General features: G+C 37.1%; 6 protein-coding genes across 7 annotated transcripts in view; 4 read left to right on the forward strand and 2 right to left on the reverse strand.

The window, feature by feature from the left end:
* The first annotated feature begins 4,255 nt into the window (after positions 1–4,255).
* LOC104213780 (probable RNA methyltransferase At5g51130) lies at positions 4,256–9,581 on the forward strand. The gene is made up of 8 exons (XM_009763320.2): positions 4,256–4,455; positions 5,892–6,006; positions 6,181–6,228; positions 6,738–7,008; positions 8,469–8,556; positions 8,637–8,702; positions 9,051–9,119; positions 9,253–9,581. The coding sequence occupies exons 1-8, from the start codon at positions 4,333–4,335 to the stop codon at positions 9,340–9,342; spliced, it is 870 nt and encodes a 289-aa protein (XP_009761622.1). The 5' UTR covers positions 4,256–4,332; the 3' UTR covers positions 9,343–9,581.
* Positions 9,582–24,488: 14,907 nt separating this feature from the next.
* On the forward strand, positions 24,489–30,040 carry LOC104213782 (DNA repair protein RAD5B-like). Its single transcript, XM_009763323.2, has 7 exons — positions 24,489–26,251; positions 26,355–26,454; positions 26,821–26,933; positions 27,032–27,602; positions 27,825–27,896; positions 28,653–28,751; positions 29,687–30,040. The coding sequence occupies exons 1-7, from the start codon at positions 26,211–26,213 to the stop codon at positions 29,807–29,809; spliced, it is 1,119 nt and encodes a 372-aa protein (XP_009761625.1). The 5' UTR covers positions 24,489–26,210; the 3' UTR covers positions 29,810–30,040.
* On the forward strand, positions 24,607–25,005 carry LOC104213781 (uncharacterized). Its single transcript, XM_009763321.2, has one exon. It carries the CDS (start codon positions 24,607–24,609, stop codon positions 25,003–25,005), a length of 399 nt encoding a protein of 132 aa, XP_009761623.1.
* Positions 30,041–36,319: 6,279 nt separating the features above from the next.
* On the forward strand, positions 36,320–36,974 carry LOC104213783 (uncharacterized protein At4g14450, chloroplastic-like). Its single transcript, XM_009763324.2, has one exon. It carries the CDS (start codon positions 36,417–36,419, stop codon positions 36,759–36,761), a length of 345 nt encoding a protein of 114 aa, XP_009761626.1. The 5' UTR covers positions 36,320–36,416; the 3' UTR covers positions 36,762–36,974.
* An 8,593-nt stretch (positions 36,975–45,567) lies between these two features.
* Positions 45,568–48,388, reverse strand: LOC104213787 (early nodule-specific protein 2-like). The gene is made up of 2 exons (XM_009763333.2): positions 46,702–48,388; positions 45,568–46,334 (listed from the first exon to the last, which is right to left on the reverse strand). Exons 1-2 carry the CDS (start codon positions 48,386–48,388, stop codon positions 45,568–45,570), a joined length of 2,454 nt encoding a protein of 817 aa, XP_009761635.2.
* Positions 48,389–71,287: 22,899 nt separating this feature from the next.
* LOC104213784 (cell number regulator 2-like) overlaps positions 71,288–72,089 on the reverse strand; it is a 3,360-nt gene continuing 2,558 nt past the window's right edge. For both annotated transcript variants that reach the window (XR_011402411.1, XM_009763325.2), the window contains one exon: positions 71,288–71,494. Coding sequence is in view for 1 of the 2 variants with exons in the window: in XM_009763325.2 (XP_009761627.1) it covers positions 71,415–71,494 (80 nt within the window). In the remaining variant the exon portion in view is untranslated. The remainder of the gene's footprint in view (positions 71,495–72,089) is intronic.

Raw genomic sequence — 72,089 nt, forward strand, 5'->3', positions numbered from 1 at the left:
TGGTTTGGTGTAGATCGAGTTTTGTCTCGAATCTTCAAATCCAGATTCGAGACGATAGGAGATGATTCGAGGTTCGTGGTTAGTGGATTCGTGTTCAGGGGAGTGAGGGGGTCTTAGGGTGTTCAGGGGGTGGTCACCGGCGTTCGTGCCGCCGGCTTTAATGGCGAAGGAGACTAGGGCGGCTGCTAGGGTTTGGGGGTTTCAGGGTTCAGGGAAGGAGACGAGTGAGGGGTGGGGTTCGGATAGGGGGCGTGGGGTGTAAGGGAAGGTTTATATATGGTGAGGTTGATCGGATCTGAGCCGTTAGATCAGATGATCTCAACGGCTTAGATCTGATGTTGAGAAATGGGACGGGGTCGTTTGGTAATTAAACGAGGTCGTTTGGTTTAAGTGAGGGGTTGGGTCGGATTAGTTATTGGGTCGGGTTTGAACACGGGTTGTTGAAAGGGATTCTGAACCGTTGGATTGGCCTGGACGGACGGCTTGGATTTATTTGCCCGAAACGGCGTCGTTTCAGGAGGCACCTGGGCAGGCCTGGACTTGGACTGGGTCTGAGTGCTGGTTTGGGCCTGTTTTATTTCATTTCTTTTGGGCCCAAACCGGTTTTCCCTCATTCTTTTACTTACTTTTTTTTTTTTTTTTTTTTTCTTTTAATAATAATAAATAAAAATAGCAAAATTAAAATCAACAACACTATAACATTTCCACATAATTATCACAAAAAATATTTAAGTGAGTTAAATCACAACCTAGAACGAACGACTCACATATTTATATTTTGAATTTTCTTTTAACGACACACATATATATATATATATATTTTTTGTATTTTTGTTTGATAATGACTAGATGCAAACTGGACAGACTCATAAACGACTAACAACACATGTCACGGAAAGATCGAAAAATTGTACAGCGAAGCCTTACGCCACTATTTTTATTTTCTTTTGGAGCGATTGTCCGTGAAGCAAAAATCACGTGCTTACAACGACGTGAATATAGTCGAATACAATAATCTGTCCAGTTATAATCCCATGTTTCACTCCATGAATACATTCGAATACACTCGAATACAACAACTGATTAGCTGGACTTCCCTGATTCACGCCTATTTTTGCTATTGTATTCATGAATACAATAGCTTAAATACATCAAATACATCTTATAACCACATAAAAGGTATCTATAATCTGTAATATAGCAAATGGTATCTATAGATGGCTAATTACTACTAAAAGATAGTGCTTTATGAAAATTTTCCAAAAGAAATTGGTTGCCCTCCTATTTAATGAAATTGGGCCAAAGAGGCGGCCCAAATGTTAAATCCGTCCGCCCAGCCAATCCCCACTGACCCGCCTGGCCGAACTAGTCACTTCCCCTTTTCCCATCTCATTTTCCATTCCCTTAACCCTAACGATAACAATGAGATCCCCTCCCTTGAGGAAAACCTAGCAACCGGTGCCCTCTTCTTCGCTATTCCTTCCAAGCCGCCAAACCCCTCTTCCTTCTAGCATCTCACTCACTCTTCTCCTATAGATTCTTGCACACACGCAAGAGCCAAAGAAAAAAAGAGCACTCTCTAATTTAGAACACTAAAATCCCACAAAAGAAGAAAAAAACATAAAAAAGGGAATATTTCTGAATTGATTGAGGTTGCAGCAGTTTATCTCCATGTTTTTGGTTTTCTAAATGCCTTAGATTTATTAAGTCACAATAGTTACATGGATTTGGACTTAAATACTATAAAATAAGTTGGCCTTTGTTTCATATTTATTCTATAAAAAATACTTCAATAACTTCATATTCATAAGCCTTGAGCCTCACAATAATCTCAAAATAGTTTAGGAAATAATTTGAATATCGTATTATGCTTTAGGCGCGTAAATAAATTATCGTGACTATGAGTACGGTTCTCGTGACATAGTCATGACACCTAATTCTCAAATTCGGGGGTGTATTTCATATAACCCGATTATAACAACTTTGAATGATAAAACCCTTTGAAATAAATTGAGGCGTGCCATGCTAAACAAAATTTATAATCCATGGCCCTCATAAGATTAGATTCAAGAACCAACACTTATAGAAAAAGGTTTGAGATGTGCCATAAATAAATTAAATCATCCATGGCCCTTACAAATGTTGCTATTAAAAATTGAATCTTTGTAGTTGCTTTGGGCGCGTTATTTAAATGATTCATCATAGCTATGGGTACGGTTCCCGTAACGTAGTTGTGATTTTTAATTACAAAATCCGAGTGTACATTTTATGTGACCCAATTTCAATTCTCAACAATGTTAAATAGAAAGTGTCGCGAACCGCGGTTGCATTTCATGTAGCATAGTTGAAGACGTGTTTTACATAGAATTGAATCTTCCTAAAAGCGTTTTAAATAATTAAAAGCGGTTATAGAACTAAAAATGCACAATATGTTTAAAACAAGTAATAAATTAGATAATAGGCCAATTATTAATAGTTTAAGCGACCGTGCTAGAACCACGGAACCCGGGAATGCCTAATACCTTCTCTCGGGTTAACAGAATTCCTTACTTAGAATTTCTGGTTCGCAGACTTATAAAGTAAAGTCAAAATTTCCTCGATTTGGGATTTAAAATAAACCGGTGACTTGGGACCCTAAATAAACTATACCAAGTGGCGACTCTGATTAAATAAATAATCTCATTTCGAATAATGTCACTTTAATTGGAAAAACTCCCTTATATCTCCTCGGGGTGCAAAAAGGAGGTGTGATAATTAGTAGTCTGGCCATTTGGTTATCTTAGAAAAAATCAGAAAACTAGATTAAGTTTAGAATGGAATGGTCTTTTAGTTCTGGCTAATTTGATAATTGAATAGTTAGTTCAAATAAATCCTCCGCCATAATGATATGTTATTGGCCCTTCTCTTCTTTAATAACAAAGTTGATTACTTCCTTGCTTCCACAACTAATTTCCATAAACTCTTGACCCTACAATAAAATTCATGAACATTCATAGTTTGCTTTAGGCGCGTTTAAATAAATCATTGTGGCTATGGGTACGACTCCCGTAGCATGGTCACAATACATAAATCCCAATTCGAGTGTGCGTTTCATGTGACTAGACATAACTTCAAATAATAATAAAAATAAACATGTTGTGAATTGAGTGTGTGTTTCACGTTGCGCGATTCACAATGTGTACAAAAACAATAAGTGCGAGGCATCGTGACTTATTCAAATAAACTCCATAAATCTTAAAAGCATTTAAACTCTATTAAAAGTGGTTCGAAAGTGAAAGTGCACATAAGTCTTAAAACATGCAATAAATCAGATACTTAGACAATTATTAATAGTTGAGTGATCGTGCTAAAATTACGGAACTCGGGAGTACCCAACACCTTCTCCCAGGTTAATAGAATTCCTTACCCGGTCTTGTGGTTTTGCACACTTTAAAATAGAGTCAAATTTTCTCGATTTGGGATTTAAAAAAATCGGTGACTTGTGACACCATAGCAAATATCCCAAGTGGCGACTCTGAAATAAATAAATAATCCAATTTCGAATAATGTCACTTTAATTGGAAAAACTCCCCTATCCTTTCAGAAAAAGGAGGTGTGACAATAATAATTAATATATATAAAAATACAAATAAATAAAAATAAAAAAATAAACGAGCCAAAGATGTTTATAGAATAAGATTATGAAAAGATGAAAATAAATTTATTTTTTGAAATAATAATAATAATAAATAAAATTTAGAAAGCAAAAAAAAAAAATAAAAAGCATAAAAGAGAAGAGAAAACAATTATAATGTATAATTTATTTTAATAATTGAATAAAAAAAAAAAAGATAAAATGTATATTATACCAGTTATATTAAAAAATGTGAACAAATATTTTTTGTAACAATTATCTTTTCTTGTTATATAAATAAAAAATAAAAAGAGCAAAAAAAGTAAATAATAAAAAAAAGAAAAAAAGAAAAAATGAAATTAAAAAAGAAATAAGAAATAAACAAAAGAAAACAAAAAGAAAAAAAATAATGAAGAAGAGCCAAAATTGAGCGTGAAATTAAATTATGGTAATAATAATAATAATAATAATAATAATAATATGATTTGGACAAAAAAGAAATGAATAAAAAAGAGAGAAGAAAAAAGAAAAGAAAAAAGAAGGAAAAAGGAAAAGAAGCAGAGAAATTAAAAAAAAAAGGAGAAAAAGAGGAAATTAATTAGTTTGATGGGTATAAAAGCAAATGTATAAGCAAGGATAAATAATTTTATTTTTGTAGTTAATTGTTCCAGGCTAAAACCCTAATTTGGAAACCCCATTGAGTGGTTTTCCATATTTCCATGGAGCACCACCAACGAGCAAGAACAGGCGGTGAACAGCAGGACACATCGGCGACGACGCAGAAGAAAAAACGTAAGGAAGTTGCTCTCTATGGTAACTACAGAAACTACTATGGCTATAGAGTAAGCCTTTCTCTTCTCCCTCTTTTTCTATTTTTACATACCCTTCCCATTACTTGTTTGGTTTGTGGGTGCTAATGGATGAGTTTTGCATTAAATTCCATGTAAGGAAATAAATCCCATCTAGGCAAAACCATAAGCCTTGGTGAGTATAGTTACATGCCCCATATCTATAGTTACTGTGTAATGTAGGGGCGAAATCACTAGCGGGAGCGGGAATTTATACAAGGGGATTCAAAAATATTCTAGGATGTCACCGGTGTAATTTGAACGTATGACCTAAAGCAATTTTGAACCCCCCTTAATTACTATTCTTGTATTTTTCTTCATGTCATCTCACATATAACCAAAAAATATTAATTTTACTCTATTTACATTGTGTAATTTTCCGCTGACAGGGTGTCGGTTTAATACCCTTCACTCTACCTAGTTCCGCCCATGGGTGGAATAGGTAAGGCGGGCACAACTTGCTTAGGTACCCACAATTATATGAAAAAACCTTATCTTAGGTAATGTTTGATGCATTAGGTATTATACCCACAACTTCCTTTGACAGTCTTAGGGGTCGTTTGGTAGGATGCATTAGGTAAAATAATGCATGCATTAGCTTTGTGTATTAGTAATACTTTGTTTGGTACACTTTTTGAACCTATGCATTGGTGATGCAAGTATTGGTTATACACCCTATTTGGTATTATCCTATGCATAACTAATGCATAAGAAACCATGGCATTAACAATGCAATGGATTTTAATGCATGCATTAACTTAGTTAAAGACAAAATTGTCCTTCAAAATTTATGCTTGATTAAAATATGTTATTATTTTAAAGCAAGTTTGAAATAATCCAAGAAAGTGATAAATAAAATTATATCCCTAGTAAATAAATAAATACTTAGCATATTTTCTTTTTTTATAAATAAATATTAAGTTCTACACTACAATATATGTAGACAAATTAAATAATTTTTTAAAACCTTTTTTATATAAAAACATTCCTCACCATATGTTTTTTTAAAAAGATAAAGTAATGGACTGGTTATGAGGGTATTTTTGTAAACAAACAATTCTTTCAGAAATTGTGCAATGCTTTAATACATCAAACCAAACAATGGATAGGAAATATCTCAGCATAACTAATGCCGACATAACTAATGCAAGCATTACTAATACACAATGTTCAGCATTATTCTTATACACTCTACCAAATGACCCCTTAAGGTTTCTATTGCATGTGCTATATCCAGAAAATCTTACTGTTCCCAAGTTGAAGCAATTTGGGAGCAACTCAGAATTTCTTTTTTTGTTTTGTTACCTTTTAGTTTTTTTTTTATAATTTTTTTTTATTCAAGTATCATAAGTCCATACATAATTTTGAGCAAGTTCATCACTGCATACCTTTTAGTTGGACTCTCACTATTTGGTATTTTTTGTGTACAGATTGGTCAGGATTTGGAAGAAGATCCAAGGTTAAAAGCTATGAAGAAGGAGTGGTTTGAAGACAAGGATTGTCTTGATATTGGCTGTAATAGTGGAGTGATCACAATCGCCATTGGTAAAAGTTTCTTAATTGCATATCTGTTTCTGAATTGGGATTTCTCCTTAATGCTTTTAGTCGCATTTGGGATTTTTGCTTGATATCTCTGCTAACATTGTCCACCAATAGAGGTTACACATTTCCCTTTTCTTTTATCTGTTGTTAATATCAGTGATTCTTTTTTGACTGCAGCACAAAAGTTTAGCTGCCGAAGCATCCTTGGAATTGACATTGATGGTGGTAAGTATTTGAACTTTTCATTTGATCTGCACATTTGGTTCACTTGTAGTTGATTATGGCCGGAAGAAATCACGAGCTGATTAAGATGCCAACAAATTGTCATGCAATTTGTGAACTGCACAAATGTTACTTTCATGGATCAGTCTTTATTAGAGACCAGCTGAACGGGAATTTGTTAGTATTTGATTTTGAACCCACATAGTGCATTTTGTTGATTTTTCCTGTGCAATTGGATGGACCAAACAATTGCTTTGTGCAGTGATAGTAATGTGCGGTTGGTCGGATTGTTGTGTCACACCGTCACTCTTTAATTTCTTTTCCTTCTTATTATTGTATAAATTTGGCCTCTTGATCTCTTTTGCGTCTTATTGCCATAGTTGCCGATAATATCATATTTTGTTGTCCATATAGGCATCTTAAGTAATGTGTGATCTGATGGATTTAGCATTTGACTTTGGGCTGCTAGGATGTGGTTTATAACTTTTATTCTCTCTTTCCACATCTTCCAGCAAGAGTTAATGATGCCTATTGGACTCTCAGGAGAAAAGTGAAGAGTATTAGAACAGTGCCTGCAGGGGGTGACAAATTAGCCGAATCAAATACTGTAAATTGTTTAAAAGACCCTGTGGCAGAGTCACTTAATAAAAGGGCAAAGAATGATTGTACATCACCTCATCATTTGCAAGAAGGAGATTTTTATGACATAGTCTCCTTCAAGAAAGGAGATTTTATTCAGAATTGGCATCCAAGAGACAATAAATCATATGATACAATTATTTGGTAAGTTTTCTTTTTCTTTAACGTCATCTTCCCTGTATGGTTCAAGAGATGTGAAATCTTTTAGTCAATTGCAATCCTTCTGCGAAAAGGTACCCAAGATGTTATATTGTTGGAACTTGTGTTTCCTTTTCAAAATCACCCAAAATTTTATTCTAAAGGTGCACTTCTTTTGGCGGTAGAGGCTAATTATGTAAGCAGAACAAGATGATAAAAGAACAGTGCAAAAGCTTAATGAGTTTATTAGCCAGAGAACATTTTTTGTTTCGTTACCCTGACATCCAACTTTGACCAGTCCTAGGTGAGTATGATTTGGGTGGATTCTGTCTTGTTTTCCTTTAGCTCCAGTCCTATCTGTGACACCACAAAGACATGGTTAAAAGAGGGGAAGAAAGAGACTTTTTATGTACTCTCATGCTTATGAATATCATTTTTATTTTGAGAAAGGTAATATTTATATTCATCAGCACTCAAAATAGGGCTGCTCTATAATATTTAATAGTACAGAACCTCTGTGAGATTTACAGCGAGTCAAAAAAGTCTAGTACTGATTCTGCATCACCTACCAATTGTTCTTTAAACCAAAAATCACAAAGAGAAATGCGTGAATCTTGATTTTCTGTGTTGAAGTACTCTTGCCTTCAAAACATGTTGCATTTATCTCTTTCCAAACTGTCCACCATATGCAAGCTGGAGCAATCTTCCACCATTCCTTGTGAGAGGTTCTTCCCCTGATACTATTCCAACTGCATATCAAGCCAACGGCCTCCTTGGGCATCATCCAAACAATACTAGCTAGTGTTATAAAGAGCTGCCAAAGTTGTCTAGTAATAACACAATTCAAGAATAGATGGTCATTGGTATCAGTTTCCTGGTGACTTAGAAAGCATGTAAAGCTGGTTTGAATACCTCTTCTTTGGAGAATCCAAAGTGAGGCAGGCTCCTTTATCAGTACAAGTGTCGTGTCGACACAAGTGCGGTGGCTAAATTGAAGAGTCTGCTCAACATAAGTAATAAGTGATTCTAACTGAGTTATCTGCCATTATGTTCCAGTAGTGTTTAGTGTGCGACAATTTTGAGATCAACTGCAATAGTCTGCTAAATTTTGTTGTGGGATCCTTCTTTTTCTCTTTTCTTTCTTAGGGAATGGGAAATTTGGGTCGAGTGTTGGGGTGCAGGTTTCTCAATTCTCTTTTCTTTCTTGGGCTGGGTGCAGGCTTCTCAATTTTTGGCTTTTCTAAAGATTGATCAGCACTTGAACGCTCTCTGAGGGTTTCTTACAGAGAAAATTAGATCCAGTTTTCTGCTTTTCTGTATAACATATGATTATATCATATGATCTAAAGCAAGAGAATGTATAGTATGTTTTTTCAGTATGGGTTACTTTTTATGAAGTTGGGTGCTGAAATTTTATTCTATTTCCATGTATTTGAGCTTGAAGAGCTGAATTTCATTGGATGCAGCTTAAGCGTGTCAAAGTGGGTGCATTTAAACTGGGGAGATGAGGGACTAATAACTTTGTTTTCCAAAGTCTGGAGGCTCCTTTCACCGGTAATGTTCACGTGTAATAGGAAGCAATTCCTTGAAAACAGAAAGAAACTCATGTTTTAACTGTACTTTTTTGATAGCAGGGTGGTGTCTTTATTTTGGAGCCTCAGCCTTGGAAATCATACTACGATAATCGTCTTGTATCTGAGGTATATCCTTTCATATATTATTACTAGCTTCACATGCGTGCTTTCTATACGGAGAAGACCTTATATTGGGATTTCTTTTTTACTTTGCGTACCAACAACAACAACTACCCAGTATAATCCCAATTAGTGGGGTCTGGGGAGGGTAGTGTGTACGCAGACCTTACCCCTACCCTAGGGTAGAGAGACTGTTTCCAAATAGACCCCCGGCATCCTTCCCTCTAAGAACTTCCCACCTTGCTCTTGGGGAGACTCGAACTCACAACCTCTCAGTTGGAAGTGGGGTTGCTTACCATCAGAACAACTTTGCGTACCAAAATTGTAAATGTTAATGTTGTTCTTGCTATGCAGACAACAAGAATCAATTATCAAAATATTAAGATCCGTCCAGAAGATTTTCAAGACATACTTTTGGACAAGGTATGTTGCAGGGAATTCTATAACCCCCTCCCTCCCTTTCCTCCTTTTTTTTTTAAAAAAAAAAAACTTGAAAGTTAAATATTTCATGACTCTGGGAATACTTCACTGATACATCCCTTTAATATGAATGCAGATTGGATTTAGAATGGTAGAGGACATAACATCTAGTGTATCTGGTTGCAAAACTGGCTTTAAAAGACCTATTTTGGCATTCTGGAAGTGATGTATTAAGTTATGAAATTGCTTTTTGTTTGACTGAAAATTAGTGTTGTATATATGTGGATTTCAGTAGGGAGCTTTTAACATGCATGCTTAAAACAAGTTTGGAATTGGCTCTACATCTTATTCTCATCCAGAAGCATCAGAGTTTGGACAAACTGTCAAGAAGCTTCTTTATTCTATGTCTAATTTCTAACATATATACATATATTCGATATCAAAAATACTGAAATCATTGAACCATGCTACACCATTCATTGCTATTATTTAGTCTTTTATTTGTATACAAAATATAATTCAGTAATTAATTCACATATAAAAATATTTTTAGTGCCACATAAAGGTAAATATCTATATTATTCTTTGCTCCATGAAAAGATCAGTTACCAACGTTGCTTGTAACAGAATTATGTGTTACACAATTGAAAATCATTGAAAATAGGGGATACAGATTATAGTAAAAAAAAAAAATAGAATTTGACAAATAGAATGTATATGAGAAATAGAAACCTACACTTTTTCATTCCCTTAGAGAAAGTGAGGGTGAGAATTTATGATTTTTGTGCATAAATAAGACTTTGATGAACCAAGGGAGAAGTTTAAAACATTTTAGTTAGGGAAGAGGTAGGAGAGAGAACATGAAGAGGTGTATTTAAGATATTCTTTTATTCTGGTAATTAAGATAATTAAAGAGGTGACTCTTTTTAACAGTTGCAATACTTAGAGAAGGTGTGAGAAGGAAAATGAAGAAGTGTAATTAAGAGGTGAATTTTTTAATTTTTAATTTAGAGGTATTTTTTTATTATGGTAATTAAGATAATTAAGGAGGTGACTTTTTTTAACCATTGCACTACTTAGAGAATGTGTGAGAAGGAAGATGAAGAGGTGTAATTAAGAGGTAACTTTTTAATTTTTTAATTTAGTGCATAAATGAGAAAATAGAGAAAAGGGACAAAAATGAGAAAAAAGAAACTAAATATTTTCTAATTATAGATAGTGCCACGTCATCTCTTTTAGACACTGAATTATATTAATATATTGATTCTGCAATGACAAAAGGAGATCAAAGGGTTTCAATGTGTTAGATTTGGTGATTTTGAATGAATAAATCAAATAAAAAAAAGAAAAGAAAAAAAACTCAATTAGAACATAAGAGGGACACTAGATATGCCTACAAACTGTGATTTGAACCTTTAACTTCACTTATAAAGGTGCACCCAGTAATCATTGAAACCATCGAACTCTTTGAGTTTTGGTGCACACATGTATATTTAAAGAATTTGTAAGAAATATAACATTATTCATGCTCCAACACATAGATGCGCCCCTGTCTCTCATTCCGATGAGCAGTCCACCACCAATAGTACCACCAATAAACACCCCCGAAAACCACCGAATGGAGAAAATAGCCAAAAAAAGAGAACTTATCACCACAACATTCGTACCGAGAAATGCTATTGGAAAAAAACTCCATGACAACAAGTACGTATTATTCCCAAGAAAATAATGGAAAGGAATCTATGCTCCATGAACATATGCAAGATTAAATCTCATTCTCGGACAGGGAACAAAATCTTTTATGTCTCCCATGGAGTTACTCCCTCACCATCAAAGAATTTGTGAACGCATTACTCACTAATTCCTTCGAAACAAACTTTCCGAGTTGTGGTGGTCATCCGAACAATTAATTTTGATCGATCTAGGATGTGATTTTTACGTTGTAAAACTTGCCCTAAAAAAGAAGATGATTAAAACACTGATAGGAAATTTCTTTGGGAACAATTAATTGCTATCTTTGAATCCTATGTTGGTAGTTGATCTATTGATGGGGACTTTAATGAAGTTTTTAATTAAAGCTAGGGATAAGTTTGGAGGGAACTCTATCAACTCTAATAGGTCTATTTTAGAATTGTATTAACAAGTGTAACATAGTAGATTTGGGCTTTAAAGGTAACAAATATACTTGTACTAATAAAAAATATAGGGATAGACAACATTTAAACCTAGAAAGACTAGATAGGTGCTTTGCCAATTATTCTTGGATTCACACCTATTAAGAAGCTATTGTAACCCATTTACCAGGACACACTCTGACCGCTATCCTTTTTTCATTAGATTACATTCTCCTACTTCAGAAAATAGCAGTGCTCGTCCATTTAGGTTTGAATCTATGTGGTGTGGATACCTATCTTTTCATTGCCTTGTCTCCACCTCCCCCTAATGAAAATCCTTTTACCTCCACAAATTATTTTCAGCTTAAGGCCATAGAGTGGAATAAAAATACTTTTGGTAATATATTCAAGAAGAAGAGGAAGTTAATTGCCAGATTAGCTGGGATTCAAAAATCTCCTCACTATCAGTTTACTGACTTCATCCTAGATCTTGAATCATAACTTCTGAAAGAGTATGACTTTGTCCTTAATCAAGAGGTTGAATTCAATAAAATCAAGTCTAGAATCAATTAGCTCACCCAGGGAGATGCCAATACCAATTTTTTCACACATCCACCCTCAATAAGAGGAGAAGGAATAGAATCCCGTGCATCCAAGATGATATTGGCAATTGGCTGTATGACCAAACTGACATCAAAACCTCTATCATAAATTACTTCTCCTCCATCTATACCACTTCCTACACATCCTTTTCTCCCCATAAAAGTGAGTTGTTCAACCCTACACACACTCTAACTGAGGCACAAGCCTCTTCTCTTAGCACCCCTTTAAGAGACTCTAAGATCAAGCAGACTATCTTCTCGTTCTAGGCCCTTAAAGCCCCAGGGCTTGATGACCTCCATCCTCTGTTCTATCAAAGATACTGATCAATTCTAGAGAACCAATGTCTACCTTTTACAAAGAAGTCTTCCATAATGATGTCACGGATTCGAATATGAATTCCACACTCATATGTCTCATTCCCATGGATCCACGCTTAAGAACTACAGACCTATTGATATATGCAACACAATCTATAAACTAATCACCAAGAGCATTGTCAATAAAATCAAGCCCCATCTCCTTGTTATTATTGAACCTAGCCAGGCCATTCTCTCCAACAGGAGAGCTGTTGACTATGCAATTATTGTCCAAGAATATATGAATTGTTTTGGTAAGATAAAAGGGAGTAATGCCAACATGATCCTCAAAATTGATCTAGAAAAGACTTTTGATCGGTTAAATTGGTCGTATATTAGAGAAACCCTTTTAGCTTTCAAGTTTTCTCCCCAACTCACTAAGTTTGTTATGTTTTGTGTCTGCACTTCCTCAATATCTGTTCTTATTAATGGTAGTAAAGCTCCATTCTTTATTCCGATAAGAGGAATAACACAATGGGACTATATTTCCCCATACTTATTCATCCTCCATATGTAAAGGCTCTCTACAATGGTTGACTAATAAGTAGAGGCAAAACAATGATTTACATTCATCATCAGCAGGTCTGGCCCAAACATTTCTCACCTCTTCTTTGCTGTTGATTTAACACTTTTTTCCAGAGCCAATGTTAGGAATTAAAATATCATTCTCCACACTCTTACGACTTCCAATGATGCCTCTAGTCAAAGTATTAATTTTGCAAAATCCAAAGTCGTCTTTTCAGCAAACTGCAACCTATAGACAAAGAGACCTATTTTTGAAAATCTAACAATCAAAGCTTAGCAGTACCCTTGGGAAATACCTGGGTTTTTCATCTTTCATAAGAAAAGCCACGAACAGTGACTTTCAGTTAATCGTTGACAACATGCATGCTAAGGTAGTTGGCTGGAAAATAAACTTTCTCAACATGCTGGTAGGGCATCCCTAGCAAAAGCCTCATTAAGTAGTACTCCCAGCTATATCATGAAATACACCAAAAATTCCTTATTCACGTTTTGAACCAAATTAATAAAATCCAAAAGTATTTCATTTGGGGCACAACTATCCAGAAAAGAAAAATGCACTTGGTGAGATATGACATTGTTTCTGGGCCTAAGGATAAGGGAGGGCTAGAAATCCAAAAGGCCGAGGTTAGGAATAAGGCTATCAGTTCTAGACTAACACGGAGAATGTTTCATAAATCTAACCCTCTTTTGGGCTAGGACTCTTATAGTAAACACTATAATTGAAGGAACCCTTCCAGGAAGCCAAAAATTAACATCTGGAAATGTATTCCCAATGGCTAGGTTACATGTACCAAATTCTCCAGATGGGTGATTAGTAAGGGGGATAAATTCAAATATTATTTGGACAACTAGCTCTATATACAAGGGAATCGTAGATACCTCATCCAAGGCCCACTTAGCGTAGAAGGTGAGAAATTAGAGTCAACTCCATATGCCCTAATGGAATATTGATTCCCCCTCCTTTGCTTTGCCTCATACTATTACCCAATGATCCTTACTACCTACATTTATCCCCTTCTTTAATCAGGATAGGCTCAGATGGGGTTTAACCACAAATGGTGCTTTCACTACAAGCTCTTGCTACCACTCTCTTACATTACTCACTCCTCTCAACCAAAACACTATTTATCTAAAGGACTTCAATTGGAATTAGGAACTGAAAGTGCCCAATAAGATCAAACACTTCCTATGACACTTTAAGCATGCCAGACTTCCTGCTGCCCACTACCTCCATGGTATTGGTTTAAACATTGATCTAATATGCTTCTTCTATATAAATGGTTATGAGAATATTACCCATATTTTCTTTGGGTGCACTAATGCTAGAATGTTCTAGTAAGGTATCACTTAACTTGGTAGTAATGATGGGCACCATAACCTAGTCTTTACTAATGACTTTGGTTTTCCATCTGAATAGAGTCAATTTCAGGTCTTCCAATTATGTCCTCGATTAGGAGATCCTTTTGCCATACTAATTTTGGTACATCTGGATTACTAGAAATAACAATGTTATCACGATCTAAATCCCATCAAAGGTTATGTTGGCACCTAACCCGCTCGCTAGGCAAACCAACATTCATCCAACAATAATGAAAGCAAATTATTATGCCTTTAGCAAATTTATGATATAAATTTACAAGCGGAATAAGTCGCAACACCAATATATCATGAATACAAATATCTTAGACATGGTCTAAATATGACAAAAACTGTGTAACAATGCCTAAAACCCTGTGTAACAACTATCACAAGCATATAACAAGAATAAAGAGTGTCAATTGAATGACAATGTCTATTTGAACGGGAAATAAATAGACATAATAGATAAATATGGAGGGGGAACTCCATATGCTGCAGATCGTATCAAGTAAAGAAGCTCACCACGAAGTCTCCACTGGATCACCTACTCAGTAAGTATCATGTCTATACTCGAAGAAGTAGTGGAGAAAAATCAACTTCAACACTTATTAACAATTCAATAATTAGGTGAAAAGCATAAATATGATATGAAATAAAGCATGACATTATCAAGTGAGTACGAAAGCTCAAAACACAATTTATACGGAATTTAGACATGCTTTATAGATAAAGGAGAACAAATAAAATATAATCACCTCAATTCTCATTTAAAGACATGTTACATCATGTCAACAACATTTATATAAAGCTGCTGCATAAGTCAAAGTATATATATGCATGCTCAGGATCCTTTCACAATATCTTACATCACCAAAAACCCGGGTGCCTACGCTCACAGTACCTAACTCCGGAAGGACGGATCCATATTCAAGTATTGATCATTTTAAAATTAATGATCAATAACCAATAATCAATATCCGCTCATGGTGTCTGTAGTGCCAAAATTCTCAACTTTTAATAATAACCAACTCTCCGCTCATGCATATGTTTATGAAATAATATAATAAAGAAGCACCAGACATAACAATAAGGATGCAGATAAAAGCTCATATGACTAAAATAGGGCTACGGCTAATCATGTAAATTAAGTTATCACAACAGCTCAATAAGCTATTTAAACATGCACATGTCTAATCATATTACCTAAGATAAGTCAATAAAGCCAATAACCATCAAATCATGGAGCAAATAACACAAGTATGACTACATATTATTAATAGATTTTAACATGGCAAAACAATATGCCAAATTCAACAAGTCATAACCTTAAACATGCTCCTAAATCATAATTACGAATTATCACGTATTCATAGAATCAATTGAAATATGGATAATAATTCCACGTAATCCAAACAAGGCATAATGCAAGTCAAACACTATCGAATATGGTCATATCCTAGTTATACATATATGTTCATCACCTTGCATATACAAGGCTCCTAAATCAAGTAGCAAATAGATCACCTATGTGGAGAATTACCTCTTACAAGGATAGACAAGAGACATACCTCCACCTGGTAAGCTTCAACCTTCCAAAATAACTTTTTCTCTTAAATCAACCTCCAAACGACTTGAATCTAGTCAGGTACAACTCAATAACGTCGAATAAAGCTATAGGAATCAATTTCAAATAATAAAGCTTTAATCTTTAATGAAAATCCCAAGAGTCAACAAAAGTCAACCTGAGCCCACATGATCAAAATCCAAGTCAAGGGATAGATCCTAACTGCCCATAAACCCCATGAGTTTAAATATGTGATTAGATTCCAAAATCGAGTTCAAATTGACCCTTAAATTCCCAAATTACACTTTTAAATTGTAGACAAAAATTCTAAATTTTTCTTTCAAATTCCATACTCTAAGTGTATAAATCTATACAGAAATAAGTTATATAATCAAAATCAAGTAGAAATCATTTACCCTCAAAGTAGTAGTGAAAGTCTCTACCAAAATTACCTCTTCCCAAGCTCCAATACTCAAAATAGTGAAAAATGAGCTAAATTTCGAAATATAGCTGGGGTGACAATACTTTCACTACTATTAATATTAAATGGATCCCTCTTGATAGAGGTAAATTTAAATTTAATACCTATGAATCATGTATAGGTAACATTGGAGTTGGGAGAATAGGAGGCCTAATCAGAAATAACAATGGAGACAGGGTCATTGGCTTCATGGGAGGAATTTCTCATTCCACTAATAAAAAGTCTGAACTAACAGATTTATGCAAGGACTTAAATTAGTAGTTGAGCACAATCTGACACTATAAGAAATTTTCACAAACTCAACTAGGGTAATCAATATGATTCAAACAGGAAGTACCACTACGAGCCTACTATTCAAGATTGCAGGTTGATGATGCAACAATTGGAAATCAGGAGATCAAGTATGACTTCAGGGAGCAGAATAAAATAGCAAATGTTCTAGCGAAGGAGGATGCTAATAAAAAGTTTTTTGGAAATCTTATAGTTCTGATACTCCAATGTTTGCAAATGAGCATATCCGGGAAGACATTTTAGGAACTTCTTTTGAAAAAAATAATAATGCTTTGTAATAGTAACATAACTATAACCTCATAACAATTGCACAAATAAAACAATCCTCTGTTATTTTGGCTTAGCTACTTATTTATACTCCATCTGTTTAAAAAAGATTGTCCTAATTTGACTTGGCATAAATTTTAATAAAGAAAGGAGGACTTTTGAGATATGTGATATTAAATAAGCCATATCATTTGTGTGTCAGTAAAACATTTAAAACTTGTGATCTGAAACCTGTAATAACATTTGTGTGGCTATAAATGCTTCCTATTAAGGAAATATTAAAAGGTGACAATCATTTTTAAACGAACTAATAATGAAATAATGTCAAACTTTTGAAATAGAGGCAGTGTAAATTATCATAATTACTCAAAGAAAACGCACCCAAAGTAATTGGATACATGTAAAAATATGTAAAACCCTCCTCGGGTAGGGTTATACGCTCTGTTATATCAGGGGAAACAATGTCCGAACCTTGGCAGCGGCAATCTTCCTTCACAATAGAAATATTGGAAGGGCGGATGGAAGAAGGGTATTTGCCAACGGCCTACGTATGAGGGTTAGCCGAAGGGAATTTCTCTTCAAAGTCTTTTGTTGTAACAAGAGTTCTAGGGATGATGGTGGCCACTGTTGGAGGAGGAGCGTCCTTGGCTTTGCTCTTACTCTTTGAAGAGCAGGTGTTCTTCGAAGAAGAAGCCAATATATGTTACTGATAAAGGAAAAGTTTTTTTGTTTGAAAGAAGTTAAATAAAGGTTGAAGAATAACAAAGAAGGTTTTAGGAAGTTTGGAGAGTTATGGAGTATGAGTGAAGAAGGTTGATGCGTATAAGTAAAGCTTTAGGTGGCTAAATTTGTGGGCGTGATTACCTCGATAACCGGAAAAGGCTATGCTGAATCATGGGATGACGCGTGTTCGGAGCATTAAATGCTGGGCGACTTGCGTCTAATCAACCGTCAGAAGCTTTTCAGAAGGAATCATAGTAGTTCCCGCCAAAAAGAGTGTTTCTACAAACTTCCCCGTGACACAAAGTTAAATCACCGGAAAGGGAGACTATCTGTATACGATAAAATATGCTATGCTAAATGGCCGCTTAACAGGCGTGGAACTTAAGTCGGGGGACAGTTATAACCAAAGACAATTATCCCATTTGTCATCAGAAAGAATGACACCAAAAAAATGCAACAAATATCCTTCGATCGGTAGCATTTAATAAAGAATATTCCACAGCATATAGTGCACTGTCCGTTATAGAGAATTTGTTATTTATGATCACCGTTACACCTTCATCAATGGCCCTCATAATTAACATTAACGAAGAGCACGATCCTAGGACCTTGTTCCTTAGGCATAGCTATAAATAGTGAGCTCTGTTATCATTGTAAAGGAGGACTTTTCTGGCAAACTTAATCTATAATCGATTAAAAGCTCTATATAATTTTACTTCCTTATTCCTTGGTTTCATCACTATTGTGCTCGGAGCCTCTGCCCCCGGAATTACTATTTTTCATGATTTCATCTTTATTTCAAGGCTAAGTATCGCGCATTTCTTTAATTATTTCATTATTTCAGGATCAAATTAATTTACTTGTCTAGAAACCATGTATAAATTCAACTATACCATTTTATGGGTAAACAGTTTGGCGCCCACCGTGTAATTAAGTTGATCCTTGCCTCTTTTACTAACGTGTTTTGATTATTGTCTTGGCAAAAATCATAAAAAATGGCAAATAGCGGTGTTAACAACACACATAATCTTATGGTTCGATGAGACCAGCCGCATTTCGAGGAATCAATCAGTGACATCCACTATGATGGGAACGATTCCACGCCGGTCCACGACAGGCAGTACCCGCAACATGTCCGGGAGACAAATTCTGATGATGCTGAATCAGAGCATGTTGTTGATGCGGTAAGGGTCCTACAAGAGCAACAAGAGATCATTATAGGCCATCTCACACGGCAGGATAAGGTTATGACGAAGTTGAAGTAGGCATTATCGGGGCTTCCAATAACGTGAATAGATGAGATCCAGTTCCTCCCGGCACTCCTGCAAATCAAATAACTCATAGGGTTGACAAAAACACCTTGAGGGCGAGCTTGGTTCCGATGGGGTTGAGGGGAACGAATCCGGCCCCAATAACGAAAATGATACCTTTAAGAATGAACTTTTACAGTTTATGAGAGAAGTGGACGCCCGCATGGACTAAATCCTGGGCGCACTACTAGTGCTGAAAGGTTCGGACTCAAAGAAGTATACTCAGTTGCCGTACAAACCAAGCGCGATACCAGAATTAATCCCGAAGCATTTTAAAGTGCTCGATGTGCCAAAGTATGATGGAACTTTAGACCCTCAGGAGCATATTACCACCTATACAACGACGATGAAGGGGAATGATTTAGCTGCTCACGAGATTGAATCTATTTTGCTGAAAAAAATTTGGAGAGACTCTCACGAGGGGAGCCTTGATGTGGTATTCGCTATTACCTGAGCATTCCATAGATTCTTTTGAGATGCTCGCAGATTCTTTTATTAAGGATCATGCCGGGGCCAGAAAGGTGCATGCCCGGAAGGCTGACATATTCAAAATTTCACAAGGAGAATCCGAGTTGCTGCGATAGTTCGTTTCCATTTCCAAAAAGAGAGGATGTTGCTTCCAGCTGTTCCAGACGAATGGGTGGCTGAAGCATTCACCAAGGGTCTGAATCCGAGTAGTTCAGACACTTCTCGGAAACTGAAGGAAAGCTTGCTTGAGTTCCAATCAACGACTTGGGCGGATATCTACAACCGCTACGAGTCGAAGATAAGGATCAAAGATGATCAGGTTGGCTTCCCGTCGTCGGAAAAAGGGCTAGAGAAGAATAAAGTAAAATCAAAAGACAATTTTGACACGGATAGTCAGTCTTCGAGGGGCCGGTTTTTGCCCTACGAAAGAACCGAAGGCCACGGCAAAAACTTCCGATCAACAGACAAGTTTGCTACCGATAGAAGGACTTATCGCGGTAGAACAATAGATCGTTGCAGGTCAAAGAAGAGCCAGGTGCCCGAGATTCTTCTTACCCAAGCTTTTAGAATATAATTTCAATGTTAGTGTAGCAGAGTTGATATAAGCTATGAGAAACATCAAAGAAGCACGGTTCCCGAAGCCGATGAGATCTGATCCCAACTAGAGGGATCCCAACTTATAGTGTGAATACCACAGGATCAATGGCCGTCAGACTGGGGACTGCCGATATCTCTGAGAAGAAGTGGCGACACTATTGAAGAATGGTCATCTCAGAGAATTCTTAAGTGTCTGGGCCAGGAACAACTATGATCGCAACCGGGATCACATAGAACCCTCGAAAGCAGGAGAAGATCCCTCATGCCAGACGATCAACATGATATTCGGGGGGAACGAGATCACTTTCTCGGCACAAAAAAAAATGAAAGTATCAATAACCCATAGCAAGAGACTTTGGAAAGTTGCTGAAGACAACATCACTTTCATGGAGGAGGACACAGATGGATTGTTTTTATCGCACAACGACGCATTATGGATTTCGTTAAATGTGTTAGACTTTAAAATCAAATGTGTTCTAGTGGATCTAGGAAGTTCGGCCAATATCATACAATGAAGGGTATTGGAGAAATCTAAACTCATCGGAAGCATTATTCCGACCACAAAACTCCTCGCCGGATTCAACCTCACGAGCGTGATAACCCGAAGAGAGATTTTGTTGCCCATGAATGCTGAAGGATTGATGAAAACGACTTTTTTTGATGTGGTGGATGGTGATATAGGATATAATATTACTTTGGGAATGCATGGTTGTACGAGTTGAGAGCCGTACCATCAACATATCATCAGTTGCTGAAATTTCCAATACCTGAAGGAATTAGACAGATAAGGGGAGACCAACTGGCATCAAGGGAGATGAATGCGATTTTGTCTCTAGTAGCAAAGGGAAGGAGCACGCGGCATAAAAGCTACACGGCCGCTCGATCCTAAATCAAATGGGGTTAGCCCGGGGGTGGAAGTGTCAGAATCTTATCTGGTGCCAAGGTATTTCCAGGTACCAGAAAAGACGGATGCAACAAAATCCATGGTGGACGAGCTCGAGCAAGTTGCATTATTTGAAAAGTTCTTAGAAAGGAAACTCCACTTGGCAACATGACTGCACCCCGAGCTTAGGTCTGGCTTTATTGAATTTCTTAAATCTAATGTCGATTATTTTTCATGTCGCCTGCAAACATGACAGGTATCCCAATGGAGGTATCCGTACACAAGCTAAGTTTTGATCCCAACATCCCTCCGGTAAGATAAAATAAATACACTATTATGGAGGCTAGGAATAAATTCGTTAAAGAAGAGGTAACTCGCTTATTTGACATCGGTTCGATACAAGAGGTAAAGTACCTAGACTGGCTAGCTAATGTAGTAGTAGTTTCTAAGAAGAACAATAAATTTCGTATGTGTTTAGATTATAAGGACTTGAATAAGGTATGCTCGAAAGACTCGTTCCCACTGCCAAACATCGATCAAATGATCGATGCGGTGACCGGGCACGAATTAATGAGTTTCCTCGATGCTTATTCCAGGTCCAACAAAATTAAGCTGAACCCGGAAGATCAGGAAAAGACTTTGTTCATAACGAATTTCGGCACATATTGCTATAATGTGATGCCCTTCGGGTTGAAGAACGCTGGAGCCACTTATCAGCGGCTCGTAAACAAGATGTTTGAAAAACAAATAGGGAAAACTATGGATGTTTATATAGACGATATGCTCGTTAAATCTTTGAATGCAGGTGACCACCTTAAGCATCTGGAAGAAACCTTTGGCATCCTAAGGAAGCATAACATGAAGCTTAACTCCGAGAAATGTGCGTTTAGGGTTAGCTCTGGCAAGTTCCTAGGATTTCTGGTATCACGAAAGGGGGTTAAGGTAAACCTCGATAAGATCAAGGCCATCGAAGACATCCCAGACCAGCTGTCAAGTGTGAAAGAAGTCCAAAGGCTCACTGGGAGATTGGCCGCTTTGAGCAGGTTCATTTCCTGGTCGTCATAGAAATGCCACCGTTTCTTCGCACTGCTCAAAAAGAAAAACAACTTCGAATGGACCCCGGAGTGCCAACAAGATTTGAGAGATTTGAAAAGGTACTTATCAAGCCCTCCGTTACTTTCAAAACCAAAGGTAGGTGAAACACTATTGGTCTACCTTGCAGTCTGGGAAGTGGAGGTAAGTGCAGTTTTAGTCCGCGAGGACGAAGGTGCGCAATCTTCCATTTATTATATTAGTAAAATTTTAACGAAACTAGAAGCTCACTACCCGTATTTGGAGAAGCTGGACTTAGCTCTCATAGTCGCCGCTCGAAAGTTGAGGCCCTACTTCCAATGTCACCCGATAGCCGTGGTGACCACATTTTCTCTGCGGAACATCCTTCACAAACCCGAACTCTTGGGTAGGTTGGCCAAATGGGCCGTTGAAATGAGAGAATTCGACATAGAATATAAACCAAGGACTGCGATTAAGTCACAAATCTTTACGGACGGGGCCTCCAACGTAAAAGGGTCTAGGCATGGCATGATACTAACCACGCCTTCGGGAGAAACCCTAAGGCAAGCCATCAGAATGGTCCCTCTAACTAACAATGAAGCAGAGTATGAGGCTTTGATTGCAGGACTCGAACTGGCCTGGGGACTAGATTCCGAGGTCATAAAAATCAAGTGCGAGTCACAGCCGGTGGTAAATCAGGTCCACGGGATCTTCGAAACCAAAGAGGAGCGCATGCAATAATATGTGGTAAAGGTCCAGGCTCTGCTGGCTCGATTTCGGGAGTGGTCGATTACTCATATCCCGAGGGAAGAAAACACTGAAACAGATGCACTAGCTAACCTCGGTTTATCAACGAAAATGAAAGGGTCAGAGTCCGGGATGGTAGTACAATTGATGCACTCGGTCTTGGATGCAGACAACTGCTACGAGGTAAATACAACTAATTTGGTCTAGGACTGGAGGAATGATACCATCAATTATCTCGAGCATGGAAAATTGCTCGAAGTTTCCAGGGCATCCCGTGCACTGCGTGTCAAAGCAGCACGGTATAGCTTCAAAGCTGGGTAGAACCCATTGAGTTGCTGAATCGGGCGAAATCAGATATGAAAGGATTTCTAGTAGAAGAAATATTAAATAAGGAACTTATGAGTGCGGTTCCATGATTCCCGAAAGGATGAAGCCGTTGCCAAAATGATATCATTTGTAAAACAGAGATGGTCTACCAATCAAATAAACAAAGACTTACAGGAAGCTGAAACCTAAGTACAATGTGAAAAGAATATTAAAGTTTCTTCAATATTTCAGGATTAAATTATTCGCTTGTCTAGAAAGTTGTTTCTTCAATATTTCAGGAAGCTGTTTTTCGTGATTTCATCTTCATTTCAAGGCTAAGTATTGCGTATTTCTTTAATTATTTCAGGATTAAATTATTCGCTTGTCTAGAAACCACGTATAAATTTAACTGTACGAGCATGAATTCGAATGTTTACTTGATTACGTGTTTTAAAATTTTTTAGCCGCATTTATTTCTAAATAAATAGATAGGAATCTAGCTTTCAATTATAAGTAGTTAGCCAAAAGGAGCTTTAAAGGTCAATTTAATTGAAGCAGAAGCCATTATATGTTATGGATGAAGAAAAAACTTTTTTGTTTGAAAGAAGTTAAAGAAAGGTTGAAGAACAATAAAGAAGATTTTAGGAAGTTTGGAGAGTTATGGAGTATGAGTAAAGAAGGTTGATGCGTATAAGTAAAGGTTTATGCGGCTAACTTCGTGGCCATGATTACCTCGATAACCGGCAAAAGCTATGCTGAATCGTGGGATAACACATTTTCGGGGCATTAAATGCGGGGAGACATGCGTCTAATCAACCGTCAGAAGCTTTTCAGAGGGAATCATAGTAGTTCCCGCCAAAAAGAGTGTTTCTACCAACTTCCCGGTGACACAAAGTTATGTGTCCGGAAAGCAGGTGGACTATCTGTATACGGTAAAATACGCTATGCTAAGTGACCGCTTAACAAGATGACATGTGGAACTCAAGGCGGGGGGCAGTTAGAACCAAAGGCAATTATCCCGTTTATCACCGGAAAGAATGACACCCAAAAAGATACAACAAATATTCTTCTATCGGTAGCATTTAATAAAGAATATTCCACATCATTTAGTGCACTGGCCGTTACAGAGAAGTTGTCATTTATGCTCGCCATTAAACCTTCATCAATGACCCTCATAATTGACACTAAAGAATAGCACGATCTTAGGACTTTGTTTCCTAGGCATAATTGTAAATAATGAGCTCTGTTATCATTGTAAAGGAGGACTTTTCTGGCAAACATACGCTATAATCGATTAAAAGCTCTATACAATTTTACTTCCTTGTTCTTTGGTTTCATCACTGTTGTGCTCGGAAGCTCTGCCCCTAGAATTACTGTTTTTCGTGATTTCATCTTTATTTCAAGGCTAAGTATTGCACATTTCTTTAATTATTTGAGGATCAAATTAATTTAATTATCTGTAAATTACGTATATAAATTCAATTGTACCGTAACAAGCATGAATTCGAACGTTAACTTGATTACGTGTTTTAAAAAATTTTAGCCGCATTTATTTTTAATTAAATAGATAGGAATCGAGCTTTCAATTATAATTAGTTAGCCAAAAGGAGCTTTAAAGGTCAATTGAAGTGATGGAAAAAGTGCTTTTGGTACTGTAAACGAATTTATTTGAAACTATTTATTTATGGATTATGAATACATTTTAAAATACCAAAATTCATCCACGAAAGCTACAAGCCTATAATAACGTACTTAAATTGTGTTTATGATAATTTTTCTTTAAATATGGACACACTTTAACTAAAATTGATATTTTCAGAAGCAAATCGAAAGTCACTAAAAGATGGTAGGAGAAGTGGAGAAGATGGTGGCAGTAGGGCTTGTTTGGGGAGCGACGAATGCCCTGATGCGAAAAGGAGCAATCAAATGGGACGAAACCGTCAAATCTTTACCTCAACCAAACACACCCCAGAACCCAGTAATGGCCAGTCTCAAGAATTGGCTCAAACTTGTGTTGATATGGCAGTATTCTTTGCCATTTCTCCTAAACCTGTCAGCTTCAGCTACTTTCTTTGCAATACTCAGTGATACACCCATTTCTTTAGCTGTTCCTGTAACCAATGCCACCACTTTCGCTGCCACTGCTGTATTTGGATTGATTCTTGGTGAAGAGACCCGCGTTGGTCTTGCTCTTTTTGGTACCTCTCTTATTGTTCTTGGTGTTTATATTTGTATTATGTAATTTGACTCTTCCTTTTGGATCTTGTGTGATCTCATAGATTCATTTATAATGCTGAATAGGGAATTTTGTTTTTATATATAATAATCCCTAGAAAGTTTTTTTTTTCCTGAAAATTTGGGAATGATCGGGTTTGAATTGTTGATGATCTTGTCAATTTGGTTTGTTAATTTCCGCATTTAATAGGAGAAATTTATCCCCCATTTTTTTGATAGCCAAACTCCGCCAATAATAGGCCCGCCCCTCTATCCTTCTCCGCTTAAATACTGGACTTGGTTCAACAGCAAGATTGGGACTCACCAGATGCGCCTATCCTGCTAACTTATCCCGGTATTTGCACTAACACAATAGATGCATGACTTAGGTTAATTAACACATAGCTATGATTGATTGACTAGCGCTCCTTTTAGAGTTAATATCTGTTGGTTTATAGGGTGTTGCTAGGTTTTTGCCCAGTTAATGCTCATTAGCCAAAATTCCAGCTAGGAATAGTGACACAGGCTATCATGAATTGAATAATGTAGAGAACATATTTCAGATAGCAAGGCTGTATGCTATATGGTGTTATCAAATTAACATTTTTTTCATTTGGGTATTGGCGTAGGCTTCCGTAACTCTGTAGTCTGTTCCTAGCTTTTTATGTTTCTTTAGTTATCTTCTTCGCTCACCTTCAAAACTTGAAAACATATTTTCACCTTTTCCTTACATTTCCATGTTACTCTCCTAAGTTTGAGATTGTTGCAAATCTTATATGCAAACTTTGTGCAAAAGAAGAATGAGGACAACAAAGTTACACCATTCAATCCCTCACATCTACAAGATCTCATTTCAAGGACAACTATATCATCACAAATTTCCGTGGGGTGACCTTAAGTGGGAAATTTTAAGTTTACTCTTACACTTAGTTCTGAAGTCCATTCTGAAGCCATAATTAGAAAGCAATCAACAAGTTATTGCCAAAAACACTTAAATCTTGATTGAAAAATATAGTAAGAAAGCTTCTAGACTCTTACCTCCAACAAGTTATTGCCAAAAACACTTAAACCTTGATTCAATGAAAAGGGAAAAAAAATGAGGTCCTTTAGCTAGGTCCAACTAGAGACAATCCACTTTGCCCCTAATATAGGTGGAACAAGTTAATACAGTGACCTTATGAAAATGGTGATCAAAGCGCTCTAAAATTGATCAAAGCCATTTTGAGGCCACTTATGTTGAGGAGAACAAAGGATACCAAGGACAAAGAAGGAAGGTACTTATTCTACTTTTTTCAAATATTCTTTATCCTACCCTTCTTTCAATTGATGCATACATAGCTTTTTACTCAGCACTTACATATTTTCTTCTGAAATCAGGCTGATACTTGTTCTCCCTCCGACTGATATTCAAGTCATTCAGTGTATACAATCAGAAGCCGAACATGACTTCTATGATGCCCTCTTCAAGAGATCTAAAGTAAGAATAAGATTCTTCCAATGTAAAATTTGAGGGGTCGTTTGGTTCAAAATCAGGATAACGATAACCAGGATCAAAACTTGGATAACTTATCCCACTTTCTATATGTGATAATTATATCAAGATTTTGGTACAAAATAATACCGGTAACTAATACATCTAACCAAACACGGGATACATTTAATAACAAAATGTATACCGGGATAACCTACCTAATCCCTTGAACCAAACGGCCCCTGAATGTTGTTTGGTTCTTGAAATTTTACCATTTAATTGCTTTGAGTTTCTTGTATTCTTGAACGCGAAATGATCGTTGTTGCTAATGGAATGTATGTTTTATACTTTTGTTTTTGGTGAATAAACCAGGTTCAATTTGATCAGTTTGTGGCACAAGGAAAAGTTCTTCACAACTATGCTAATATTCTCGAATTACTACTTCGATTGAGGCAGTGTTGCAATCATCCTTTCCTTGTTATGAGGTTAAAATGAGTCATCAATCTATTAAAACTTGAGCAACATATCTTGTTAGTTTCTTCATGGATCTAACACTATATATTTACTGCTTGTAAATATGCAGTCGAAGCGATACACAAGAATTTGCAGACTTAGACAAGCTAGCAAGAAGGTTCTTGGAAACAAATCCTGATTCTACAACACAGAAAGCACCTACACCAGCATATGTAGAAGAAGTAGTTGAAGGAATTCGTAATGGCGAAAATACAGAATGTCCTATATGCCTTGAGTCAGCAGATGATCCTGTGTTAACACCATGTGCTCATAGAATGTGCAGAGAATGTCTACTTTCAAGCTGGAGAACTCCAGCAAGTGGACTTTGTCCAATTTGTAGACAAATGATAAGGAAAAATGAGCTATTTACGTGTCCATCCGAAAATCGGTTTAGGATTGCTGTTGAGAAGAATTGGCAAGAATCATATAAGGTTTCAAAACTGTTGGAATGTTTAGAATCTATAAGAAAATCAGGTTCTGGTGAAAAGAGCATTGTGTTTAGTCAATGGACTACATTTCTTGATCTTTTGGAAATTCCACTAAAGAAAAAGAAAATTGGATATTTGAGGTTTGATGGAAAGTTGGTGAAGAAACAAAGAGAAAGGGTCTTGAAAGAGTTCAGTGAGACTAATGAGAAAACAGTAAGTAGTATCAATCTATGTTGTTCCGACTCTCCAAAATATCGTCGAGTGCATGTCGGATAATCCAAAGATAGTATTTTTTTGAAGGATCTAACGTGGGTGCGACAATATTTTTGGAGAGTCGAGCAACATAGTACCAATATACTAATCTGTTTTCTTCAATATTTTTTGCTCAGCTCTTCTGAAGTTCTAACCTTTTTTATTTTATTTCAATGTGTTCAGATTTTGTTAATGTCACTAAAAGCTGGAGGTGTGGGCTTGAATTTAACAGCAGCTTCTAATGTCTTCCTCATGGTAATCTCTTTCTCATACATATATATGTATATATTATATGTTGGTTGGATCCTTCAAAAATGATGCCGCACTCGTGTTAGATCCTCCTAAATGAATAATTTTTGGAGGATCCATTCAGGGGTGAAGGTACATAGTTGACCACCCTTAGTCGAAAAATTACGCGGTATATATAGATAAATTATTAGAATTTAATGGTATATAACATATATTGAACACCCTTTATTAGGGATTTTTTTTTACTTATTTCAAGTTTGAATACCCTAAATAAAATTCTTAGTTTCGCCACTAGATCCAGTACACATGCACTTTTGAAGGACACGAGAAATATAATACTCCCTCCGTTTCAATTTATATGAACCTATTTTTTAAGTCCGTGCCAAAAGAATTACTACTTTCCTTATGTGGAAACAATTTACTTTTATGAAATGATTTATAACCATACAAAATATATGTGCCTCATTTTTACACCACAAGTTCAAAAGTTTTCACTATTTTCTTAAACTCCCTGCCCAGTTAAATGAGTTCACAAAAATTGAAACGGAGGGAGTATATATTTTCTATGTTTCTCTTTTCTATTTCTTGCCTTGTAAATAGTCTCTTGCAGAAATGCAGGTTAAGACTGCATACGATGGACCCTTATGGTCCAGCACTTTTCTGAATTCCACGCTTAACGGGAGTTTAGTGTACCGGGCTGTCCTTTTCTCTTTCAGTTTCTTGCCATATGATTGTTGATGTTATTACTTTTAATCATTGTAGGATCCATGGTGGAATCCTGCAGTAGAAGAGCAAGCAATAATGAGAATTCATCGTATTGGTCAAAAGAATACAGTTCGTGTTAGAAGGTTCATTGTTAAGGTAAAGATTCCTCATTACAAAAGCTGTCTTACACATTATATTACTGTCACTTCCAAATAATTTTCTTGATAGAATTAAGAAAGAATCCTAAGTTTATTATATGCTTGCCTTTGTGGTTAATTCCTCCTCATATAATATAAAGTCAAGTTAATCTTCTTAGTTTTTTCTTCATATATAACTAAGTATCAAACATGACAATTGAGGCTTGCTCAGTTGGTAAAGCACCTCCACCCACGACCGTTAGGTCCTGGGTTCAAGTCACCCCAAAGAGGAAATGTAGAGATACTATAGATCCTCTTAAATTGGGAGGGAATTTTAGAAAAAAATATATCAAACATGTCACATAGACATCTAAGGGCGTAATCTAGAGATAATTTATACAAGTAATAATCACGAAAAATTAGGGTTCAAATATCAACCGAGTCAACTTTTACATAGATTGTTTTTACTTGTAGCATGTAATATATAATATTATCAAGATTATAAATCTCATGTTTTAAAGAGTTCTACTTGTAAATATTTTTTGAGCGACCGTTCAGTATAAATTCTTTGCATTGACTCTCTCTCTCTATATATATCTTATTTTAGAAAAAATTATGTTAAACATGTGACCTAGCATTAAAACTCGATTTATTCATAGTGCACCACTTGGTCCAAAACCTATGTTGCACGGACTCTCAAAAATGCTGCCGTATCCATGTCGGATTTTCAAAAAATACACTACTTTTGGAGGATCTGACACGATCCCGGTGACATTTTCAGAGAGTTCGAGCAATATAGTCCAAAACTACATGAGTGATTTCTTCATCTATTTCCATAAATACAAGAATAAAGGTTAATTTTATTTTTTTTACAACTTTGTATTAAAATTTTTGTTAATTTTGTATTTTAGTTTATAAATATTAATGATTGTCTTTATGGAAAATGGGGTGTAGGACACAGTAGAAGAAAGAATGCAACAAGTACAAGCAAGAAAGCAAAGGATGATAGCTGGAGCTTTGACTGATGAAGAAGTACGTTCAGCTAGACTTGAAGAACTCAAGATGCTTTTTCGATAGTTGATTTTAACCAATTAAAAATCCCAATTATATTTATATAATTGGATTTAAAATTAGAGAAAAAAGAGGGAAAAAAGGAAATTAATGCTCAAGAGGTGGATAATTTTTTTTTGTATAGTCCCAACTATTCCACCTGAATTTTGTAAAGTCTTGTAAAAGTAACAAACTATGGGTTGGTTGATCCTCTTTTTTTTAAGATATGTTATTTTTGTCTATGCTTTGGCTTTTTAAGTCCATAGGTTTTGTATATTCTTCGTCTGTAAACGATGAGAGGTGGATTTAAAATTTAAATTTAATTTGCTTAACTTTTAAAATTATTAGTATTAGACTCATTATACTGTTAAAATTATAAGTTTAAATCTAATATTTGTTAAAATTTAGTAGGATTTTATATATAAATTTATACGCATTCTGGATTCAGTTGAGCCCGTAGTTGAAAAGCTATATTCGCCTTTGTCAATGATGGTTCAATTGTTTTTGGCCAGTAGGCAACTTTAGAACTACAGATATTCTAATGATCAAATGACAATTCTTATCTTGGAAGAATAATGTGTTACTCTTCCAGTTTCATTTTATGTGATTTTATTTAATTGAGCATGAAATTTAATTATTATTTTTTTTAAAAAAACGTATGATTTGTTAAATATGTCATAATATATATGTGTTTATAAAAAATTATTTTTAAAAATAAAAGAAATTACATAAATTAGAGATGTCCACTTGTAAACCTATAAAGTAATGCGATTAACATGTCAAAATTAAACAAGTGTCTATTAGATTATTCTACCTTTAATAATTCGATAAGTATCCTAACATGAAAAGCCTTAGGAGTTGTTTGGTTACGAAGATGAGATAGACGAATTAGCTTTCTCGCCTTCTATATATAGAATAACTAGTTTTATCATTTTAGTACAAAATGAAAGACTATTTCCTCTCTTATTGGGTTTCTATGCATCCTTACTTCAATCTCTATCTATGCATGTCACCTTTCTTTAAGAGATGGACTCATTCAAATGGTAACTGAATCATTCTAATAGTTTCAAACAAGTTTTGTATGGACTCTTTCTCGAATGGACATCTGTGTTAGGTAGGTCCGGGGATTATTGATTAGTTGAACGAGCCCATCTCTTTGACCTATCATTTGTTGGTCGATTCGATTGGCGACTCTTGTATTTTCTAGCCTTTCTATAGAGCCTGCTAATATTTCGTTTCATCTTTTCTTGAGCTGACGGTCTATCAAAAACAAACCTCTCTATCTTTTCAAGATAGGGATAAAGTCTGCATATACACTACCTTCCAAGAGTCCACTTGTGATATTTTACTAAGTTTGCTATTATTATTGTAGTTTAAAATAATTCTTGAAACTAATTAATACTCATAATTAGGGGTGACAAACGTGTGGGTCGGGTCGGATATGAGACGGGTCAAAGCGAGTAATGAAAAAATGGATAAATTATCTGAGCCGGCCCATATTTAATACGGATAAAAGATGGGTTAATCGGCGAATAATATGGATATCCAGATTATCCATGACTTCTTGAATATGATCACTTTTGGGATAATTCATATTCGCCCAAACTTGAGGAATCCCAATTTGAGGTTTTATAAATATAAAAGTTAAATCTATTAATTATTCACTGATTATCTATTTTTTAAATAAATAATATAGCTCTTATTCATATTTGATTTATTTTTAAAAAATTTATTATTTAATCCATTTTTAGTAGATAATATAAGGGGTCGTTTGGTTGGAATATGATTTATACCGGTATAAGTTATACCGGTATAAGTTATATTGGGATAAGTTATGCTGAGAATAGTTATGCTGAGATTGTTGTTTATTTATTGTTTGGTATGTTGTATTAAGAATGACAATTGTATAATTTCTAAGAAGAATGTATAAGTTATACCGGTGCTAATTATCCCACCTTCTATAAGGTGTAAGTTATCCCAGTGTTAAAATTAATACCGGGATAACTTATACCTGATTTGCTAACCAAACAGAGTATTAAGATGATATTAAATTTTTATACTACCCTTATACCTTCCTATACCTTATACCAAACGAACCGTAAGTGATCAATTATTTTGCCACCCGTACTCATAATCAAAGGCGAAACAATATAATCTTGTATTTTATCTTAAATTCTTGAAACAAAGGGAGTATATGGGTCAGATACAGGCGGTGACAGCAAGATCAAGACAATGAAGATAACAAGAAATATTTGATCCCAGGTGAGTTTGTCTACTGTCGACAAGTTTTATTTTGTGTCTCGTACAACTGATATTAATTGTACGAGGTTCATTTTTGTCTCATAAATTTGTGGACCCCAATCTTATACTTCTGGGTCCACAAAAATCTGGATTCACAAAACTATAAAATAAAAAAATTACCTTATATAACTAGTGTTAATTGTATGAGACACAAAATAAAATTTTTTGTCTACTGTGCGACTTGCGATGTTCTAAGGATAAAAACTGACCACGTAAGTTGAACTTTAACGGCAAAAAATTGTAATAATACCAGATACAATAACGATGTCGATTCTATCCTCGATAGCGCGGAGACGAATCTAAAATTTAAATCTTATAGGTTCAACATTTAAGGTTCTTAATACCGAATTCATTATAATTTTTAAGTTATAGATTTATACCTGTAATTATTATGATTTTAGTGATTTTTATACATAAATTTATATTTCGCATCGAAATTATGGGTTCAATTGGATCTAATATTATAGGGCTACATCCGCCCCTGCACTTGGGGTATTTGTAGCCGTACTTTATATTTGTGCCACCTTTTAACTTATACCCTATTTTTAAAATTTATTGATTTGGTAGCCAATTGACAAAAATTCCGTAATAATATGACAATTACACCCCTAATAAATCGCGTGATCTCCAATCTCATTCATGAAATGCATGCTGAAGTTATTTACCATGTAGTCTACAGTTTTTTCATGAGTTTTATTCGAAACTTCAGTCTAAATACGCTGAAGTTATTTAGTTCATTTGCTAAAATTTCAGTTTAAATATGCTGAAGTTATTTAGTTCATTTGCGAAAACTTCAGACTAAACATGCTTAAGTTTTTGTCTTGCAGTATGTAATTTTCTAATGAGTTTTTGCTAATGCATGCTGAAGTTATTTAGTTCATTTGCTAAAACTTCAGATTAAACATGCTTAAGTTATTTAGTTCATTTGCTAAAACTTCAGATTAAACATACTTAAGTTTTTTAGTTCACTTGCTAAAACTTCATGCCAAAACATGCTAAAGTTTTTTCCTGCAGTCTACGATTTTGTCAATAGTCCTGAAGGGCAAAATCGTCTTTTAAAACACTTTTAACAAAAAAAATGGATACAAATGCAAACGGAAAAATAAAACGAGTATAAATTAAAAGGGATCGACTAAATAGGACACCCCGTACAATTTTTACCTTGCATTTGACGGTAGAAAATCACACATATTAATGGAAAGAATATTACCCTTTCGAAACTCCATGTATAATTTATCTTTTTAATATGATTTACGAGTTACTATACTAGACGAGATTTATCTAGAGTACTCTGAAAGGAGTTTCCTAGTTGACCAAAAAAAAAAATATATTATTACCTTTTTTGATATTTTGGTAAATCCAAAGACATATGAAAAATCCCAAGTATGGTTCATAGAAAAAAGACACGTTCAAAGATGCTAAGATACCACTAATTAACCTTTGACGAAGCGATAGAGCCCATTCTTTCAGTCGGTTGAAAAGTAATCACATTAGTATAATTAAGACAAGACTCTGACATTAAATAATGACAGCTAAATTTTAAATATATATATATATATATATATATATATATATATATATATATATATATATATATATATATATATATAATTAATTAATATTTTAATACAAATACATAATTTGAATAAAAGCCAGTGAATTCAATCATCTCCGAGTATTTACCTCCATTGCATCAAGGCCTTTTTGATGTTAATAGCCTATTTGGCCAAGCGCCTTTTTAGCTAAAAATATATTTTTCTCAAAGTTAAAATATTTAATCTAGCTTTTAACAGAAAAAAATACTTTTGAGTAGAAGCAAAAATAATTTTTGAAAAGCAAAAAAAACAAAGCTTCTTTGCAAAAACACTTTTATAAAAACATTTGGGAAAAACATTTAAAAATAATTTTAGAAACTTAATCAAACACTAATTGCTCATCAAAAACGCCTTCCTGATGTTTTTTGGAAGGGCAACGTAAGGCTAAGCAATTGATGTTAGTACGGTTGCTGTCCGCCAACTGAGGTCCCCTCCGTACGGTAGATTAGATTGTCAGTGTCGTAAGGAAAAACCAATCTCGTGAGCTATTGAGAGAACTGAAATGAGCAATTGTGAATGAAAGCTGATAATTGTATTAAAGCTATTACAAAAGGAAGCGGTGTCGAAGGGAAGAGACACCAGTACAGAGAAATGATTGCTTGATCCCCCTGATAATGCTTAAAAAAAACCCAAAATTACATGACTTGACCTGGCTACGCTACAGAAACACTCTGAATGAAAATGAAATGAAACAACTCTATAATTACAATGAAAAAGGACTTAGTTTACTACAAGGTAGAAACAAGTCCGATAGCAGCAACATTGTCTTTTGGGTCAGGGTCTGAGAGCGCGATGCTGTTGGCGCGCGCGACACTTGTTGTATTTGCCTGTGGCTGGGCGCTGGTGCTTGGCATCAGGGTCTGTGCGCGAGGCGCTATTGGAATGGGCCTGCAACTGGGCGCTGGCGAGGCATCAGGATCTGCGCGCGACATTGTCTGTGCTCGCGGCTCTGTTGGCATCATCATGATTTGTGCGAGCGTCATTGTCTGTCCGCGCGGTATTGTTGGAATCTGCCAGCCTCTAGGCCTGGCAAGAGTTATTGGTGGGGCGACAGAGGCACATGCCCGCTTGCCACTTGGCGTTGCCGAGACCACGGGGCCGACCATGGCACGAGGCATTGAGAGGCTTGCTAGGACGCCACTGGACGCGTCCAAGGGGTCATGGGGCGTGGATGAAAAACAGCCCATGACATTCTCCCCCACCTGAGTTGGTTGGCGACGTCCTTGGAGTCTTACCTGCATGGTGATGATCGATCAAGTTGTTGTTGGCTCGGAGGTCTGTTCCCCTCTATGTTTTGAGCTTGCTTTGGAAACGATGTAATGATCTCAGGCGGCTGACATGGAAGACTTAATGGATCTTCCACCATGATGAAGTCTTCACCTAGTATGTGTATTTCCCAATGCGTCTTTTGATGGACAAGGGTCTGATGTGCTTTTGTAGCAGGCGAGGGTCATGGGTCCTCTCTGCAAACAAGTATTGCTTTGGGATGTTTAACATCACTTTATCTCCTGCTTGATGTTGGACAAAGCAAAGATTTTGATCGATGAACCTTTTTACCTACTCTTGGGCTTTGATGAGGTAGCTCTGCACTATCCCTAAATTGGGCTCTAATTCCCTCGAGAAGTTAGCAGCTCGAGGAGATTTTGGCATGATTGATGCATTCATCATTTGCGGGAGAAGCGGTTGTTGTCCGGTAACAATTTCAAAAGCGCTTTTATTTGTATGATGGTTCTTTTGAGAATTGAAACACAATTGAGAAGCATCCAAAAGCTTCACCCAATGCTTCTGTGATCCGGTTGCAAAGTGGCAGAAATATTCCTCCAGCATGTCATTGAATCGATCTGGCTGGCCATTCGATGATGAATGGATGCTTGAGTTGTGACTCAATGTTGACCCAAGGCACTTAAAGAGATGGGTCCAAAAGTTGCTAGTGAAGCGTGAGTCGCATTTGCTAACGATGTCTTTGGGCATACCCCAATATTTGACAATGTGCGAGAAGAAGAGTCGAGCTGTATCTTCTGCTGATATATTTTGCGGGGCTGCTATGAGACATCGTTAGTGAACGCGAATTAGTGAAATTTTACTGAATTGTTGTTGTTGGCTGAATATAAATTATTTCTCACTAAAAATATTTTTAAAAAAATTCAAAATAAGCTAATTTTAGAAGCTTATAAATTCTTCTTCTTTGCTTTCTGTTGAAAAAGACATTAAGTGGGCGTTTGGACATAAGAATTGAAAAATTCCAAAAAAAGTGAATTTTTTTTTCCAAGTAAAATGATATTCGATATTAGAGTTGTGTTTGGACATGAATAAAATTTTGGATTGTTTTAAAATTTCGTGAGTGATCTGAGTGATTTTTTTTTTTTTTGAGTTTTTAAATATTCGAAATTTTTTAAAATTCATCTTCAAATAAAAATTAAAGATCAAATACTAATTTCGAAAAAAGTAAAATATTTTCGAGGAAAAAAAAATTCTTATGTCCAATCGGGCTCTAAATTTGCATATAACAAAAATTTCCAGTAATAGCCAGCTCAAAATATTCAGCGAAGCCGAGCCACGTGAAAACAACAGAAAACAATCACATCGCCGTTTCTTTGACCATTGACCGAAAATCTTCAATCATATAATTTCCCACTATAAATACCCTTCCCGTAAATTCTCTCCCCTATATCATTCATTTCATTTCTCTGCTCAACGAAACTAAATACGGAGTATTCATTACTTCAAAGTTCAAACTCATGGCGGATATCAAGCAATCGAGTAACTTTTCAGGTGATCGGCGGCAACCGAGCCGGTTACAACAGCGAGCGCCGGCGTCGATTCAAATAAACCGTTCAACCAATTGGAATGTGGCGATACCGCTTTTATCACCGTTGATTTCATCGCCGACTTCTCCTGATTGTAACAACTTAACGGTAGCGATTAATTCCGTTTGCAATAAGATGGTGGAGGTAAAGGAGAAGCCGCCGGCGGCGGCGGCAGCGGTGGTTTTGGTGTTTAAGAAGTGGCAACATCCTGCGACGCCGTTTTGTTACGAAGCGACTCCGTTAGTGCCGTTTGTATTATGTACGGAAACAATCTAACGACGTTTATTTTGAGCTATTTATTTTTCTTAAATTATATATAATACTAGAAGATTTGGTCTATGGATTTCTATGTACGCTGTTGATAATTTCTAGCTTTATTTTGTCCTTTTTTTTGCTATGTAATTAGTATGCTGACGTTGTCAAATTAGGTGATTAACAAGTTGTAAACACTGGTTAATGAAGAGGTATAATATAGATAACTTTTCCTAATGCTAAGTATTATTGGTACTTTCACGGTTTGAACTCGTGATCTATAGATTACACATGATTACTAATTACTAGCACTAGGGGCAGAGCTAGAAGTTTCGTAATAGGTTCGGTCGAACCCGTTAGATTTTTGCTCAAATAGTGTATTTATGTTAATAAATTCATTAAACATATTAAAATTTTAAATTTAGAACTCAATTTTTACCACTTAAAATCAACAACAATAATAATAACAACCCAGTATAATCTCACCAGTGGGGTCTGGGGTAGGATAATGTGTATGCAGACCTTACCCCTACTATGGGGTAACGAGGCTGTTTCCGATAGACCCCCAACATCCCTCCCTCTAAGAACTTCCCACCTTGTTTTGAAATTTAGAACGACGATTTTAAGTGGTAATGGATAATAGTGGGTTGCTCTAGTGATGAGCACTCTCCACTTCCAACCAAGAGGTTGTGAGTTCGAATCACTCCAAGAGCAAGGTAGGGAGTTCTTAGAGGGAGAGATGTTGGGGGTCTATCGGAAACAGCCTCTCTACCCCAGGGTAGGGGTAAAGTCTGCGTACACACTATCCTTATCCCTACCCTGGGGTAGAGAAGCTGTTTCTGATAGACCCCCAACATCCCTCCCTCTAAGAACTCCCAACCTTGCTCTTGGAGTGATTCGAACTCACAACCTCTTGGTTGGAAATGGAGGGTGCTCATCACTAGATCAACTCACTATTATCCATTACCGCTTAAAATCATCGTTCTAAATTCCAAAACCTATAAAGTTAAAATCTTAGCACCACATTTAATTACCACTAATTTTTTTTCCTAACATTTTCCGTATGGTAGGCTGATTGAAAGGGTGAGTAGCTAAGTGTCATGAAAATGGTTTGATTAACCAAACCAAATTAACACATAAAGTAAGTTAGTATAGGAAATGTAAGGTAATTAACTTTACCACTTGTAGGATTTCCAGAGTAAACAACTTATGTTGGAGCATCAATGGATAGAAGTAATTAAAACACAATCTTCATATAATATTGTTTTAAATACCCAATAATTTAAACTACAGATGGATTTTAATTAAAATACTATACCGTACTATTTTCTTATGTGAAATATTTGAATGCTAGGTTTGAATTTAATTGTCTTCTTTTATTTATTTTGTTGGTAAAATCATTCGATATTTGGTATTAACTTTTCGACCATTACAAGATAAGACTACACGAAAATGTCAATATTCCGACCACGATTTCCGTAGGAAATCGATCGGAAATCAACTATTTTCGATGGATCTTCAACAGAAATGAAGTAGTCGGAATATAGATGGTCACAAAAAATTTTCGACCAAAACAATTGCAAATAAGGAAAAACTGGGTGATCGGATAAATTTAAATTTTGCGATCGAAACGGTTGGTAATTTTGCGACCAAATCGGTCACACATTTTAAAGTAAATATTAATCATTTTTTGACAATTCCGACCAATTTGGTCTGAGATTTTAATATTTAATTTAAATTAAATTCATAATTCCCGACCAAATTGGCCGGAAAAATTAAAATTAAATTAATAAATAATTAATTTTTTCGACCACTTCAATCGAACATCTGAGAATTCCTAATTAATTTTTCCGACCAAAGTAATCAGGAACCAATTGGAATATCAAATATTCTATTACAATCTTTTTGGTTCTTGAAACCGAGAGAACTGGAAATAACATCTCTGTATGATAAGTTTGAAGGAGCGTACCGGTAATGGGTATCTCTGGAACTTAAACATGAACTGAAGCGGTTGCGATTGTCATGAGATATGGAGCATGTGAGAAACATTGACGGAAGCTCTTCTATTTGAGATTACGGAGTCACAAATAACTGATTGTTAGAATGTAACTGTCAACCAAAGTCGAACTCAAAAGTTTTGATTAAACATGAAGAAATTTCGTTCTAGCCAAAGAAGAAAAATAATCCTATGCAAACCACCTTTTATTTATTAACTAGTTAAAGTTGGCCCATGCTGAGCACGGGCCCAATAGCTGTATTCGCGAGATATTGATATATGTAAGTAGTTATGTGATATATGGTCTTCTTTTTTTAACTTAGTGTTTTGTGTTTTATACCGTCAACCTTTCTATGACAATATCATTTGTTTTGACGTATTTTTGCCTTCTAGAAACGATATGCTTATTTTAATCGGATACGTGTAAAGTTTTTGATGATTCTAAAATTAGCACATTATTCAACTTGATTATGAGCCGTGGAAACAACCTCTGGCGGAAATGCAGGATAAGGCTACGCACAATAGACCCTTGTGCCCAGGCCATTTCCCGAACCACACACATAGCGAAAGCTTGGTGCATCAGGGTGCTCTTTTCTCAACTTAGCTATTGGTTATGACAATCTATAACCTTTTGTAGGGATTGAAGTTAAGCTACATAAGGATAGTCGTAAAGAAATCAGGAGCGTTTTAGACAGTAATCCTTAACAACCACATTTTTAATCATATTCAACTAAAAATTTCAAGTACGAAAATCTTCTAATAATTTTAAGATCTTTCCTAAAAGATGTAAAAAAAATTAAAACGAACATATAAATTCACAGTTCCTTTGCATGGTCAAGTTTCTAATTAAAAGCCTTGGAGTAAAAATAATTAATAAAATTTTCAGAAATAAATACAACAATTAAATTAAAAATCATTTGAAAGGATATTCATATAGAAACGTCCAAATTGTAATAACAAAATTAAGGGGGGGGGGGGGGGGGGGGTTCAATCTAAATCCTCTCTCTTAATTTCTTATGTAAATTTTCTCTAAATTTTGCCTTACAATTTATGGACTTGTTTTTATAATTTAAATGTCCTAAATGTTTTATAATCGTCTCTCATCGTCTAGTATTAGAGAATTCATCTACCACAAATTAAATTTTTATTCTAATACAAATGATGTAATCTGTTATTGTGAAGAAGAAAAAAACCAATATTGTTAAGAATATTGCATTAATGTAAAAGTAATTAATCTCTCATTTATTTTAAAAATTAATCAAATTAAACGTAAAATAAATTTTGATAATCAAACATCTGAAATTAATAAATTATTAAGCAAATCCTTATTAGCACTGTCTTAGTCTTATTTTGCATAATTGAGATATTGGACAACCATAAATTAATATGCTTAGGTCCAATAGAATTTTCTTCTAGTTTATTTATAAAATATTTATGCAACTTCTAGGTATTTTGCAAAAGCCCGTTTTGGATTTTTTTTTTTAATGTGCATGGTTTCCAAAAGCATTAGTCATATAATTCACATATAGTGGTAATTCAGTATATATTAATTACATAACAGAAGTTAAAAGAATAAAATAAGGGGTTGTTTGCTACGGTGTATAAGAATAGTGCGAAATAATGCAGAGATTAGTAATGTATGGCTTAGTAATGCAAGTATTAGTTGTACAAATACTATTTCTTATCTACTGTTTGGTGTGTTGTATTAAAAATTATAATGCATTACATAATTTTTAAGAAAAATAGTTGTTTACATAAATGTCCTCCATATTCTCTAATTTTATGGGACTTTAAGAACAATTTTATCTTTAGCCATACTAACGCATGCATTAATAGCTTTGGTATTACTAATGTTATTGTTTTTTATGCACTATTTATACATAAAATAATACCAAATATAATATATAACTAATACAAATATTAGTTATACACTGTTTTATCCATTTCATAATTTTCTTAGCATAACATTGCAAGTTTCTTTGACTCAAGTTTGGTGAGCACTACAAGACTAATTTCTTGTGAACTAAAGATTAAGAGTAATTTATTCTGTATATACACTTTAAGCTTAGTTAATTTAAGTTTAAATAGATAATTAGTCACCATCAAGATAGATGGTAGGTAAACTGCTTTAGTAATAACGTCATAAGTTAAAACAATAATGGATGCTAGATAGTCGCAATCTAAGCATATAAGCTGGTCAAATTAGTTTATAAGCACTTTTCGGCTTATTTACACGTTTGGTAAAGTTAAAAGTGTTTATGAGCCAAGTGCTTATAAGTCAAAAATAAGACAAAAGCCGGTCACCCTCAGCTTATAAATTTTTAGCTTATAAGCACTTTAAGTTTGATCAAAATATTTACTATTTTATCCTTAAAATATTTCTTTTTAGAACAAAACTACTACATCGATACTCACTGCCACAAGTATTCAACCTAACTCCCCTCCCCCCACTTCTTCAAGTCTGCAATTCTCATTGACTATTTAAGATAAGCAAATTCTCTATTCCTTTGCGTACTTATATCTATGTGATTGTGTATTTATCTTTGAACTGTATGTAATAAATTAGGACATATCAAATTTTTGGTGTATTGCTTTCTACGTGTTATGGTGATGAAGAAAATGTTTGTTTCTCTTCAAATAATTTGTCCTATTTAGGTTTATTTTTTACTGAGAAACTTTTGTCAATTTATTAATTATTATAACTTATGATTATATGCTTATCATAAAATAAATTATATTTATTATAAGAATTATCTTATCTAAGCACATTTGTATTTAAAATAAAATGACGAATAGAATATTTTGTATTTGAATCGATCTGGAATCAAAAAATTTGAAGAAATTATGCCCTTATAGAAACTTATTATCAATTTCAGCACTTGTACCTAACACGTAACTGCTTATTTATTAAATCAATTTCAGCACTTAAAAGTGTTTTTCAACATCTAATGTTTATTAGCTACTTCAAATCAACTAAGCCAAACAGGCTCTTATTTATGTCTGCATTTATTGATCATAGACAGAACACAGCAAGATAAACATTTCGTTTTTCTTCCTATTTTAGAAAGAGCAAACTTTCCTCGTCTGCAATCTTTCGCCATTTTCGTCGTCGAACGAAGCTCCACTCTCTCTTTTCATCTGAATTTTTGCAACGATTCCATACATATTAACCTCAAACTCCTTCTCGGTCTTATTTCTGTTGATTTCTCAATACTATTTAGGCGATTCGGGTCTTGGCGCCCGAGTTTATGCAAAAGACATAGGCTATTGCATTAGAAAATTTGGAAATCGGGCGAAATTCCAATTTTATGGCCCTAAACCGTCAAACAATGAGAAACGGTCTTGGCGAGGTAGTGACTATTGTTCTTTAAGTCATTTTTGATGATCCGACAATATTTGAGGCGAACCGGATCTCGTACCTAGGTCCATGCAGAAGGCGTGGGCTATAGCACACGAAAATTTGAGAATCAGACTGAATTCCAATTTCATGGCCTAAAATGCCAAAAAATGAAGAACGATCATGGCGAGGTGGTGACTATAAACCCTTAGGTCATTTTTGATGGTCTGACAAAACTTTAGGTGATTCGTGTCTAAATGCTCGGGTCCATGAAAAAGGCGTGGGCTATTATAGCACACGAAAATCTGAGAATCTGACGGAATTTCAGTTTTATGGCCCTAAAACACTAAAAAACGAAGAACGGCCATGGCGCGACAGTGGCTATTGTTCCTTAGGTTATTATTGATGGTTCAAAAACATTTTAGGCCATTCGGGTCACGGCGCCCAGGCCCATGCAGAAGACACGAAAATCTTGAAATCGGGTGGAATTTTAGTTCTATGGCCCTAAAACCAAAAATGAGTAACAATCATGACTTAGGTCATAATTGATGGTTCAACAAAATTTTAGGCGATCTTGGTTCGGGCGCCCAGGCCCATATAGAAGGCATGGGATACAACGCACAAAAATACGGGAATCGTGTGGAATTCCAGTTTTATAACTCTAAAATACCAAAAAATGAGTAACGGTCATGGCATGGCAGTGACTGTTGTTTCTTATGTCATTTTTATGGTCCGACAAAATTTTAGGAGATCCGAGTCCCGGTGCCCAGACCCATGCAGAAGGCGTGGGCTACAACACACAACAATCTTAGAATCAGGCAGAATTCTAGTTTATGGCCCTAAAATGCTAAAAATGAGTAACGATCATGATGAGGCACTGTCTATTGTTCCTTAGGTCGTATTTGATAGGCTGCCATACTTCTAGGTGATCCAGGTGCAGGTGGCCGAGCCATGTAGAAAGCATGGGCTATAAAATACGAAAATCTAGAAATCGGGTGGAGTTTTAGTTTTATGACCCTAAAACGACAAAAAATAAGAAACGGTCATAGCGAGACAGTGACTATTGTTCCTTAGGTCATTTTATTGGTCTGACAAAATTTTAGGTTATCGGGGTCCGGAGGCCGGGCCCATGCAGAAGGCGTGAGCTATAGAATATAAAACCTGGGAATCGAGTGAAATTCTAGTTTTATAACCCTTAAATGCCAACAATCGAGTAAAGATCATGATGTAGTTATGACTATTGTTCCTTAGGTCATTTTTGATGGTCCGACAAATTTTTTGGATAATTCGGGTCTGGGAACCTAGGCTTATGTATAAGGAATGGGCTATAGCACACGAAAAATTGGGAATTGAGCGGATTCCAAATATTTGGCCCTAAAACGCCAAAAAAGAGGAATGAACATGGCGAGTCGGTGACTATTGTTCCTTAGTCGTTTTTGATGGTTCGACAAAATTTTAGATGATCAAGGCAGAGGGCGCCCGGGCCCATGTAGAAGGCCTGGGTTATAACACATGAAAATATGAGAATCAGGTGGAATTCCAATTTCATGGGCTAAAACGCCAAAAAAGAGGAACGATCATGACGAGATGGTGACTGTTGTTTCTTTGGTCATTTTTAATTGTCCAACAAAATTTTAGGCGATCTGGGTGCGAGCGCTAGTCCAATGCAGAAGGCATGAGCTATAGCACATGAAAATGTATGAATCAGGCGTAATTCATATTTTTTGGCCCTAAAATGCAAAAAACGAGAAAAATCATGGCGATGCGGTGACTATTGTTCCTTAGGTCATTTCTGATGGTCCGGAAAAATTTTAGACGACCCAGGTCTGGTGCCTGGGCCCATGCATAAGGCATGAGATATTACACACGAAAAATTTGGAAATCAGGCGGAATTCCAATTTTATAGCCCTAAAATGCCAAACAAAGGAGGAACGGTCATGACGAGGCGATGACTATTGTTCCTTAGGTCGTGTTTTATGGTTCGACAAAATTTTAGGCGATACGGTTCCGGACTCCTGGTCCCATGCACAAGACGTTGGCTATAGCATACGAAAATGTAGTAATCAGGCGAAATTTCAGTTTTATGGCCCTAAAATACCAAAAAATGAGGAACGGTCATGATGAGCCTGTGATTATTATTCCCCAGGTCGTTTTTGAAGGTCCGAAAAATTTAGGCTATCCAGGTTCGGGCACATGGGCTCATGTAGAGGCGTAGCACACGAAAATCTAAAAACCGAGCGGGATTCTAGTTTTATGGCCCTAAAACGCCAAAAACGAGTAACGGTCATGACGAGACGTTGAATATTATTTCTTAGGTCGTTTTTGGTGGTCCGGCAAAATTTAGGTGATCCGGGTTCGGACCCCCTGGCTCATATAGAAGGCGTATGCTTTAGCACACGAAAATCTGAAAATTAGGTAGAATTCCAGTTTTATGGTCCTAAACTCTAATAATGAGGAAAGGTCCTGGCGAGGCATTGACTATTATTCCTTTGGGCTTTTTATGGTCCGACAAAATTGTAGGCCATTCGGGTTTAGGCGTTTAAGCCTATGCAGAAGGCTTGGGCTATAGCAAACAAAAATATAGGAATCAGACGGAATTCTAGTTTTATGACCCTAAACGCTAAAAAAGAGGAACGGTCATGGTGTGACAGTGACTATTGTTCTTTAGGTCATTTTTATGGTCTCGCAAATTTTAGGTGATTCGGGTTCGGGCGCCTAGGCCTCTGTAGAAGGGGTGGGCTATAATACACGAAAATTTGGGGATTGAGCAGAATTCCAGTTTTGTGGCCCTAATACGCCAAAAAAGAGCAACGGTTATCGTCTTTGATGGTTTGAAATTTTTTTTGGCAATCTGGATCCGGACGCTCGGCCCACGCAGAAGGCGTGGACTATAGCACACGAAAATTTGGGAAACGGGCGAAATTCCAGTTTTATAGCCCTAAAACGCCAAAAAATGAGGTACGGTCATGGTGAGGCGATGACTATTGTTCCTTAGGTAATTTTTGATAGTCTAGAAAAACTTTAGGCGATCCATGTCCAGAGGCCTGGGCCCATGAAGAAGGCGTGGGCTATAGCACGAAAATATGGGAATCAGGCGCAATTCTAGCTATATGGCTCTAAAACGCCAAAAAATGACTCATAGTTATAGTGAGGCGATGACTATTATTGTCTAGGTCGTTCTTGATGGACTGACAAAATTTTAGGCGATCCGGATCTTGGCGCCCTGTATAATTCTTAAAGTGGGAGAATGCATTCTTAATCACAAACGATGGTTATATATTTCTATCAATTTGGAAAAGAACATTATTAACTTTTGAAAGCAACAAAATCTTATTGGAAGAATATGACATATATAATAACATTTCTTTTTTTGGTCCAAACTCATTTTACTGTTTAGCACCATGTATTAATGAATCTCCATTCTATTGGATTACAACCTTATTTTGATATAAAAATCACCATTTATTACTGAATCTCCATTCTATTGGAAAATAATTCTAACGCTTGCATACAACTCCACGTCCATAAATCCCACTACTGCAGCTCAAACTTGGCAAATCCAAATTCAACAAACCCTTATCAAATTCTTGAAACCTAGCCACAGGACAATCAGCATCAAAAAGACTTGATGTTGCAAAATTTTTGTCACCTCCCATTATAGGCATAAGAGCACCCATTTTAACTTTACTCACATAATCTTTCCTATAAGTTTGCCCTAAAACACCACTCACTTGATCACTTAAAGAAACAAACTTGAACCCTAGTTCAAGATGAGCAAAGCAGTCATCATTAGTTATACCATAGTTATGAACTCGAGATTCATGTTGTGTTATAGGCACAACCTTAGCTGTGATCTTGAGAACATTTTCAACTTCGACGACAACGTCATTAGTGTTACTGATTCTAGTAATAGAGATCATAGGTATAGTTTCAGATCGCCATCTTTCACCTTCATTTTCAGGAAGGAATATAGCTTCATTGTTGAAGTGGAGAGCGAGACGATCGATAGAATCATCCCATGTTGATGTTTTTAGTGCACCAATTGAGATTTTGTGAGTATCGTAAAGGATACCAATAGATTGTACCCAAGTGAAATCTCTTTTCATGTTTTCATTTCTTCTTCCTATGAAGTGAGCATTGATGTGGAATTTAGGGTCTGAGACTAAGCAAAAATCTTTGTCCTTCTTGCCATGGAAGTAGAAAGTAATTCCATCTCCACCAATAAAACGTGGATCTTGACAAACTGCTCCAGGCTTGTCACACTCTGCGTCCCAAATAAAAGTTGGTAAATATAATGCATAGTTTAGTTTTAACATAAACTAGGGAGAAAAAAATATAAAGGGATTATTGAAAAAACAATTAGGAAATTACTCCTTCTATTTATTTTATTTGCTTCAGATTAGGCACGAAGTTTAAGAATGTAAATAAAAATTTCAAATCTTGTGGTATTAAATTAAAAGTGTGTATAATTATTAAAAATATCTTTAGAATTTTGTGGTTTTAAATATACAATATCATTTTTATAAGGAAGTGTCTTTAAGAATATATTGTAGTTTTAAGAGGCATTCTTTTCTTGACACTTCCTAAAAAAGTAAAACATATCAATTGAAACTGATGGAGTAATAACTTACTACAAACGGGCTTGCAGGTGACACAATCAACTTGACAACTTGTAGGGCAAGAGCTTGGGCATACATGTTGGACAGCATAACAACTGGGGTAGTATTTGTTCTTGCACTTGACCTTCTTTGGTGTGGGTGGCTTAGGAGTGAGTGATGGATATGTAGGAGGAGGTGGAGAACCAGATGATGGCGGTGGAGGAGAAGATAGTGGCAACGGTGGTGAAGAAGAAGGTGGAGTTGTCTCCTGTGGAGGAGGAGGAGGAGGAGGAGGAGGAGAAGAACCAGATGAGGGTGGTGGAGGAGAAGATGGTGGTGACAGTGGTGAAGATGAAGGTGGAGTTGTGTCCTGTGGAGGAGGAGGAGGAGAATAAGGAGTTGGGGGAGGATATTTATGGTCACCTGAAGAATCAGATTGATCGGGAGGTGGAGCAGAATTAGAATCTGATGAGGGTGGAGGAGTTGCTTCCTTAGGAGGAGATAAGGGTGGCAAAGAAGGCGGTGGAGTTGTTTCCTTAGGAGGAGTTGAGGATGGTGGAGTTTCTTCATTGGGAGGAGAGGGGGGTGGTGGAGTTACTTCTTTGGGAGGTGGTGGAGTTGATTCCTTGGGAGGAGATGGTGGTGGTGGAGTTGCTTCCTTGGGAGGAGATGGTGGTGGAGTTACTTCTTTGGGAGGAGATGGTGGCGGAGTTGATCCCTTAGGAGGAGATACTGAGCCATGATCACCATCGTGATCGTGATCATCACCATCATGATCATGGTCATCACCATCATGATCGTGGTCATCATCATCACCATCATGATCATGGTCATCACCATCATGTGGTGGAGTCTTTTCCTTAGGTGGAGACGGGGGTGATAATGAGGGTGGTGGAGTTTTTTCCTTGGGAGGATATGAAGGTGGTGGAGGTGGGCCAGTGTTAGATCCTGAACCGTGATCATCACCATCGTGATCATGATCACCATCATGATCGTGATCATCACCATCATGTGGTGGAGTCTTTTCTTTGGGAGGAGGTGAATGTGGTGGAGTTGTTTCCTTAGGAGGAGATGGGGATGGTGGAGTTTTTTCCTTGGGAGGATATGAAGGTGGTGGAGGTGGGCCAGTGTTAGATCCTGAACCGTGATCATCACCATCACCATCATGATTGTGATCATCACCACCATGTGGTGGAGTCTTTTCTTTGGGAGGAGGTGAATGTGGTGGAGTTGTTTCCTTAGGAGGAGACGGTGGAGTTTTTTCCTTGGGAGGATATGAAGGTGGTGGAGGTGGGCCAGTGTTAGATCCTGAACCGTGATCATCACCATCGTGATCATGATCATCACCATCACCATCATGATCGTGATCATCACCATCATGTGGTGGAGTCTTTTCTTTGGGAGGAGGTGAATGTGGTGGAGTTGTTTCCTTAGGAGGAGATGGGGATGGTGGAGTTTTTTCCTTGGGAGGAGATGGGGATGACGGAGTTTTTTCCTTTGGAGGAGATGATGGTGGAGGTTTTGACGAACCATGATCATCAGGAGGCGGCACTGAGCCATCAATACATATAGGCTTGCAAGATCGACACTCAGTTATGCAGCCATTGGGACAAAATTTAGGACAAACATGTGGAAGATTTTTACATTGCTTTATCTCATCATCTGAGCAATGAGAATGGCTTGGATGATCAGCTATTCCAGGGGGAGTTGCCTCTACCATTGCTACTAACATTAGCAACAAAATTCCCAAACCCACAACTAAGTGGGCTGTTGATCTAGCCATTATATTAGTCACTCTCTAATTGTTCTAAGTACTTGAGTTGAATAAGTGATGAAATTTCCATTGCTACATCTCCTATTTTATACTTCTTGATGAAGGAGAAATTTAAGCCTATTATTTGGGGGCTCATAATTGCATTTTTCCTTTGTAAGTTTCCTTTAACATGTTTCTCTACTAAGTCTAAGTTAGTTAAAAGAACTCAATATTCTCTTCTTTGTCTATATATTTTATCTTGCTGCTTCTAAAATGAAGATGTTGTATCACTTAGCCATAAATCTAGGACACAACACTTTTCAAAGTGCTTAATCTTTATTTCTATGGTGTACCTTTCCTTGAACATTGGAGTAGCTTCGAACTAAGGGGAAGACCCATAATGAAGAAAGGTGCTATTTTCTAAGGTTCAGGGGTAGAGCTAGAAGCCCGGTATTCGGCTGAACCCAATATTATTTGCTCAAACAGTGTATTTATGTTAAGAAATTCATTAAATGTATACAAATATTAAGTTTAAAACCCATTGTTAGCATTTAAATTGTCGTTCTAGAATCCAGAACCCATAAAGTTAAAATTCTATCCGTCAGGACCCATATGTATAATCAGAGGTGCGGACTTATGTTATCAAATAAGGGGTCACCGGCACCCAAAAAATTCGCCAAACTTTTCGTGAATACAAGAGTATGTGTTTTTTAGAAAATGCTAATATATTAGTAGTGACACCCTATATACAAAATACATTTTGGTTGAATGCAAAAGTATACCCCCGACCTTCAAATCCTGGGTCTGCCTCTGCGTATAATTAATATTGAATCCTGAAAGAAACATAGCCAAGAAAATAAAATGAATCGAAAAAGATGTCGTCTGACTCCAGACTGAACATGGCAAAACGGTGAGTCACAACATGCATGGCTAGTAACTTGTACGTAAAGGAATTAATAATTTAGGGCTCTTTCCTTCCTAGATTGGTAATGTGGGTTAGCTTCAGATCATTATTACTCAAAGCAAACACCTTTACAACTAATTCGATTGCTCACATTACTTCATGCATGGCTTCTATAGTTTCTGCCAAATAGAATCAATATTCGATTGTATACTTATTAATTCTGTATCAATATACCATTTTGATTTTGTTGGAAAAATAAACTAGATTTATCCCAACTAGGAAAAATTAATATATATATATATATATATATATATATATATATATATATATATATGTTAAATATTTTACTATAACAATTTGATAAATATATAAATATCTTAAGTTCTTGAAACAAAGGGAGTACAAGAGATGGTTTATGGGTCAGACAATGAAGATAGCAAGAAATATTGATCCCATGTGAGTTTGTCTACTATGCGACTTATGATGTCCTAAGAATCCCACATATTTAATGGGAAGAACAATTACTACCCTTTTTGATGTTTTAGTAAAATCCGAAGGCATATGAAAAAATCCAAGTATAGTTCATAGAAAAAAGAGACATTCAAAGATATGTTAAGATACCACTGATTAACCTTTGACAAAGCGACAAAGTTACTACGAAAAAATGAAATTAGTTACTAAGTTTGTCGTTAATCTATCGCTAAATAGTTATTAATTCGTTTCTAAATAGGATTAGTGATAGATTTTTCTGTTTAGCTACAGAATTTATCCGTCACCAATTTTTGTTTTTTAGTAGTAAGTTAATTCTTGAGTCGAGTGTTAGCCCCAAGGTTTCATAGACGAATTTTGATGATACCAAACCAACCTAAGGTTTAATCAAAGAACATTTACTTGTGATAAATTTATTTTATTAGTACAAGCTTATTATGGAAAGCAGATGAAAGAATGATGGTGATTTACAACAAAGTTGAGGAAGGAAATATCTGAAATGCATACTAATTTTATGGAGGATATTACTGAGTTTTATTGGGATGGTTTATCTTGCTGGAAGATAGTTTCAAAATGTATCAAAGAAGATATGGAAAATATTTATAAAAGAACTTTAGAAGATTAGTACAAGAAAAACAAAAGGAAAGAAATCAGAAGATTAAAGGAGATAGCATGGAATATTTCAATAAGGAAATGTTCTACAAAAGTATGGAGAATATTTACCAGTGATACAAGACATCACCATTGTGATGACCCAAAAGATCATTACTTGTTTTGGAAACAATTCTGTATTCCGAGGCCTTAAAACCTCCTTTTTATCTCATATCGATTTACGTGTGCAGTCCGGGCTTGTATCCGGAAAGCCATTATGTGAAAATATGTGAAAAATAATAAATATTTCTTTGAAAATAAATTTAAGTTGACTTCGGTCAACATTTTGGGTAAACAGACCCGGACCCATGATTCGACGGTCCCCGAGGATCCGTTGGAAAATATGGGACTTGAGCGTATGCCCGGAATTGAATTATGAGGTTCTAAGCCTGAGAAATGAATTTTTGAAAGAAATTGTTTAACTGAAATTATAAGAGTTTTAGAAATTGGAATGTGTTTGAATTTGATGGTATCAGGCCCGTATTTTAGTTCCGGAGCCTGATACAGGTCTTATATAGCATTTGAGTTGAGCTAGTAAAATTTGGTAACAAACGGACTTGATATGATATGAATCAGACCATCGGTTGTTAAAAAATGGAACTTAAGAGTTCATGAGATTTTTCTTTGATTTTGATGCTAAATTCATAGTTATTGATGCTATTTTGATGATTTGATCGTACGAACAAGTCCGTATGATATTTTTGGACTTGCATGCATGTTTGGTTTGGAGCCCCGAGGGCTCGGGTGAGTTTTGGATAGGCCACGGAGTGAATTTAGACTTAGAAAAATTGCTGGTGTGTTGCAGGTCTGCAGGCTTAGCAATTGCAAAGCCTGGCTCGCAAATGCGAGCTCGCCTTTGTGAAGTAGTATCGCATTTGCGAAGATGGTCTGGGCAGGACTTGATCGCAAATGCGACCATTTTATCACAAATGCGAAAGGGCCAGAGTCGCAAATGCAACAGATGTCTCGCAAATGCGAAGCCTTCAAGATTTTTGAATGGTCGCAAATGCGATATCAGAGACCAGTTAATTGGGACTTAGACACATTTTCAGCATTTTCCAAACCTTTTCAAAACCTAAACACTTTTGGGCGATTTTTTAAAGAAGAGTTCATCTCCAAACCAAATGTAAGTCATTTCTAACTCATTTTCTTTAATCTATAACATCTTTTTACACGATTTCAACTCAAAATCAAGGGTTTTCATGGGAGAAATTAGGTGTTTTGGGTAGAACTTAGGTTTTTCAAATTTTGGGGATTTGGACCTTGATTTGAGGTCCAACTTCAAAACAAATTATATATTTGGGTGAATGGGTAATCAGGTTTTGGTTCGAACCTCGGGTTTTGACCATGTGGGCCCGGGGTCGTTTTTTGACTATTTGGGAAAATCTTTATAAAACCTATTTTCACGCATTAAAATTGATTCATTTAGCATTTATTGATATCGTTAAGTAAATTGTGGCTAGATACAAGCGAATTGGTGGTAGAAACAAGAGGTAAAGCGGTAGTTGAGGCTTGAATTGTGTTTGTGGCATCAATGTAAGTGTTTGGTCTAACCTTAGCTTGAGGGATTAAGAGTCGTATCTTATTTGCTATGTGTTAATTTTTGAGTACGACATATAGGCATGGTGACGAGTATCTATACGTTGGTGTCAAGCATGCCCGTGAGTCTCATACTATGATTTTTTTGACTCTGTTTCGTCTTGTTCATGCGTTATATGATGATTCTAATGTTGAACAAGGCTCGTGAAAGTATTATTGGTAATTGAACATTGAAGAGCGTTGGCTCAAGTTGTAAAATAATTTGTGGAAGTATTATTGGCAATTGAACATTATAGAGCATTGGCTCAAGTTGTGAATTGAGTTGTGAGGTAAATATGGAAAAGAGGAGAGGTTTATGATATTGTCTCCCTTGCCGGGATGTTATTGTTTTTGGTATTGTTTCCCTTGTCGGGACGTTGTTATTCATGACATTGTTTTCCCTTGCGGGGATATTGTCGTTATGCTACTATTCCCTTGCCAGGATTGGATTGAAATATTATTGAATCCCTTGCCCAAATTGCTTTGTGATTGTTGCTTGGGGGAGGAAGAATGTAAAGCACGAAGGGTGATGCCATGTATGATTTTGAGAGTGTTAATGTACGAAGGGTGATGGCGTGCCGATATTGTGAGGAAAAAGTATGAAGGATGATACCGTGCCGCACGATGTACAATTCCGTGCCATGATACGAGTGATAATGCACGAAGGATCCTTCCGTGCCATGATTATGTGAGGTAAAAGCACAAAGGGTGATGCAGTGCCGATTTTATTGATTTTATGTTGAGGACGAGAGTAAAAACATGAAGGGTGATGCCGTGCACTTGTCTTTTATTTCTGATTCTTGTTGATAATTGAACTTTGGTGTTCCTTATATTTATTTGTTGTTCTTCTGTTATTACTTGATGTTCCCCGCAGCATGTTTCCCCCTCCTATCTTTAACTGGACATTTCTGCCTTTATTTTCTGATGTATATGATTTAACTGCACATGTTTATTTGGTAGTCTGGTCCTAGCCTCGTCACTACTTCGCCGAGGTTAGGCTAGGCATTTACCAGTACATGGGGTCGGTTGTGCTGATACTACACTCTGCACTGTGTGCAGATCTCGGTGTTGCATCTTTTGGACCACATTGAGGTCGCTGTCTTTAGTCCATCAGGCGACTCGAGGTAGTCCTGCAGGCGTCCTCATGCCTTGGCGTATCCTTCTATCATTTCCTTCTGTTTTTACTTATTTAGAGACAAATTTTGTGTATTTCTGCTCAGATTTTATTTGTAGTATTCATAGATAGTTCGTAATATTGTGACACCAAATATTGGGTAGAGTTGTACTTAGACTTCCGCAATTTGTATTAATCTAAAATATCAAATTTTGTCTTCCGCACTGTTTTATTATTATTATTTTCGCTGCTTTTGTTATGTTGTTTTGGAATTGCTAAGGGATTAAAAATAAAAAAAGGTTAAATAATTGGACTAATTGGCTTGCCTAACTTTCACTAGTTGGCTCCATCATGACCCCCGAAGGTGGAAAATCCGGGTCCTGACAAGTTGGTATCAAAGCTCTAGGTTACTTAGGTCTCACAATTCACGGACAAGCTTAGTAGAGTCTGAGAGATCAGTAAGGAGATGTATGTATTTATCCCCTAGAGGCTACAGAGTTAGGAAAAAAAACTTCACATCTATTCTTTCCTGTCGTACGGTTTGGTTTCTCAATGCTAATTGAATTTCTACTTTGTTCTTTTGCAGATGGCGAGAACACATGCTTTCTCATCCACTGATCAGCAGCCCGAGCCCCCAACAGCTCCGATGAGGGGCAGAGGGCGAGGCCGAGACCGTGATAGAGGCGGAGGCGGGGGCAGAGCTTAGCCTAGAGCAGCAGCACTAGCGGTGAAGCTTCAGGTTGAGTTTGATGATAAGGTTCCGGCCCAGGCAGTTCCGGTGGGCCCATCTCCGGTCCTAGAGGGGTTCATTGCTACCCCAGTACTCCAGGATGCTCTGGTCTGTCTAGAGGGCCTTGTGGAGAGTGTCATCCGGGCAGGCTTACTTCTGGTAGCACCAGCCGTCTCTCAAGCCAGAGGGGAGCACTGACTCCCGCTACCCGCACTCCGGAGTAGATGGCTCCCCAGTTTCAGACTCCAGCAACTTAGCCAGTTGGAGCAGCTCAGCCAAGTGTGGTAGCTCAGACCGGTAATGGAGCAGCTATGTCTGTTGATGCCCTATGGAGATTGGACAGGTTTACCAAGCTCTTCACTACTACTTTCAGCGGTGCATCTTCTGAGGATCCCCAGGATTATTTAGACAGTTGCCATGAGGTTCTTCGGAACATGGGGATAGTGGAGACCATTGGGGTCGACTTTGCTGCTTTTCATTTGTTTGGATCCGCCAAGATTTAGTGGAGAAATTATTGTTTGGCTAGACCAGCTGGGTCACCAGCTTTGACTTGGGATTAGTTCTCTCAGCTATTTCTGGAGAAGTTTCTTCCTATCACTCAGAGGGAGAACTATCGGAGGTAGTTTGAGCGTCTCCAGCAGGGTTCTATGACTGTCACTCAGTACGAGACCAGATTCATTGACTTGGCCCGTCATGCTCTTCTTATACTTCCCACTAAGAGAGAGAGGGTGGGGAGGTTCATTGAGGGACTCGTTCAACCTATTTGATTGCAGATGGCTAAGGAAACGGGAAGCGAAATTTCTTTTCAAGTTGCGGCCAATGTGGCCAGGAGAGTTGAGATGGTTCTATCACAGGGGGGTGGTCAGGAGTCTGACAAGAGGCCTCGTCATTCGGGCAGGTTCAGTGGTGCCTCATCTGGAGGCGGGGATTATTTTGGTAGGGGCCTTCCTCCCAGGCCATTTCATTCAGCCCTTCAGGCTTCTTACGATGCTCCAGGTGACTGTGGTTCTCATATGCAGTATTCAGATTAGTTGCCATGCGGTGCACCACCAGCTCCTATCAGTGCACCTCCCCTCTAGAGTTTTCAGAGTGGTTATTCAGGCCGTTAGTGTCAGTAGTCTTAGCAGCCGAGGGCTTATTATACTTGTGGTGATACGAGAAATATTGCTAGATTTTGCCCTTGAGCACCGATCAGCTCTCAACATTAGGGTTCCCGTGCCATGGTTCAGGCACCGAGTGTTACCCCACCCGTTTAGCCAGCTAGAGGTAGAGGTAAAGGTGCTAGAGGTGGAGGTAGAGGTATTAGAGGTGGAGGTCAGGCCGCTAGAGGTGGAGGCCAGCTAGCAGGAGGTCATCCCAAATATGTAATTCAGAGTGGTGGGTCCCAACCCCGATGTTATGCACTTCCAGCCAGGCCTGAGGCTGAGGCTTCCGATGCAGTTATCACAGGTACTGTTTTGGTTTGTATTAGAGATGCTTCAGCTATTTGATCCGGGGTCTACATACTCCTATGTGTCATCTTATTTTGCACCGTGTCTGGTCAGGCCTAGTGATTCTTTGAGTGCTCATGTATATGTGTCTACACCGATGGGTGATTCTATTGTGGTAGATCGTGTCCATCGTTCATGTATAGTTGTGATTGGGGGTCTTGAGACCCGAGTAGATATGTTATTTCTCGATATGTTTGATTTTGATATCATATTGGGGATGGAATAGTTATCACCTTACCACACTATCTTGGACTGTCATGCCAAGACTGTGACCTTAGCCTTGTCGGGTTTACCTCGTTAAGAGTAGAGAGGGACTCTTGGTCATTCTACCCGTAGGGTTATCTCATATATGAAGGCTCGACATATGGTCGAGAAGGGGTGTTTGGCCTATTTGGCATATGTTCGTGATTCTAGTGCTGATGTTCCTTCTATGGATTCTGTGCCTGTTGTTCGTGAGTTTCCTGAGGTTTTTCCTTCAGATCTGCCAGGTATGCCACCCGATAGGGATATTGACTTCTGCATTGATTTAGCTCCGGGCACTCAGCCTATTTCTATTCTGCCATATCGTATGGCCCCGCCAGAATTGAAAGAATTGAATGAACAGTTGCAAGACTTGCTTGATAAAGGCTTTATTAGACCTAGTGTCTCGCCTTGGGGTGCGCTGGTATTGTTTGTTAAGAAGAAGGACAGACCGACGAGGATGTGTATAGATTATCGGCAGTTGAACAAGGTTAAAATCAAGAATAAGTATCCATTGCCGAGGATTGATGATTTGTTTGATTAGTTTCAGGGTGACAAGATATTTTCGAAGATTAACTTGAGATTTGGCTACCATCAGTTGAGGATTAGGGCATCCGATGTCCGTAAGACAGTTTTACGCACTCGATACGGGCATTATGAATTCTTGGTGATGTTATTTTGGTTGACAAATGTCCCAACAACTTTTATGGATTTGATAAACTGAGTGTCCAAGCCTTACTTAGATTCATTCGTGATAGTCTTCATTGATGATATTTTGATCTATTCCCGCATCCGGGAGGAGCATGAGCAGCATTTGAGAGTTGTTCTTCAGACTTTTAGAGATAGTCACTTGTATGCTCAGTTTTCGAAGTATGAGTTCTGGTTGAGTTCAGTTGCATTCTTGGGTCACGTTGTTTCATCAGAGGGTATTCAGGTGATCCGAAGAAGATAGAGGCAGTCAAGACCGCGTCAGCTATAGAGATCCGGAGTTTCTTGGGTTTGGCAACCTATTACCGTCAGTTGTGGAGGGGTTTTCATCTATTGTAGCCCCAATGATCAGGTTGACCCAGAAGGGTGCCTAGTTCAGGTGGTCGGACGAGTGTGAGGCGAGCTTTCAAAAGCTCAAGACAGCTTTGACTACGGTGCCGGTGTTGGTTTTGCCCATAGGTTCAGGGCCATATACAGTTTATTGTGACGCATATCGTATTGGACTTGGTGAGGTGTTGATAAAGGATGGCAAGGTCATTGCTTATGCTTCGCGACAGTTGAAGATTCATGAGAAGAATTATCCAGTTTATGATTTGGAGTTAGCAGCCATTGTTCACGTGTTGAAGATTTGGAGGCATTATCTGTATGGAGTGCCATGTGAGGTGTTCACGAATCACAAGAGTCTGCAGTATTTGTTCAAGCAAAAGGAGCTAAATTTGAGGCAGAGAAGGTGGTTGGAGCTATTGAAAGACTATGATATCACCATTCTATATCATCCGGGAAAAGCCAATGTGGTAGCTGATGCTTTGAGTAGAAAGTCAGCCAGTATGGGCAGTCTTACGTATATTCCGGTTAGTGAAAGACTGCTTACTTTGGATGTTCATGCCTTGGCCAATCAGTTCGTAAGGTTGGATGTTTCTGAGCCCAACCATGTGTTAGCTTACACAGTCGCTTGTTCTTCATTATTTGAGTGTATCCGTGATCGGCACTTTGATGATCCTCTTTTGTATGTTCTTAGGGACACAGTGCGGCACGGAGGTGCCAAGCAGGTTACAGTTGGAGATGATGGAGGTTTGAGCTACAGGATCGAGTTTGTGTGCCTAATGTTAATGGGCTTTGAGAGTTGATTTTAGAGGACGCCCATAGCTCCCCGTACTCTATTCATCCGGGCGCCGCTAATATGTATCAGGATTAGCGGCATCATTATTGGTAGAGGAGAATGAAGGAGTATATTGTTGCATATGTGGCTCGATGTTTGAATTGTCAGCAGGTACAGTACGAGCATTAGAGACCTGGTGGTTTGTTTCAAAAGATCGAGATTCCTGAGTGGAAGTGGGAGCGGATCACTATGGATTTCGTTGTTGGACTCCCACAGACTCGGAGGAAGTTCGACGCAGTATGGGTTGCTGACCAAGTCAGCGCATTTCATTCTGGTAGCAGTCTCCTATTATTCTAAGCGGTTGGAAGAGATCTATATCTGGGAGATTGTTCATCTTTATGGTGTGCCCGTGTCTATCATTTCTGACCAAGGCACGCAGTTTACCTCACGTTTCTGAAGGGCAGTTCAGCGAGAGTTGGGCACACGGGTTGAGTTGAGCACAACATTTCATCCTCAGACAGACGGATAGTCCGAGTGTACTATTCAGATTTTGCAGGATATGCTCCGAGCTTGTGTTATGGACTTTGGAGGTTCGTGGGATCAGTTCTTTCCTTTAGCGGAGTTTGCCTACAACAACAACTACAAGTCAAGCATCCAGATGGCTCCTTATGAGGCTTTATATGGTAGGCAGTGTCGGTCACCGGTTGGATGGTTTGAGCCGGGAGAGGCTCGATTGTTGGGTATGGATCTAGTATAGGATGCCTTGGACAAGGTCAGGATCATTCAGGATAGGCTTCGTACAGCTCAGTCCAGGCAAAAGAGTTATGCTGACCGTAAGGTTCGTGATGCGACACTCATGGTTGGTGAGCGGGTGTTGCTTCAGGTGTCGCCTATGAAGGGCGTGATGAGATTTGGGAAGAGGGGCAAGCTTAGCCATAAATTTATTGGCCCGTTTGAGATTCTTGATCGAGTGGGAGAGGTGGCTTATGGACTTGCGTTGCTGCCGAGCTTATCAGCCGTGCATCCAGTGTTTCATGTGTGCATGCTTAAGAAGTATCACGGCGATCCATCCCGCGTGTTAGATTTCAGCACTGTCCAGTTGGACAAGGACTTGTCCTATGAGGAGGAGCCGGTAGCTATTCTAGACCGGCAAATTCGTCAGTTGAGATCGAAGAGTTTTCCTTCTGTTCGTGTTCAGTGGAGGCCAGCCTGTTGAGGCAGCGACCTGGGAGTCCGAGTCCGATATGTGAAGCCGATATCCTATTCTTTTCTCCGACTCAGGTACTTCTTTCTTATGTCCATTCGAGGACGAACAATTGTTTTAGAGGTGGAGAATGTAATGACCCAAAAGGTCATCACTTATTTTGGAAATAAATTCTGTGTTCCAAGGCCTTAAAACCTCCTTTTTGTCTCACCTCAATTTACGTGCCCAGTCCGGGCATGTATCCAGAAAGTCATTATGTGAAAATCTGTGAAAAATGATAAATTTTGCTTTTAAAATAAATTTAAGTTGATTTTGGTCAACGTTTTGGGTAAACGGGTCCGGACCCGTGATTCGACGGTCCTAGAGGTCCGTAGGAAAATATGGGAATTGGGCGTATACCCGAAATTGAATTCCGAGGTCCCAAGCCCAAGAAATGAATTTTTGAAAGAAATTATTTAACTGAAATTATAAGAGTTTTAGAAATTGGAATGTGTATGAATTTAATGGTATCGGGCCCATATTTTGGTTTCGAAACCCGGTACAAGTCTTATATGGCATTTGAGTTGAGCCTATAAAATTTGGTAAGAAACGAACTTGTTATGACGTGAATCGGACCCTCGGTTGTTAAAAAATGGAACTTAAGAGTTCATGAGATTTTTTTTGATTATGATGCTAAATTCATAGTTATTGATGTTATTTTGATGATTTGATCGAACGAGCAAGTCCGTATGATATTTTTGGACTTGCGTGCATATTTGGTTTGGAGCCCCGAGGGCCGGGTGAGGTTTGGATAGGCCACGGAGTGAATTTAGACTTAGAAAAATTGTTGGTGTGTTGCAGGTCTGCAGGGCCTGGCTCGCAAATGTGAGCTCGCATTTGCGAAGTAGTATCGCATTTGCGAAGATGGCCTGGGTAGGCCTTGATCGCAAATGCGGCCATTTTATCGCAAATGCGGAAGGGCCAGAGTCGCAAATGCGATAGATGTCTCGCAAATGCGAAGCCTTCAAGATTTTTGAGTGGTCGCAAATGCGACAATTTCGTCGCATTTGCGAAGATAGCAGACTTCGTAAGGGTTCGCAATTGCGAACCCTGGTCGCAAATGTGACATCAGAGACCTGTTAATTGGAACTTATACGCATTTTTCTGCATTTTTCAAACCTTTTCAAAACCTAAACACTTTTGGGCAATTTTCTAAAGAAAGGTTCATCTCCAAACCAATTGTAGTCATTTCTAACTCATTTTTTTTAATCTATAACATCTTTTTACACTATTTCAACTCAAAATCAAGGGTTTTCATGGGAGAAATTGGGTGTTTTGGGTAGAACTTAGGTTTTTCAAATTTTGGGAATTTGGACCTCGATTTGAGGTCCGATTTCAAAATAAATTATATAATTGAGTTCGCGGGTGAATGGGTAATCGGGTTTTGGTTCGAACCTCAGGTTTTGACCATGTGGGTCCGGGGTCGATTTTTGACTTTTTAGCGAAATCTTTATAAAATCTATTTTCACACATTAGAATTGATTCATTTAGCACTTATTGATATCGTTAAGTAAATTGTGGCTATATACAAGCGAATTGGTGGTGGAAATAAGAGGTAAAGCGGTAGTTGAGGTTTGAATTGTGTTCGTGGCATCGAGGTAAGTGTTTGGTCTAACCTTAGCTTAAGGGATTAGGAGCCGTGTCTTATTTGCTATGTGTTAATCGTTGAGTACGACGTATAGACATGGTGATGAGTATTTATACGTTGGTGTCAAGCATGTCCGTGAATCTCATACTATGATTAATATGACTCTGTTTTGTATTGTTCATGCTTTATATGATGATTTCTAATGTTGAACAAGGCTCGTGGAAGTATTATTGGTAATTGAACATTGAAGAGCATTGGCTCAAGTTATAAAATGACTTGAGGAAGTATTATTGGCAATTGAACATTGTAGAGCATTGGCTCAAGTTGTGAATTGAGTTGTGAGGTAAATGTGAAAAAGAGGAGAGGTTTATGATATTGTCTCCCTTGCCGGGATGTTATTATTTTTGGTATTGTTTCCCTTGTCAGGACGTTGTTATTCATGATATTGTTTTCCCTTGCCGGGATATTGTCGTTATGCTATTGTTCCCTTGCCGGGATTGTATTGAAATATTATTGAATCTCTTTCCCAAATTGCTTTGTGATTGTTGCTTGGGTGATGAAGAGTGTAAAGCACGAAGGGTAATGCCGTGTATGATTTTCGAGAGTGTTAATGCACGAAGGGTGATGCTGTGCCGATATTGTGAGGTAAAAGCACGATAGGTGATGTCGTGCCGCACGATGTACAATTCCGTGCCGATTTTATTGATTTTATGGAGAGGATGAGAGTAAAAGCACGAAGGGTGATGCCGTGCACTTATCTTTTATTTCTGATTCTTGTTGAAAATTGAACTTTGGTGTTCCTTATATTTATCTGTTGTTCTTCTGTTATTACTTGATGTTCCCCGAAGCATGTTTCCCCCTCCTATTTTTAACTGTACATTTCTACCTTTATTTTCCGCTGTATATGATTTAACTGTAAAGGTTTATTTGGTAGTCTGGTCCTAGCCTCGTCACTACTTTACCGAGGTTAGGCTAGGCACTTACCAGCACATGGGATCGGTTGTGCTGATACTACACTTTGTACTGTGTGCAGATATCGGTGTTGTAGCTTTTGGACCATAATAAGGTCGATGCCTTCAGTCCATCAGGCGACCCGAGGTAGTCCTGCAGGCGTCCGCAGACCTTGGCGTCTCCTTCTATCATTTCCTTTTGTTTTTACTTATTCAAAGACATATTCGTGTATTTCTATTCAGATTTTATTTGCAGTATTCATAGATGGTCTGTGACATTGTGACACCAAATCCAGGATAGAGTTGTACTTAGACTTCCGAAGTTTGTGTTAATCTAAATTATCAAATTTTATCTTCCGCACTGTTTTTGTTATTATTATTTCTACTACTTTTGTTATGTTGTTTTCGAATTACTAAGGGATTAAAAATAAAAAATGGCTAAATAATTGGACTACTTGGCTTGCCTAGCTTTCACTAGTAGGCGTTATCACGACTCCCGAAAGTTGAATATCCGAGTCGTGACAACCATATATACACTACGGAGGGAATTAATAACAAGGCCAGAGAAGACTTGAAAAATCTTCCAGTACCTATTCTCGAAAGGAAAGAAAATTACCCTTAAATTAAGGGAATGCCAAATTCATGTAATGCACATGAAAAAGGTCCAAGTTCATCAATGAATAAAGAAGGATTATCCAAGATTATTCTGTAATGAGGAGCAACCGCTAGAAGACTAGTCTTATGGGTTATCTACAAGGAAAGGCGGCAAGAGTTATGAAAATATGAGATGTTGAATAATATATTTTGGGTGCTCAAATAGAATGAAAATATACAAGGATCGATACTACAGATACAAGGAAAATTATTTATTATCTGAGGGAAATAAATTTGATCAAGAAGATTCTTACACAAGGCTACTAAAGGAAGTACCAAGAATATAAAGGCAATTGTAATATGCCTTACAGAAGTCACGTGCATATATATTCTCATATGAAGACTTGATGGCTTACATGGAAAGAATCTTTTATACAAGAGACATTAAATAATATGGCCTTGATTCTTGGAATGGTAAAGAAAAAGACCTCAAATCTATGTGAGATCAAATCTGTTCAAAATGACTTGCAGTATATAAAGATCTCTTTAATTGGATATTTTTTTTATACTCAAAGGAAAGAGTAGTCACTCTTTCAACAACAGACTTAATCGAGACAAGGATCAAGATCATATTCAAAGAGCAAGAATCAGTAAAGGAAAGTTGGAGCAGCAACAAAGAAAATCCTTTTCCAAATTAGAAAACCGCTGCAACGGCTAGAATATTCAACAACCAAGTATAAAAGAGAAAGCACTTGCAACAGAAAACTTACGCAGCCTTCTATACAATTGTCTATCCAACTACAAGTTTTTTATTTTACTCTTAACAAGCATTGTAATTCACTTTAGTAGACTTACTGTGTATACAAAAGAGAGAAGAGAGACAGAAAAATATTGGAGAGACAGTGTGTCCGAAAGGTTGTGTCATTGTTCGTTTCTTTGGTGAGCGAGTGAAAACCAAAGGGTCGTTGTTGGTGAGCGAGTGAAAACCAACCCTATCAACGTTGGTGGTGATCGCTAAAAACCACAACGGCTGTAGTCAATTCAATTTACAAAGAGCTCTAAAAGACAACACTCTTGCAACCCAAGAGGACTGGATTAGATTGGTTCCGAACCAGTATAAAATTTCTGGTGTCATTTACTTTATCGCTCTCATATTATATTATGTTCCTTTACTGTTTATTGTAATTAATACTTGTTTAAATCGAACGGACTAACAGTTCTGCGCAGGCTGTCTCCGCATAAGTCGGCTAGGTTTGAAGAATAGTCGACTAGAAATTTAAAAAGGCAACAATTCCCCCCCCCCCCTCTTGTACTTTCATCCAGGGTGTTTTGGAAACGGCCTTTTTATTTTCACAAGGTAGGAGTAAAATTTGTATACTTTACTCTCTCGAGATCCCATAATATGAGAATAAACCAGGTATATTGTTATTGTTGTTGGTTAAAAAATAGTCACGTTAAATTTATATATATAAAATAAATTTTGTAATACAACTATATAATTTGAATAGAAGCTATTAAATTCAATTGAACCCCTCTACATCAAGAATGTAACTAAACCTTTTTTATGTTAAGTAAATGCAAAGGCATGAGATGGGGAAACCAAGGGGATATAGTTCATAGAAAAAAAGAGACGTTTAAAGATGCTAAGATACCACTAATTAGCCTTTGACGAAGCAATAAGCCTTTTCTTTCACTCGGTTGAAAAGTAGTCACCTTAGTTAATTAAGACAAGACTCCTCAGCTCAATATACGGTTTACTATAAGTGACCTGGTTGAGGCTAAGGGATAAACCTGATCAATAGTAATTCATGGGTCGGGTTTCTTAATGGCGGAGTGTCACGACCCAAATTCAACCCATTGTGATGGCGTCTATCGTGAAATTAGGTCAGCCTCAACTTAACGCAACCCAAAATTACAATACTAAAATCAAATCATTTGCGGAAAAGCTTTCATCACTTTCAATAAAGTGTTTAAGACATAAAAGAAAGATTCATATTACGATATAACCAACCAAAAATCAGGGTGTCACGAAGTACATGAGCGTCTAGAGAAATAGCATAGTCTACTACAATGTTCACTAAATACAACTGAAACACAACTAGAATAGAGAAGGAGGGTCAAGACCTGCAAACGCCATGCAGATACCTCAATAATCTCCAAAGCCTGCAACCTCGATCGATGACTACCACTGGGACCGAAATTACCTGGATCTGCACACAAGGTGCAGGGGGTAACGTGAGTACACCAACTCAGTAAGTAACAAGTCCAACCTTTGGACTGATAGGTAGTGACGAACGTAACCTCAACAGAAAATAGAGATAAGTTGTGCAGTAAACTAGGCATGCTAATCTTTCAGGAATACAGTTCAACAGTAAAATAAATACAGATCTGAACAATGTAAAAGATAAAGCTCAGCTAACTCTATATGCCAATGCATAGAATGTATGAAATGCACCATGTGCTCCCACTTTCAAGTGTTTAACCACTCGGTACTGCATATGGCCATCCGGCCCAGGGAAATCCATCCCGGAACATATACAACGCTGACTGCAAGTCATCCAGTACCGAGGAACAAGGGTAATCCAACCCTGAGTGAAATCCATCTCCAGGTATATATATATACACTCAACCACTCAGTACCGCATATGGCTATTCGGCCCTGGGTTAGCTTCACATCATTATTACTCAAAGCAAATACCTTTACAACTAATTCGATTGCTCTCACTACTTCATGTGGCTTCTATAGCTCCTGCCAAATAGAATCAATATTCGATTGTACTTATTTTATTTTATTCTTTGGTATGTATATACTTCATATCCCAATAGTGAAATTATTACTTCATCGTTGTTGTTTTTGATATGTATATACAATTTTGATTTTGTTGGAAAAATAAACTAATTCATCCCACGTACATGAACTAGGAAAATTTTAAAAATTTAGTATACTAAAATCAAACAAATATAAATATCAATGTTTAGCTTTAATCCCCTTCGGGGTTGCCCAGTTGGTTTGGAGGGTGGTAATCCATACGGATGACCTGGGATCGAATCCCTCATCAATGCCTTCTGGGTAGAGCGTATCGCACAGGGCTTGTCTAGTGCGGTTTACATCCCTGTTTTGCATATTATTACACAGGGGGAGTATACCCAGTACGCACAAAGTGCTCACCCGAAGAGCAGAGATTGTAACGGCTGCGAGTTTCCTCTCTTACCCAAAAAAAATGTTTAGCTTTAACAATTTTGATAAATATATAAATATCTTAAATTCTTCAAACAAAGGGAGTATAAGAGATGATTTATGGGTCAGATACAAGAAACAAGAAATATTGATGATGTTTTAGTAAATATTAAAAAACCAAGTATAGTTCATAGAAAAAAGATATGTTCAAAGATGCTAAGACATCCGGTATTAACCTTTGAAGAAGCGATAAAGTCGATTCTTGAGCTAACGATCTTTAGAAAATATTTTTTTTGCTTTTTATAAAGTAGGAGTCTGTTTTTACTTAATCCTCTCTAGACCCACCAATGTGGGAATACACTCGGGGGCGGATGTAACTACCTGAGTTTAGGTACAATTGAACCCAGTAATTTTAATACGGAGCTTATATATATAAAATATCACCAAATTTCAATAAATACGGAGTACGTTTTAAACCCATAATGTTAATTGTATAATGAGTTCAATGGTAAAAACATAGAGATTGAACCCATCAAATTAAAATCCTGAATCCGCCTCTGGATACACTAGGTATATTTTTTTTTTGGTAAAAGGGGAAACTCGCAGCCGCTATAATCTCTGTCACAGCCTCTGCCCTTCGAGTGAGCACTCTGTGGTGAGTACTTTGTGCGCACTAGATTAACCTCCCCTGTGTAATAGCATGCAAACCACACATGGCATGCAAACCGCACCCGGCAAACCCAGTGCTACATGCTCTACCCAGAACGCATTGAAGGGGGATTCGATCTCAGGTCATCCGTATGAATTATATGACGACCCAAATTTTCTACCGTCGGGACCGTGATGGCGCCTAACCTTTCAATTGCTAGGCAAGCCAACAATTAGAAATTAATACGCTAACTCTTTAAGCAATTCGATAAACAACAATAATTTAAAACATAACAGATTAAAGAAGTGCGGAAGCTCAAAATAACCCAAATATTTATACACAATTACCCAGAATCTGGTGTCACGATTCACGAATTTCTAAGAGTTACTACAAATACTGGCTGAAGGAAAATACAACTGTTTTTGAATAAAAGAAACAGTAAACTGAAATAACTAGAAGGGGACTCTAGTGTCTGCGAACGCCGGCAGATCCACCTTGGGTCTCCTGTGGATTGAAGTCGGCAGCTCAACTCGAGATCAACTCGTCCAGTACCGTAATCTACACAGAAAGTATAGAGTGCAGTATCAGTACAACCGACCCTATGTACTGGTAAGTGCCGAGCCTAACCTTGGCGAAATAGTGACGAGGCTAGGACAAGGCAACAACATAAACATGTGCAATTAAACAATATACGAGCATAATAACAAATAATAGGAGCTAAACAGATAATAACGGGAGGGGGAGGACATTCTGAGGGGAGTACAAGATCATGAGAATGGTAGCAGTAAAAAAACACGGCAAACAACATGCTTTGCACTAATGAAAATATTAAACATAGCAAAAACAAGTGCCACCGTTCGTGCTTTTACTCTCATCCGCACTATAATAAATGAAAGAAATAATGATAATGAATATGGAATGGTACGACATCACCCTTTGTGCTCACTCTTCTCACGTGATAATGAATATAAAATGGCACGGCATCACCCTTCGTGCTTTACACTCTTCCTCACCAAAACAATAACAACCGGGAGATAGAATCATTAATAACAAGTCCCATTTCAACATTTAGTTCCACAACGTCAACTTTAACCTGGATTCAATACTCAATCCATATCCAATTCCATAAAACATGATAAGAATTGCCCGACATAAAAAATAACTAGTCTAAGCATGAACAATAAGAATAAATAATACAACGATCACACGAATAAGACTCACTCGCATGCTATGACTCGACGAAAACGCATAGGTACTTGTCACCTCACTTATATGTTGTACTCAACAACCAAACACGTAGCAAGTAGGCAACAATACTTAATCCTTCAAGGCAAGGTTAGACACAACACTTACCTTGCTCCAACGGCCAAACTCAAAGCTCAATCACCGCTTTACCCTTCACACAAGCCTCTGGACCAATAGAATCTAACAAATTACCAATCAAACAATTCAATTCAAGCCTTAGGAACTACCCACGATAGTAAGGAATTCAATTTAGGCAATTTTTAAAAAAGTCAACAAAAGTCAGCACCCGGACCCGCTTGGTCCAAACCCGAAATTTGGACCAAAACCCGATTACCTATTCATCCCCGAGTCTGGATATATAATTGGTTTTGGAATCCAACCTCAATTTGAGGTCTAAATCCCCAAATTTTGAAATCCCTAGTTTCTACCCAAAACTCCCCAATTCCACCATGACAATGTTAGATTCTAGGTTGAAATCTTGTAAAATGAAGTGAAAGATTGAAAGAAATAAGTTAAGAATCACTTACCTATGATTTGGGGAAGAAGTGGTCTTTGGAAAATCGCCTATAGGGTTTCTTGTTTTGAAAGATTCGAAAAATGAGCAAAAATCATGTCTAAGTCCCTTTTACACAGCTGCAGATATTGGATTTGCGACCTGAGCTTTGCAATTGCGAAGCTCGCAAATGCGAAGGGACCATCGCAAATGCGAGGTCCTTCATATCTCTATTGCCTTCGCAATTGCGAAGGTAAGTTCGCAATTGAGATCTTGAAGCTCCGCAAATGCATCGCATTTGCGATCCCTGCCCCTCCCAGCTTTACTTCGCAAATGCGAAGAATTCTTCGTAATTGCGAAAACTATATGGCCCAGCTTCTCTTCGCATTTGCGATGAGAAACTCACAAATGCGAACCCCTTAGAGGTCGCAATTGCAATTCCTGACCTCGTAATTGCGAGATCAGGGGCCTGCAACACCATCAGTTATACCAGTAATTATCTCTAAGTTCAAATAACTCCGTAGCCTATCTGAAACTCACCCGAGCTCTCGGGGCTCCAAACCAAAACTGCACACAAGTCTTAAAATATCATACGAACTTGTTCACGCGATCAAATCGCCAAAATATCACCAAATAAAATGAATTTAGCACCAAATAAAATGAAATTCTCAAGAACACTTTGAAATTTCTATTTTCTCAACCGGATGTCCGAATCACGTCAAATCAACTCCGATTCTCACCAAATTCCACAAACATGACTTAAATATTATATTAAACCTGTACCGGGATACGGAATCAAAATATGGACCCGATACCAACAAGATCAAACATTAACAACTCCTTAAAACCCATTAAATTTTATAACTTACAATTTTCAACAAAAATTCATTATTCGGGCTAGGGACCTCCGAATCTAATTTTGGGCATACGCCCACGTCCCATATTTCGATACGGACCCACTGGGACTGTCAAAATACGAGTCCGGGTCCGTTTACCCAAAACATTGACCGAAGTCAACTAAATCAACTTTTAAAGGTAAAAATGATGATAGGCTATAATTTCGTATTTTAATCGCTTATTACAATCTAATTTACTACACTTTAATTGAGTTTGAGCTTTAATCGCTAGTATTTTGCACTACTTATGTATTTTATGCCTTGAAGGAGTGATTCCGAGTTATGTAGATGTTATGGAATGAATTCAAGTGATTTGGAGCTTTGAAGTCTAAGTAAAAGCCTAAGGAATTAAGTCGGGATCGTGTTTGGGGATCAACAGATGATAGTTAGAACGAACGAAGAATCGAGCGGGCATACGGTGCATTGACTAGTAAAATGCACATAACGTTTTGCTCAGAACTCCGTTTGGGCTCCACAATATATCGTTAGAAAGCTATTTAAAAGGGCTACAACTTTCATGTTTTACATTTTCGCGAATTTCCACTACCGCGGCATATGGTGCTGCGTGAAGTGCCCCGCGCCTGTGGAAAATTCCTGCAGCATGTCAAAATCAGCAATCTGAACTTTCCCACTGCCGCCCCACATGGTGCGTCGCCCCATGCGGCGCGGTAGTGCAAATTTTACAGAGTGAGTGTCCTATTTCGCACGCGAGAAGTTATTTCGTCTGGGCCCGACCCTACTTGGTATAAATACATGTAAAAGCGTTATTTTGAGGGAGTTGGACATACTTTTGACATATTTTAGACCTAAGGAGGCATAAACACAATAGGAGCAAGGCTAGGAATTCTTCTACGAGTTTTTCCTTCCTCTTCCTATCTTTCATTGTTGGTTATGACTTTTAGTATTGTAGTTTTACATACTATTATGAATAGCTAATTTGTTTTCTAGGGTTTTGATGGAACCTTTTGTAGGATAAATTCTTGTTATGTTTTTATATAATTGAGTCGTAGTATTTTCTCTATTTGTTCAACTATATTATTCTTGTGGTTGATTGAAGGGCCCTCAATTAGTTGTGCCTATTTAGTATGTATTACTCGGGAGAGAGTGCATATTTAGGTAGTTGTTGAACAACATCACTCTCGACGTACGTGAGGAATCAATAACCAAGGGTTTAAAGGTGAGATTAGGGATAACGAAACCTTGTGTGCGATCTAAGTGAGCTGTAATTAAAGTCAGCTAGCGTAACTCGGGAGAGTATGTCTAGTAAATTGTCGTAATTACTCGGGAGAGAATTACAACACACAGAGCGCTCATGATCAGTAGAAAATACTTAGGCGAAATTATAGAAGACACAGCGGGAAGGATTCCGACAATTGGGGAAATCATAACTCTAGACCTCCTTAATCTTGTCTCTAACCCTTAGTATCTTTAGTTGTTAATTTACAATTTGAATTTGTTAGTTAATTAGTTAAACACAAAAATCTAAATATCTATAAGTTAGGAATTGTTCAAGCTTGACTTCTTAGTGATAGTGAACAGTTGTAGCTAAACCTTAGTTCTCTGTGGGATTCGATCCGGACTTGTAAACCGTACAACGACTGCTTAGTCCTTTTTATAAGGCATAGTTGGGCGTGATAAAAAAATTATTATTTTCATCAACTATTAACATAAAAGCTTTCCGGAAACATGCCGAACTTCGCATGCAAATCGAGGAGGACTAAAATGAGGTTTTTAAGACATCGAAACGTAGAATTTAGTTTTAAATCATAAGATGACCTTTTGGGTCATCACATATTACCACCCTCTAAACCAACTGGGCAACCCCAAAAGGTTTATTATTGTTGTTGTTGGTTGAAATATAGTCACATAAGTAAAATTAAGACAAAACTGTATTTCAAATTTATATATATATATATATATATATATATATATATATATATATATATATATATATATATAATAAAATAATTAATACAAATATATAATTTAAATAAAAGCTATTAAATTCAACTGAATCTATCTCATCACAATATTTACCTCTGCCGCATCTGAATATTCAACTGAAGCTATTAATTAAGTAAAATTAATGCATGGCTTCGCTCGCTAATTACAACATTGCCTTTGTGTCCTCCATATCAGCATCCAAAATTAAGTATATGTAATAAATTTTAATTAATTACCGAAAAAAAATTAAGTAAATTGGAGTAACATTGAAAAGAAGTGTACTTTCAGTGCTTTAGTATAACTTCATAACGAATAATGCAACTTAAGTTTAAACATAAACGGAAAAAGAGTACAGTGAGTAGACGGAGAACAAAAACAAGTCGCATTGAACAATTACAATTTATAAGTCGCATTCAAGAAACACAATTTATAAGTTGCATTCACCAAGTCATATTCACCAATTGCTATTATAAATTGCACATTGTGTAGTGGTCTACGCTATTATCTTGCATGGTCAAAAATTTAACTACACCCGATTCATATTTTTTTTGGTTTCTCATCCGGTGTTCGGTACTCGCATTGGAGCCCGGCTATATCCGGATTCGCGCCGTGTAGGACCCCATTCGGAGGGAAACGCTCCCTACCAAGGAATTTTCCATACTCAAGGCTCGAACCCGAGACCTCTGGTTAAGGGAGAAATAGTCTCATCCACTGCACTACATCCTTTGATGGTATACCTGATTTATATATAACTAAGTTAAAAGACTAAGGTGATTATTGTATAATTATGACTTAAAAATGCATATGATTTTAGGTCGAATAATTTGATAAATTCTAGACATTACTTCAGGAATAAATTGATATATGTTTTACTCATGTAAGTAATATAGTCTTTGGTCAATCTTAACTTTCTGTTCATCCTTTCCCTGTCTTCTGGTTTTGTTTAAGGGCAGTTTGGTGTACGAAGTATTCCGTAGAAAAATGGGTAATCCAGGGGAGTGTAATGTAGGTAGCTTATCCTGAGATTCCATGGATCGAACCCGTGGCATATTCACACGGAGACCACATGTGATTGTCTATATATGTGTTAAAAAAATTATTAAATAAATATAAATAATTAATTTCAAACCCAATACATTAAATTAATTGTTATAGAATACTACATCTAATCCATAAAATTTAAATTCTAAATCCGCCTCCGAACGCAGGCCTAACGCATCATCTCTGGTTCAAAGAACGGAGGCACAGTGACTGCTTGGCTTCTCCAATTCTCCACATTTGCTTTCCAACCTGTAACTCAATCGTCAAAACAAAAAACATTTTCTATTAAAATCAATCGTCTTTGATCCACAAATACTGGAAAGTGAAACAATATAAAGATAAACCAAAAAATTGTCCTAAATTTACGCTTAAATGACATTATATATTGTTGTTATATCTTTTCTGCTTCCTTTTTTTCCTTTTTTTAGCCGAATGTCTATCGAAATAACCTCTCTATCTTCACCAGATAAGGACAAGACCTGTATACATATTATCGTCCTCAAATCCTACTTGTGAGGTTACACAAGGTTTGATATTATTGTTGTTCTTGTTCTTTCTATTATTGTTGTCTTAAAGATAACATACATACTTAAGATAAAATTATCGTCAATTTACACTTAAATGACATTATATTTAGAGAAAAGAGTTAAATTTACTCCTCTACCTATAAATATTGTCTATATTTATCCTCTATTATATTATTCGATCAAATTTATCTTTATCATTATATTATCCGGCCAAATTTACCCTTTCTTTCTTACCTTCTTTCTTTCTTTCTATTGTTGTTGTGTTAATACTTAACATAACACACAGAGAATGTTGACGGTTTAATCCTTATTTGGTT

This window comes from Nicotiana sylvestris, chromosome 9 (genome assembly GCF_000393655.2).
Source record: "Nicotiana sylvestris chromosome 9, ASM39365v2, whole genome shotgun sequence".
In the NCBI taxonomy this organism is placed as follows: domain Eukaryota; kingdom Viridiplantae; phylum Streptophyta; class Magnoliopsida; order Solanales; family Solanaceae; genus Nicotiana; species Nicotiana sylvestris.

Coding starts and splice junctions, on each gene's coding strand:
- LOC104213782 (XM_009763323.2), top strand. CDS start 26,211: ATGTTGAGGAGAACAAAGGATACCAAGGACAAAGAAGGAAG. Junction 26,455..26,820: donor CCCTCTTCAAGAGATCTAAA/GTAAGAATAAGA, acceptor TGAATAAACCAG/GTTCAATTTGATCAGTTTGT. Junction 28,752..29,686: donor TTAGAAGGTTCATTGTTAAG/GTAAAGATTCCT, acceptor AATGGGGTGTAG/GACACAGTAGAAGAAAGAAT.
- LOC104213780 (XM_009763320.2), top strand. CDS start 4,333: ATGGAGCACCACCAACGAGCAAGAACAGGCGGTGAACAGCAGGACACA. Junction 4,456..5,891: donor GAAACTACTATGGCTATAGA/GTAAGCCTTTCT, acceptor TTTTGTGTACAG/ATTGGTCAGGATTTGGAAGA. Junction 8,703..9,050: donor ATAATCGTCTTGTATCTGAG/GTATATCCTTTC, acceptor CTTGCTATGCAG/ACAACAAGAATCAATTATCA.
- LOC104213787 (XM_009763333.2), bottom strand. CDS start 48,388: ATGGTAGAGGCAACTCCCCCTGGAATAGCTGATCATCCAAGCCATTCT. Junction 46,335..46,701: donor CACCTGCAAGCCCGTTTGTA/GTAAGTTATTAC, acceptor TTTGGGACGCAG/AGTGTGACAAGCCTGGAGCA.
- LOC104213783 (XM_009763324.2), top strand. CDS start 36,417: ATGGCGGATATCAAGCAATCGAGTAACTTTTCAGGTGATCGGCGGCAA.
- LOC104213781 (XM_009763321.2), top strand. CDS start 24,607: ATGGTAGGAGAAGTGGAGAAGATGGTGGCAGTAGGGCTTGTTTGGGGA.